This window comes from Gossypium hirsutum, chromosome D08 (assembly GCF_007990345.1).
Source record: "Gossypium hirsutum isolate 1008001.06 chromosome D08, Gossypium_hirsutum_v2.1, whole genome shotgun sequence".
NCBI classification, from domain to species: domain Eukaryota; kingdom Viridiplantae; phylum Streptophyta; class Magnoliopsida; order Malvales; family Malvaceae; genus Gossypium; species Gossypium hirsutum.
The window spans coordinates 19,478,065-19,550,153 of NC_053444.1; the positions used below are offsets into that span (position 1 = coordinate 19,478,065).

Consider the following 72,089-nt stretch of genomic DNA (forward strand, 5'->3'; position numbering starts at 1 on the left):
TTTGTTACTTTATTGTGGCTTGTTAATGTGTTAAAATGTTGTTTTTATGTGATACCAAAATGGGTGAGAAATGTGGCTTGGAAATGACCTATTTTCGTCCACACGGGTAGAGACACGGGCATGTGTCTCAGTCGTGTGTGACACACGGCCATGTGACACGGCCGTGTGTCCCCTATATCTTAAAATTTTGCACAAGTCAGTATACTCAAAATTGTTCACACGGCCTAGCACACTGGCGTGTGGTTTGGCCGTGTGTCCCTGCATCTTATAAATTACAAAATAGAATGCTCAAATTATTCACACGGCCTAGCACACGGGCGTGTGGCTTGGCCGTGTGACCTAAGTCAGAGAGCTCATAAGTTTAGACACGGGCTGGGACACGGTCGTGTCCCTACTTTGAATGTCCACACGGCTTGAGACACGGGCATGTCTCTTGACCGTGTGAGAGACACGGCCTGGCCACACGGGCGTATGTCCCTTGCACCTTTGAAAATTTTAAATATTTTCTGAAAAATTCTCTGAGTGCCCGGTTTAGTACCTACTTATTTCTAACATGTATTTTGGGTTTCGAGGGATCATATAAGGGACAATGTGATGGATTTAAATTAATTTATGATATCAGTGCTAGATGATATGAAATGTTTGTTATTTGTTCTGTAAATTTTGGTAGTGCTCCGTAACCCTATTTTGACGACGAATATGGGTTAGGGTGTTACACCAAGAATCCTTTTAGACTTCTATTAATACTTGGGAACCTTTCAACTGATACAACCCTAGTTGTATCGATACTTAAGTTGAGTTCTATTGGTAGAATTAAGTTAGAGAGCATTCCAAGCCAAGCATCGGACTTCTACTGATTATTAGGGGGACTTCTACCGATACAACCAAGTTAGTGAGCAATTTTTGGTATCCATTGCACCTTCTACCAATACAGCTATATGTACAAGTCTAAACCCTTGAAACCCTCTAACATCTACCAATACAAGTGGTCTTCAACTGATACATCGAGCTGCAACGGTCATAACTTTCAAGACTTCTATTGGCACAAGTCCACTTATATTGTTACAAGTGGTTTGCAATCTACAATTAATGCACGAATTAATTACAACAATGACTCTAATTGACTCCCAACGTCTCCAAATGGCTCAAAGTTTGTTAGAAGGCATAAATACAAGTCGATAGCTCGACATTGAAGACAAGAAAGAAGTTTGTAAAGTCAATTACAAAAAAAATCCAATCTTTTCATTTATATTCTCTTTGTTCTTCACACACACACTTGAGTAACCATCTCTCTCATTCTTTTCAAGTTTTAAGCGAGCTTTATCATTGTAATATCTTCCTTTAATAGGAGTATTTTATCCCTATTCTTATTTCTCATCTTTGTAAGGGTTTGCTAAGGTTCAACTATAGTGAACTTGGGAAATCCTTAGTTATGGTAAGTTAAGTTAATGAGGGTAGGTAATTAGAGCCGGACCACTATAAATTATTAAATCTCCTTTGATTGCCATTTTTTTTTAAAGTTTCTAAAACACCAATTCACCCATTCTTGGTGATTATTGAACTTAACATCTTGGTTTGGATTAAGGGAAGTTTAATGTTGGCAACGTTATTGCCATTCACTAGGGTGGAGGAATTTGCAGGGTTGGTGTTGTTGTTCATGTTAATGGGGTTTTGTGTAACATCATTCTAATTTTAAGACATCTTCGATCCACGCTCACCGCATCAATTGCTGATACATGGTACAACAAAAGAGGAGGACAATGAGGAGATCACAGTGGTGTGGAAGAGGTTGGTTCACCTATAAAGGCCGAGAGTCAGAGTAAGGACAAAAGAACATGCTAATTAAGAAGGGACTTGCTTAAAGTAACTCTAGGGTGCTAGAAAATTGATCCCTTCTTCATCTATCTTCAGGGTATTTATATGGGGTCCTTTTGTCCATTAGTATGGTGTAGCAAGATATACATTTAGTCTCACTAAATGTGTAAAAGATAATCATGAGCATGTACCATGGGTATTTATCAGTATGAGGTTGTTATGCCTAAATAGACTCCTTATTGTCTTGGAAGTGCGTTCATACTTAGATATGAATGGGTGCCTTCTTCTGAGTTGAGAGAGTGGTTGAGGACAGGTGGCTTGCAGAGGCACTGCTTCAGAAGGAGTCAACACATAGGTCAATGTTGTGTCTGGTACTAACACGTGTCTGAGCGGCAAAAAGGTATAACAAATATAAATGAATTTATTCATGAACATAAATAAATAAATAAAAGCTTTACTTGTACTCAATTCATTTGATAAACTAGCTTTAAAATCTTGTTCTTGACTTAATAAACATAATAAATATACATAAATCATTTATTAAAGGGTTAATATATGACATACCTAGACTTGGCAGATTATATTTGATACTTAAATTTTTTTTTTAACTAACAGGTAAGTTGTACTATTTTTATGCACCTCCGTAACAACATTAGTTTTTCTATCAAATCCTCCAGCTACATGTTGAATTTTTAATTATCCCTTGCAATCCCAAAATATATATTCAGGAAATTGAACAAATAATAATAATAATAATAATAATTGACTTTTTAATTTAAAGAAATAAGAAAATCTCCAGAATTTGCAAAATTGTTAAGATGAACTGTATTTCATTAATTACATTTTTTAATATTCATAACAATTTGATTAAAACAGCTTTGCCAAGAATAAACCTTTTCATTCCATGATTATGTTAGGAAAAAAAAAACCATTCTTTCACCCAAAACCCTTCTTTTTCTTAAGAGTCGAAACGGTTGTGTTGAAATTTTAAAGCTTTCATTTCTTTTATTTGTGAATCCATTATCGTGCTTTCCATTTTTATAATAGTGTGTTCTCATAATTGTATTTTTTAGATAATAAATGTTTTTGAGGTCAGATGTTGAGTGGGTTTAGTTGTAATTTTTTCATATGAAATTTCTTTGGAAAGAACTATTGGTTTTGTGAGTTTGAAGAATAACTAGTATTCAAGAGATTGACAAAAGGAAAAAGAAAAACTATGGGTTTAGAAATAGGAGGTAACATGAAAAGTACCATTTATTTCGTTGTGTTTTGCAGAGAACATGGAGGAGATATGGATGGAGGATGAAGGAGCGAAGAGGGGAGGGTATCGTGGGTTTAGAGTTAAAAATTTTAAATATATTCTTTTATTATATATATTTATTTATTTAATGAAAATAAATTAATAATCTTATACCCAAAAATATTTACATTTTAAATATTAAATAAAAATGACACTGGCATAGGTGATTTGATAAAAAGTATACCTAAAAACAAGTATCATTTTAGCTTGTGGTCTTCAACTGTAGGTCCCACTTAGGTCTAAAAATTAAAAAAAGTTTAAAATTATATACTCATTTAGACTCCTAATTTTCTTTGTCATGAAATAATAATGGTTAATACTGGATGCGTTTAGAAATTTGAATCGTGAATAAAATAGTAGAGGTTGGTACAGCCGCTCCGTTAATTAAGGCGTTATCGAGAAGCAGCATTGATTAAGGAGAAAAGTTTAACTACTCCGGTGATCTCGGTGCCCTTAAAATCATTAAAATCATTTGACTACCCCATCATTTTAATCCAATAATTTATTTCATTGTTCTTTCTTTTCTGTTTTTCCTCTTGAAGTAAGACCAAATTAATCTTTTTAGCACAAAATCAGAATGTGAATGGATGGGATGACAGGATCGACACTGAACTTAAATTTACTTGGAAAGAGGATTTTCCAAAACTTTAAATTTCATTGTGCATGTGCCTATTTGTTTAATTTTATTCTAATTTTCAAGTCAAATGTCATTACGTATGCGTTTATTTGTTCAATTTTATTCTAATTTGTCAGTATGAGTTTAATTATTGCTTATAATGATTGATTTAGTTTATTTGATACATATTTATATTTATATTATTGTTAAGAGTTTGATTCAATTGTATTACTTATCAATTAAATTTCAATTCACTTATAAAATGATTAAAAAAATTATATTATTTACAAATCTTTTACATTTTTATATTAAATTAATGAAATTCTACAATATTTGAACTGGTATTATTCTTGTAATCAAACCATCATTCTTAACACTTAAACTTCAGCTCTAATTAAATTTTATAAAAACTTTTTTATATTAACTCTTTTCATTCATATCATGGGTCTTGCGAATTTTAACTGTTTTTATAACTGTTTAGAGCTTTTAGAAAAATGATGTTGGGTATGAAAGTAACTGTCATGATGATATAAAAACAAAAATAACGAAAAAAATTTAATGTAAAAATTTATATTTTGATAAATTATTGATGTATATTAACTTTACATATTCTTTTATATTTTTTTTACATTTTAATGAATTCTTTAGTAATTATATAAGTGTATAAATTTATTTATTATATTAAAAAGTTATTTTAAAAGATTTAAATAAAATTGGTAAAATAAATTACAAATAAAATATTTTTGAAGAAAAATAATTTTAAATTATAAATTAAAACAAACTGTTTGAAAATTCAACTAAAGTGGCCGACTAAGTCTTTGCTCGGTTGGTATTGATATTGTTGTTAGTGTAAAAAGACGTAAATTCGAGCACACTTTATTGTGTTTATCCTATTATTTAAGGGTTGGAATGAGATTACAAGTAATTTTAAATATTGTATCAAAAAAAATCTAGCTAAAGTAAATTTATAGCCCTCCAACATTTTAACCACCATCGCTCTCTAGATTAGAGGTGCTCATGGATCGGGCCAAGTTTGAGCCGGTTCTAAGTATGATATTAACATATTTTATGCTTGCCCAAGCCTGACCCGGTCTAAAATATGAGCATAAAACTTTGTCGAAACTTGTCCATATTTGCAAAAGATTAACCTAAGCTCATTTTAGGCTCACCCATATTATTTTTAAAAATATATATTTATATTATTTTATTTTTATATTTAAGAATTTTATACATTTTTTATTTATTGAAAATTTTTATATATTCATCTTAACATTATTTTAATGTTTACATGAGAATAATATTATATATTTAGTATAGATCTATTTTATTAATGTGTTCTAAATTACATAATATATAAAAACAACATAATATAAAGTATTATAAACTTAAAAATGGGTCAGTTGGGCCAGATCAAACCTTTAATTTTCAAGCCCGAGCTTGACCCATTTTTTAAACAAGCCTAATTTTTTTGCCCAAACCCATTTTTTAAGCTTAATATTTTCTCTTAAACCCTCCAAAATTTCGAGCAGGCCTTCGGGCTTGGATGAGTAACTCGGCCATAAACAAGTTTACTCCATATTATACATTCTCAACTCAATGATAAGCTACTAAACCAATTACAATGTAAACATAGTTAATTAAAACTAAAATAATTCTCACCTTCGCATGGGAATATTTTACAAAATATTATTTATCTAATAATAAGACTTAAAATTATTTAAAAAAATATGTCTTAAAAATATTTGTTAATAATTTTCATTAAATAAATTATTTCATTTCCATTTAAATTAATAATAATTTATTTTTAAAAAATTAGTTTATTAACATTTACAAAATACAATTTTAGATATGAATAAAAGTAAAAGTAAAAAAGTTATATTTAATAATATGATGATTAATAATTTTATTTTTTATATTTTAAAAATTGATTATAAATAAATAATAATAATAATTTAATAATTAAACTGCCACACTTCAACACTTTAATTTACAATTATCTTATAACAGTAACTAGTTTATATTCTAGTTTGATGCACGAATCAATTTTTTATATTAATTTTATATATTTTTATAATATTTTTATTTAAAATAATTAATGAATTTCTTCAAAAAATTAAAAAATAATGTAATTCAAAATATTTTTTAAAAATATATAACAAATTAAGAATTGATTATATTAATGTTATTTAATTTTAAAAATATTTAATATTAAAAAATACAAAAGAATCATGGTTTGAATATTAATATTAATATATTATAATTTAAATAATAATATTAAATTATTATATATATTAATAAATTAATTTATTTTAATGTTAAAATTGTTAAAATTTAATTTTTATAATATTATATTTATCTTTGATACAAACTTTAAACAATGAATATAAACTAAGTAAACATTTTAAAATAAAATCATAATTGTAACCTATATGAAAGTTTGTGTATCTTTGATTACCTTAAGCAAAATCTTTCTCTCTCTCTTTTTACATTTTATTTAAAATATTGTAATCTTTGATTATGTTTGAATGAATCTTTCTATTTTAATATCAAAACTTGTGTTTATGATAATTTATAAGATTTTTTTTAATGAAACTTATTAATTATTGTTGTCATTATATTAGTGCACCAAATGGTAGAGCGAATAGATTGTGTCGCATACATTTTGTTTCCTTTTTCTGTAACCTTATATTGCTATAGTATATGTACATATGATAAGGTTAAAATATGTCATAGGTTCTTGTGTTCTTCATAAATTTGGAATTTAGTTCCTCTATTTTTCAAATTTCAAAATTTAGGTTTAATTATTAACACTATTATTATTATTATTTTGTTAAAATTTGCAAGTATGACATTTTGAAATGAAAAAAAGTACTCAATTGGTAGTAATATAACTAAAATATGTCCTTGTAATGAAACTAAATTTAACAAAATAATTTGAGCAGTGTTAACAGTTAAACTTGAATTTTAAAAATCTAAAAAGTAGAGGGAGTAAATTCCTAAAAATAAAAGTACAAGAAATAAATTACAAACTTACAAAAAGTATAAAAACTTATGACATATTTTAACCTAGTAAAACTTTATACAAGGTTTACATAATTAAAAACATTGAATTCAATAATTAATTCAACTGAAAATAACTTTAGACTGAGCCCAAAAATGATATGACTTGAACTTAAAACTTCAAAATTCTAAAAAATTCCTCATTATTATGCTAATAATTTAAACTATGGTGTGTCATTTTTAAATGACGTGACATGTTCAATTGACCAATTGTAGCTTAACCAAACCATTGCATTTAACTCGCTGATTTCATGTCCTATTCACTAGTTAAATGCAACATTTCAAAGTAACCTACAATAGATTGAATGAATATGTTACATCACTTAATAATATCACATCATATTTTAAACCAATGCCACACCATTTAAGTAAGTCCACTTCATAAAATTAATAGTTTGTTTTTCCAAACTGTTACAAAAATAACTATGTTGCTTGTGTTTTTAACATACAATGACCTTTGTGCTCATTTTATTAGTATTAGGAAAAAAAATGACGACGGCGATATCAAAATAAAATAGTGTAATAAGATGAGGGAAAACTTACATAAGTGTGAAAATGAATTGTCATAACATTAAGAATAAATTAGTTTTCTTTTTCATAGTGTAAAATGCTAAAGTAAAGTTTTAGAACTTAGGCCACTTTCCATGGAATTAATCTTGCTCGGAACAATGGTAAAAGGAAGATTCTTGTTGAGTCTGACTTGCATTCTTCGATTAAGATGATTATTAATGGAGGAAATAAGATTCACCTTCATTTTTTTCCTCAATAGATATTGTAGATGGTTCTTTTGATGGAGAAAGGAAGAATTTCAAATAAGTGAACAAGTTGTACCAGAAGAAGGCGTAGAGGAATACTAGAGCAGACCCATTAATACTAAACACAACAACAAGTGGTGGTCTATAAGGTGGAGAGAGAGAAATATGAGTAATGGTCAGGCTTAAAAAAGAAGTAGATTGAAACAATTCTCAAGAGAATCTTTTGAGAATTCAAAAAGTTGAAAATGCCAAAAGTGCCAAAAGTCCCCTCACCAGTTGTGAAAGGCTCTTATTTATAATGTTTCAAGAATAGGAGTTACAAATTTGGTAATTAATATGAATAATGTAATTAATTTTTAATTACGATTGCATTAATGATTAAAAAGGGATAGCGAAAGGTTTTGTTGGTGATAGTGAATAGTGAAGAAGAATTTACTATGTTTCTAAAAGAAGGGAAAACACTCAATGTTACAGGAAAATGTTAAGAGGAGAACTCTTAATTACCTCCATAGCCGAACCATCAAGCCAAGCTCTCTGGAACATCACAAGAGTAAAGACAACCTAAGAACCCTATCATATTTCGGGGTTATTTCCATTTCTTCTACTTTAGTGAAAAGATACAATGTGAAACATCTTTCATATAACATATCTTGAAACATGAAATGATGGTTGTTCTTGGATGAGAATTGTTCCTGAATAATAGTTATTTTGACTTGTTCAAAACATGAGTTTTCTCGACATAGTTGTTTTTAATGTAGAGATTGTTTTGAAAAAATGTAGTTCTATGGTGATGCTTTTCGTAGTAAAGCTTGTTCTGAATAACGGCTCTTTCAAAAAAACACAAATATTCTAAATACAATTTAATTCAAACAATAATTGCTCTAAACATAGCTATTCTTGAAACGTCATTATTTTAAATAATAATTGTTTTGAACTTTAGTTGTTCTCAAATAAAAACTACACTAGATGAAAATTGTTCTAACTAAAGGTCTATTCTGAAAATAGTTATTTTGGACATAACTATTCTCAAACAATAGTTATTTTGAACAACAATTGTTCTAAACAAGAGTTGTTATTCTTGAAGAGATACGCTTGGTAGCACAATTTCATAAAATATAATATTCTTTATATTAAAGAAGAGATAGCATGTTAGTAGCTAAAACTAATTATCTACTTATACAATCAGGGAATGCAACACAAATTGGTGTTGGAAAATAAAGTATATCCCTTGGGAAAAGAATTTTGTTCCAAATTGGCTGGTAAAAAAGAGTATATTTAGTTCATTTGATGGGCTTCAAATTTTCAATGTCTCACCATTAGGTACTATCAGCCTCTTAATGGTGGATGCAATGGGTATTGCTTTCTTGAGATTAGTTTATAGTTACTTTGTTTAGGGATACTCCATCTTGTAATTAACCAAAAATTGAATAATTATTTTTTTTAAATGTCACTTTTTATCCTTGATGAAAGGAAAAATATTTTGATAAAATGATAAACTTTATTTTAGAACTATAGTAAAAACATTTATATTTAATATGTGATTTGAAAAACCCAAGATCTTGCACAAGAAACCAATAAGTCAAATTTGAAAGTCTTGAAAAATATAAATAAAAGAATGAATGAGTTTATTATATTATATTCAGCCTAGAGGAAGAGTGGATGTGTCAAATGAAATTCCTAGCCCAGAGTGTGTTGTAAATTGAAAACAAGATATAGAGATAAACAGAAGAACTCCTAAAAGCGCCACTAATCAGGGTTAAAGAACTTGAAGACTTGCAACTTTGGGAAGACCTAAAAGTAAACAAAGACTTCAAAAATAACGAGAGAAGAATCACTCTTGCTATCATAATATGCTTCACTCACACAATAAAAAGGGAAAAAAATCTCAAATTGATTCAATTTATGGAAGGAGGTGGCCTAAAGTCCTCAATTATTGTTAAGTTATAAGAGCTTAAAATAAATACTCCAAGACAAATTAAAGAAAGAATGAGCTTATTATATTGTATTTGGGATGAGTGTGTCGAATGGAATTGCCCAAAAAGTGTGTTCAATCTAAAAAAAAACATATAGAATTAAACCAAGTCAGTTTCAAAATAAAGGAATATATACAATAAAAAAATAAAAAAAAAAGAAAATGATATAGATTAACCCTATCGAACATTTGGATAACTTATATCCAACAATGTAAATTATTAGATTTGGACCCTTACAAAACTTTTAGAAGAAAACTCATAGAAACGCCATTAACTTGGCTTAGAGATTAAAGACTTGCAATTTTGGGAAGACTTGAAAGTAAACAATTATTCCAAAAATAGAAGAAGAAGAATCACTCTTACTCTCGCAATATGCTTTACACATACAATAAAAAGTTAAAAAAGATAAACCTCCCAAATTTATTCAATTCATGAAAATAGGTGCCCTAAGGTCCCTATTTATAGGCCGAGCTACAAGAGTTTAAAGTAAACAAATACTCCTAAATAAAAATCTAATGAATATGTAAATAAAACTCCTATGGATCATTGGAAACTCTCTAAACTCTTATGTGAGGTGTTCTAACCAATCAAAAATTAAATAGTAATGTAAATATTACATTTGAAAAATAAGACACTAATTCTTATAAAATTCTATAATGGCCAACCAAGTAAAGTCCTTGTTAAATCTTCCTTCTTTCTTTTATTTAAACCAAAACACTTGCTTTTTCATGGCTAATAGGATTTGTATCCTTAGTATAGTTATTTTGTTATTTCTTATAGTTTTCAAACTAATTGAATAAAAATATTCACATGATTAATTTAATATTCTTTGTATGAATGTTTCAATGGTTTTTTCATGTAAAGCAAAATGTATAAGGAAATGGCTCATGTTACGATGAATATGTCTTTTATAAGCCTAATTAAGGATGTAGCTTATCTTAGCTATCATAATAGGATTGACTCCCAGAAATAGAGACATAGATGTGATTGTCTAGACTAACAATACATCGAACATGATCAGACATGACTCAAGTTGAATTCATCCTAAATTCGTTTATGGATTAATTCATTTGTGGCTTTCATAGTGTAACTTACCTATATCCTAAGTAAGTTAATGACCATATGTACATGACTCATATACTATGATGTATTGAAAACATATGCTCTTAAGTTAGTAGGCCGAAAGTTGATATATGGGATACATGACTTATCCATGATATGACTTCACTCACAATAGTGAAATCGTAGCTTGATAAAAAAAATATAAATAGTATTCTCTCACTAGCACTGTATGGTTCATGTAAATGGAACACAACCATTGGTCATTTGTCTAAGGCAAAATATTTTATTATTATTAGTATGAGTAATAATCATTTTTATTATGGAAGATACAATGATGACCATGAGATAAAAGTTATCAAAGTAGGTAAATATTTAAAGGATCACATATATCCTATAAGGGTAACAAACAAATGACATGATCATTGGACTAAATCTTGAAATAAGTAAAATTCGTAATGATATAATAGGGGGTTTAGTCATGCTACTTTTAGTAGATCGACTCAATGACAAAATAACTTTGTAATTAATGGACAAAGAGTCGAAACTTAATATAAATTATTTTAACCTTATTTGTATATATCCAATTGATCTCTTAGCTAGCTCATTATAACTCTTAATGGACTGCATGGAAGAACCTTGAATGAATGAATGAACAAAATGAAGAATGGTAAATGGATTGTATGGATTACTATCGTTGGTAATTTCATTTTCTCGAGAAGGCAAGATATGACTTGAAATTAAATTAATTTCTTTGTATTATTATTTAATTTGAATAAATTAAATGAGTGAATCCAATATGAGAATTGAATTATGTAGTCATTGTAGCTGAATTTTATTTGAATAATTAAACAAGTTTGTACATAAATCCTAACATAGTAAAGTAATGATAATTTTAAGGGAATTAGAACTAGATTGTGAAAATTATTTATTTAAATTTAATTAATAATTTATTTGGAGGTATATTAAATTAATTAGTTAATTAAATATTTGAGGTTTTTTTATTTAAATGAAGAGATGATAAATTGACCAAGTTGACCTAATTAGGGCAAGGGTATTGGAAAAACTTATATAAGAAATGTTTGAGTTGGCACAACGAAATCTTAAAAGTTTTTCATAAAAAGATATTCATTGTGATACATATAATAATAAATTCGATCAAATAAAGTAGTTGTGTTTTTTAGCTTAGGGAGATGCCTAAATTGCTGATTAGGCCTTTGGGAAGTTGCCGAATTTGTCAGACAATCCAACTAGAGTCCAAATCCTTCAAGCTTTAGTTAATGATCTTCTACGTTATTCTTGAACTCTCAAATTCTTAAAGAGTGGACTCTAACTCAAAGAACCAAACATTGAACGAAAATTAAGACTTCATAGGAGGAAAGTTCACTTCCTCTTATGTAATGGGTCCATAACCAAACTTTGATTTCTAAATTTGAATTATATAATTGCAAAAAATGTTGTAATTATAATCTCACAAAATCTAAATCTGAAAATTCAAGAATAATAGAATTTATTTGAGTTAAAAAAATACTCAAATAAAAATTTAACTAAAATTTGATAGAGTATCCCTATTAGATTGACTTGTGAAAATTAATTGGCAATCTTAGTTCTTATTTATACAAGAAAAAAAATCGCAATAGATACATTTGAACTAGATGAGCATAATAATTATTTAATAAAAAATTGAGTCCTCCAAAGGCTCCTAATTCAAGGAAGCCGATCACACCAAGGAGTAATACTCCTTTGGTGTCGTGGTAATTATATGTGTTATCAGTCTTGATCCACTTAAAAAAAGTTCATATAATTATCTAACAAAATTACTTAAGTTTTCTATCTATAAATAATTATTTTTAATGTTAATTCAATTAAACAATTTACACAACCCGATTCCAATTCCATTAAAATATTAACAACTTTATCATAATGGAATCTATGATTAAATTAATTTAATTGAATAATTAAAATATAACTATGAAACTAATTAATTTAATTCTCACTTTAGACTCAAATTATTTAATTTCAGAAAATTAAATAATACCCCAAAGAAATTAATTTAATTTCTGTGTCATCTCTTGCCTTATCAAGAAAACACATTTATTGCAGATAGTAATTTTATGCAATATATTTCTCATTTTTCATTTTCACCCATTCATATAAATTGTTCTTATTATGCAATTTATTTCTAATGGTCACCTTTGTATCTTCCATAATAAAAATGACCATTACTTTCAAACAGTAATGATAGTCATTCGCCTTAGACAAATGACTTGTTGTCACGTTCCATTTTCATAATCTATACAATGTAAGTGGGAGGATACCTTTCACTCTCTATTTAAGCTATGAATTACACGTTCCATTTTCATAATCTATACAATGTAAGTGAGAGGATACCTTTCACTCTCTATTTAAGCTATGAATTCCACTAGTGTAATTGATGTCATTCCATGCACAAGTCATGTACCTAATGTACCAAGTTTTGGTGATGTGAAAGCCCAGGATTAAATTTTAAGAGCGCAAACAATCAACTCGAAGTTTATGGCTCTTTCTTGCAACATAAATAACTTTTTGGAAGTGTAGCTTCAAACCCAAAATTCTTAGTTTCAAATATGAAATTTCCAACCAGAATTAGATGATATATTCATGGAAAATAAATAATTAAAGAACTAAGAAAAGAAAGAAAATATGATAGATGAATTGATGAAAAGAAGAAAGAAGATGAATGGTGTTGATGATAAATAGTTGGATAAATAGTCTAGCCTCTTTTGATGAACTTGCACCAACAAATAGGTTTAAACAACATTTATTCTCCCTCTTCTAGTGTATTAATTAAATTGATAGAAAGTGACATTCTCAACTCCTATGCATGTTGTGAATATACATGTCAATTGATGTTGATATATAAATGTTTAGCATTATATTTTTTCCCAAAGATGTAGTTTTTAAAATTAGATTGGTTCTAATTAGATTATTTTTAAGTATGTGATTAGAACATGGACAAATATCTCCACATAATTTTTTTATTTAATTTTATTTATAAAAATTTTGAAGTAAAAAATAGACAAGGAATCTTATAAAGAAAATAAAAAATGAGACCTTGGACAAGGCATAATGCAAATCTGCACACCTTCCTAAGGAATTGATACATTTTGATTAGGTATGTTCATTATCGAGTATTAGATTTTGTTTGATGCAAAGTTTTAGGTTTTCCACGAAATAAAAGTATCATGTATCATGGGAAAAGTCATATTTTGAATATGGGATATGGTTTCGAGAATAACAAAATTTGAATTCTCCTATAGTTTCTAGAAGTTAATTTCTAGGGTTTTGAAACTAAGGTTTTTTTTTTACTTTTTTTTCAAAAAGAACTTCAATTCTATGGATCAAGGCTGTGTAACACTCCTTACTATAGTTTAGATGAAAAATCAAGCTAAGGATGTCATATTTGAGCACTATGTTCAGTAACCTTGAGATTCATCTTTACCACTTAATATTGACTTAATTAAAGTCATTTGAGGTATTTAGAACAATTTCTAAGCTTCCTTTAAAGTTTGGTTGCATTTAAGGGATCGTTTGGGGCTTGTTCAAGGCAAAACATGGCATATTGGGTGAGACAGGGCAGAGGTATCAATACCTCCCCTCAAGGTATAGATACTTGACCCCTATAAATATACATTTTTTCTTTTTGTTTGAGTTGTACCGATACAACTCACACTTGTTCCAATACTAAGGTCGAAGTGAGCAAAAAACAAGCCTGAAACACCTCAAAACACGCTAAATTGATCATCAATCATTTCCAAACTTTATCTAACACTTTTAATCCTCAGAATATACCAAATTATCACTCAAACATCATATAATTCATTTATGTCCCATTATAAAACTTAAACATTTCAAAGTCCATAACACTATCAAGTCTGCATGACATAGTTTTGAACCATCAAACTAATTTTCTATAAATGTTCATATGGTTCTAGACTTACATACATGCCATTCTAAGAACCAAAATGTAATGAACATACTCTTCAAGCCTTCATTTGGTTGAGATGCGATCTAAGCCAATCTACAACAAAATGATCTTGTTAAACTCAATCTCCAATCTAGGTGTTTAAAACAAAAAAATAGTTTAAGCTACGTGAATGGCTTAGTAAGTACTCAGAGAATTGAAATCTTACCTTTAACTTTATTTAAATAAAATATATATACACAATTATCAAAATATAATGATTTAACTTAAGATGAAAATTAGAAATATAACATGATTAATCGTCATATTTTCACATACCATCTTTACTTAGACCATAGTAGACATGAATGAAAAATATGGATACATGGAATATAACATGATATTCATAGAACACATAAGTGCTAACAACACAAGCACCAAAGTGCAAATAACAAGGGCACAGAATTGTAGGAAAACATGGGAGTGCTAAAGTATTTGTTGGAAAAATCTACTTAAGAAAATAACTTTTAGTTACAGTGGAAGTTTGAAAATTTTGAAAACCAAGTTGATTTGTGATATTTATAGCAATAATATTTTCCCAAAAAGTATTGGTGCTTTGTATGAGATAGATTTGATGTCACATCCCAAAACTGGGTTGGAAGAGATTGGGTTAGTGAAACCTAAAGTGGTCACGTGATGTGTGAGAGGTCTTGTGATCAAATTCCTTCCCTTGAATTTTTGTTAATTTTGCTTAAACATCTATCTTTTAACATCTGATTTATAAATTATTTTAGCTCAATTGATATCAAGAATGAGTTTGTTGGTTTAGTGGTAAGGTGTTAGCTTACTCGTTGGTCTTGTGTTCAAATCCCTATGCATGCAAAGTGAAAATTATTTTTGTTTTAAATTCTGGAAAATCTAAAAAGATAGGATTCTATTCGTGTTACTTTTTTTTTTGAAAATTAGTTTCTAGAAAAACCTCCCACTCTTCCATTCTCTCTCACGTTCCTCTCCTACATTTCCATATTCAATTATAGATGGAACTAAGTTTAGGTCCAGGGAGGAATTGGCTTCTTACGTGAAAAGCCCTTGTTAATGATTATGTAGCTTATGCTGAGTACCATACCTGGAAAAGATGTGGTGTATTAGGTAACTGTGCAAAGGCCTATGCAACAAGCCTTGGCGCATTACCATGCCGGTTGTCTAAGGTAGTTAAGTAAAAAAGGGTGGGAGAAATGCAAGAACAAAATGAATTGTCTATTGTTTTATGCTTCATGTGGTCTCCTAGTATTTTGCAAACCATATATAGTGAATCATCAAATTTGTGTTTGATCTAATTGAATTTGATGCAAAAATGACCAATGAGATCTATTGTAGGTGTGTACTTGGATCTTTTGCATTCATGTTTACAAGATGGAGATATGGTGATTTAGATCCATGTTCTTTATTGAAATTATTTCTCTTTGATTGCAATAAAAAGAAAGATACATCTTGTGTTGTAAATGAAATTAATGATTGAACTATAGTTAATAAATTACCCAACATTATACAAACAGACTATAGACCATTTTGGCTATAAATGAAAAAGAAGTTAATCACCAGCTTGATTTATGAAGCCATTATTCCACTACTTGTTGAAGGTTTAAACTTTTGGAGCTTGGGTTTTTACTTTTGTTTAGGCTTTGTTGTTGCTATTGTGGATCTTCACACTTTTGAGTTCTTAAAGTCTATTTTCAAGGGTGGTTTCGTCGCAGTGTGAGGGTTATGGTTCACTTAGCCTACTTCAGATGGGGTAGGAGGTTTCGGAGACTGTTGTTACTTTTGTGTACTGGAATCCTTGTAGTAGTGTTAGCATCAAAAATTGATCAAGTGTGTACCCGAAAAACTCAAAAAATAGTGAATGGTGCAAAGCTGTAGACTACATAGTCGGTGTTCACGGTCTTCTGGCAAACCATGTGTGCCACACGGCCATGTGCTAGGCTATGTGCCAGACAGTGTATGTCACACGGACTAGATGATTTGGGTCGTATGGTTCATACGGGCGTGTAGGTCACACGGGCATGTGTTAGATCGTGTAGACCACACGGGCTGCGTCAGTTGGGCCATGTTGGCCTACTTTTTGAAAGTTTTCACTTAGGCCCGTTTGACTCTGAAATTTGTAATTAGACTTTTTGTGGGGTCTGTTTGTCTTAAATTTGACTCTGAAACATGAAATATGAGATTTTGCTATTGTATGTGATATGGTTAATGTATGTGTTTCAATTGAAAGCATGTCCAAAATGTGAAATTTGAATATGATTTGTAATCCGATGTTTCTGTTAGCATGTTCTGATGTGAAAAGCATGTGGGACATATGTGTGTCTGATGTCTGTTAGTATTTGTATATGCATTGGGGTGGGATATGATATGTGACGGAAGAAGTGTGATTCTAGCAATATTACTACATATTTTGGCAGTATATCCGCAATATTGTTCTGGTAGCTTGACTGCAATTATAGTGGCTTGAGTACTTATATCTGATTCTAGTAGTTTACTGCAACATATTTGTCTGGCAGCTCAACTACATTTATATGAGTGGCATACCACCATGACCCAATATGATTGGATGGATTGACTCTTGTAGTCCTAATTAGTGTGATTGGTTGGACGGAGTTGGTGTGTAGCGGATAGGGGTAGGATCTATGGCTGCATTTGTATATGAATCTGTGTCTGCATTTACATCTGAATCTGTATAAGCATCTTTATTTCGTTATGAGAATACATCTAATTCCTTATATGAGAATATGTCTGAATCAGTATCTGAAAATATATTTGTTTGTGTATGTGTTTCTGATTTGTTGCTTGGGATGTGTTACACAATGGGCTTCTAGCTCACTCTTTCGTTTAATACGTTTTAGGTGGTATTTTGACTTAGGACTGAACGACATGCGGGTGTTCGAATTATTTATCTTAGTTAATTAATATATGGTGATTTTCCTAATTATCTATTTGGACTTTTGGGACTTCAAAATTTTTTTTGCTTTATTTTGGTTTTTGTTTAAATCATCGATAATTGACATTTTCGAAACATGAAACTGCAAAATCACACGAGTTAACAAAATGGATTTCGATTTTCAAAACTAAAACTCTATAACACCCCAAACCCGTGCCCGTCGCCGGATTAGAGTTATGAGGCATTACTAATCAAAACCTAACTCAAAACTGTCTTTCATTTTAGGATTTATTCATAAATTAGACTAACTCAATCACGAAATTTCATTCCATATATATATTATTATCATTTTATATATATTATTTCATAAATTAGACCAACTCAATCACAAAATTTCATTCCATTTTGATTGGTATTAGAGCTACGATTTAGTCAGTTCTAGGACTAACGTAGCGCGTGTGAGTCTAGTTATACATGCCATATTTTATACTGCGGTAGTGTGATGATTCCTGATATTTGCAAATGTGTTTTCATATAGTAAATGGATCCCGATAGAGCCGTAGCAGATGATGTAGAAAGTAATGCATCCGCTCCCACTCAAGGGTCAGTGCAGTCTGATTCTAGACCTTTTACGAGTAACCAAGAGGGAGAGGCTAAGCAAGCCTTCTTCCAAATGATGAACGAGTGGTTCACAGATTTCGTACGAACAAATCCGGCTGTTCAACAACCCTCACCCCCTAATCCCCTTCAGACTTCTGTTGTACCTCCTGTTATGAATCCGATTTCTACGAATAAGCCTCTTGTCGATAAAATTCAAAAATATGGGGCCGAAGAGTTCAGGGCCACCAATGAGAAAGATGCTGAGAGAGCTGAATTTTGGCTCGAGAATACCATCCGAGTATTCGATGAAATGTCTTGTACTCCCAACGAATGTGTTAAATGTGTTGTTTCTTTATTGAGAGATGCAACCTATCAATGGTGGAAAACTTTAATTTCTGTTGTTCTGAAAGAGCGAATTACCTGAGATTTCTTTCAATCTGAATTCCAGAAGAAGTACATCAGTCAAAGATTTATTGATCAAAAGCGAAAGGAGTTTCTGGAGCTTAAACAAGGTCGTATGTCTGTTATAGGATATGAGCGTGAATTTGTTCGACTGAGCTAGTATGCGAGAGAATGCGTATCCACAGAAGAAATAATGTACAAAAGATTCGAAGATGGTTTAAATGAAGATATACGTCTGTTAGTCAAGATTTTAGAGATCAAAGGGTTTGTTGTGCTCGATGATCGAGCATGTAAAGCTGAAGAACTAGGTAAAGAGAAGAGGAAAGCTAAATCAGAAGTTAGAGATGTAAGAAAGAGATTCTCGAGTTAATCATTTCAGTCTGTACCAAATAAATTTTGAGATGGTTTTAGCCGTTCAAAGGCTAAAGTGGGACATTCGAACAGAGACCGTGCTAGATCGCATTCGAGCTTCAAAGCTCCAACTACTTCTGTTGCAAGTGTTGGAAATGTTCGATCCGATCGACCTGAGTGCAAGCATTGCGGTAAAAGGCATTTGGGAAGTTGTAGATTGAATGATCGAGCTTGTTTTAGATGTGGATCATTAGATCATTTTATCCGTGATTGTCCTAAGTTGGCTGAACAGAATACAGTACAGAACATGAGACTAAGTAACACTGCAGCTAGAGCGAGACCACCTAGAGGTGCAGGGAATGTGAGTGGGAGTCAGAGAATGACCAACGATACAACTGTGAGGTCTGAAGCTAGAGCACCTGCTCGAGCATACGCTATTTCCGCTCGCGAAGAAGCATCATCTCCAGATGTCATTACCGATATTTTCCTCCTTTATGATACTACTGTTATTACATTAATTTATCTTGGATCGACTCATTCTTATGTATGTGAGACTTTAGTATCCAGTAAGACTTTGCATGTAGAGTCTACTGAGTTTGTAATTAAAGTATCGAACCCCTTGGGCCGGTGTGTCTTGGTTGGTAAAGTATGCAAGAATTGTCCGTTAATGATTCGAGATTTATGTTTTCTGGCTGATTTGATGTTGTTACCATTCAATTAATTTAATATAATTCTGGGTATGGATTGGCTAACTTTGCATGATGCTATTGTGAATTGCAAATGGAAAACTATTGATTTGAGATGCAAGAATGGCAAGATAATTCGAATTGAGTCCAGTGATCTAAACGGGTTACCAGCTGTGATATCAACAATGAAAGGTCTGAATTATGTGAAAAAGGGATGCGAAGCTTATTTTACTTGTGTGACAGATAAGAAATTAGAATCAGTGCCTATTGTTTGTGAGTTTCCTGATGTGTTTCTTAAAGAGTTACTGGGTTTGCCGCCGATCCGAGAGGTTGAGTTTGGTATTAATTTAGTATTGGGAACAACTCCGATTTCAATAGCTCCGTACAAAAGGGCTCCGACCGAATTGAAAGAATTAAAGTCTCAGTTGCAAGAATTGACAAATAGAAGGTTTGCTAACCCTAGTTTCTCGCCTTGGGGTGCTTCGATTTTTTTTGTTAGAAAGAAATATGGCACAATGAGAATGTGTATTGATTATCGTCAGTTGAAAAAAGTGACTATAAAGAACAAATATCCTTTGCCCAGGATTGACGATTTTTTTGATCAGTTAAAAGGTGCTACTGTGTTTTCGAAGATAGATCTTAGGTCGGGTTACTATCAGTTGCGAGTTAAAGATTTCGATGTGCCGAAAACTACTTTCTGAAAAAGGTACGGACATTATGAATTTTTAGTTATGCCTTTTAGTTTGACTAATGCTCCTACGGTATTTATGGATTTAATGAATTGTATTTTCATACCGTATTTAGACAAATTCATTGTTGTGTTCATTGATGACATTTTGATCTATTCTCATAATGAGATGGAGCATATTGAACATTTGAGAATTGTGTTACAAGCTCTGAGAGATAAACAGTTATTTGTTAAATTCAGCAAATGAGTTTCGAGTTGATTTTGAAGGTTGTTTGAGGTTTAAAGACCGTATGTGTGTCCTGAGAAGTCCATAGTTGATCCAAATGATTTTGAATGAAGCTCATAGTAGTCAGTTATCTATTCATCTGGGTAGTACGAAAATGTATAATGATTTGAAATAGCTTTACTGGTGGCCTGGTGTGAAAAGAGACATTTCTGACTTTGTTTTGAAATGTTTAATCTGTCAGCAAATTAAAGCCAAGCATCAGGTACCGTCTGAGTTACTTTAGCCAATTATGATAGCCGAGTGGAAATGGGACAGAGGTACGATGGATTTTGTATCGGGATTACCTTTGTCACTTAGTAAGAAAGATGCAATATGGGTTGTTGTGGATAGATTAACTAAATCAGCTCATTGTATTCCGATTCGTACAAATTACTCGCTTGATAAACTTGCTGAATTGTATATTCCTCAGATTGTGAGATTACACGGAGTACCTTTTTCTATTGTTTCAGATAGAGATTCGAGGTTTAAATCGCGGTTTTGGAAGAAACTGCAAGATACATTAGGTAAGAAACTACACTTTAGTACTGCTTTTCACCCACAGACGGATGGTCAATCCGACCAAATTATTTAGATACTCGAGGATATGTTGAGGTGTTGCATTCTTGAGTTTGAAGGTACGTGGGAACGATACTTACCACTAATTGAATTTTCATATAATAATATCTATCAATCGAGTATCGAAATGACACCTTACGAGGTTTTGTACTGTCGTAAATGTCGAACACCTTTGTATTGGACTGAGCTCAGTGAAAATAAAATATACGAGGTCGATTTGATCGAAGAGTTTGAACAGAAAGTGAAAGTGATTCGCAATAGTCTAAAAGCTACGTCAGATCTCAGAAGTCGTACGCAGATTTAAAATGAAAATGCATTGAGTTTCAGATCTGGGAGAAAGTGTTTTTAAAAGTCTTGCCGCGGAAGAAAATACTCAGATTTGGTCATAAAGGCAAATTGAGTCCGAGATGTATTGGGCCGTATGAGATTATAGAGCGTATCGGGCCGGTTGCTTACAGATTGTTGTTACCATCGGAGTTAGAAAAGATCCATAATGTATTTAATGTTTCGATGCTTCGATGATATCGATTCAACCCATCACATGTGATTTCTCCCACCGAGGTTGAAATTCAATTCGATATGACCTACAATGAAAAACCGATTCAAATTTTAGATCGTGAAGTGAAAGAATTGCGGAATAAAAAAATTTCTTTAGTAAAAGTCTTATGGCATCGACACGGGGTTGAAAAAGCTACGTGGGAGCCCAAAGATGCTATGAGAGAACGATACCCAAACCTATTCGCTGGTAAGATTTTCGGGGACGAAAATCCCTAAGAGGGGAGAGTTGTAACAGCCCGGTTTAGACGCTAGTCGAACAGTGGTTTCGAGACCACAAATTTGAGTTAGAAAAATATTTTAATATTATTTTCCATGCTTATAGTATGTGAATTGACATGTGTGAAATTTTCGTGAATTAATTTTATCATTTGTGTGCCGATTTGTGAAAAATGACTTAATCGCGTAAAATGCAAAAGTGGCTAGCTATTTGTTAAACTGTTTTATTGTTATGGCTTTTATAATGTGGGGTCCTTATGTTGATATTATACCATTAGAATCATGAGTGGACTTTTATGGACATGCATAGTTAATAATTAAAGTTATATCATTAAGGTTAATATGGTAAATGTATAATAAAATATAAATTAATTAAATAAAACACAACATGGCCATGCATTCTTCTTTGTTTTTGCCAAAACTTGAAGAAGAAAGGGAGCCATTTTTGCTGTTTAGAATCGGTACTTTGAAGCTTTAAATTTGGTATGTTTTTTGCTCGGTTTTTAATAATTTTTACGTTTTTGTAATCGTTGCTTTGAATACTACAAAACCCATGCCCTAATTTTTGAATTTGATGATGATTTTGTGTTTTTATATAGATGATAGCTTGTAATTTTTGTTATTTGATGATAGAAAATAAAAGATATGTGATAGATTATAATGTTTTGTCTTTGGATTTTTAATGAATTTGAGAAATTTGGGCTAAATTGTGAAAATAAAATTTTGAGGGACTAAAATGTGAAATAAATGAAATGCATGGATTGGTATGAACATGTGGAAGGTTCAGCCTAAGCATGGTGTGTGCAAATTTTGCATGTTTTGTGTTTTGTGCAAATTGGACTAAATTGTAAAAAGTGCAAAATGTCAGGGGCAAAATGGTAATTTTCCCATTTATGTGTTTTTGGGTTAAATTGTATAGAATTATGTTTGAATGAGTTTAATTTGAATATGTTTAGATCAAGAACTAAAGAAATCGGATTTGGATCGGGGGAAAACAAAAATAATCGAATAGTCGTTTAGTTCCGTCCGTCGATATTCGAGGTAAGTCTATAAGCATATAAATGTTTTTTTTAATTTTAAATATATGAAATTTTATATGCTGAATTAAATTTTATGAATATAATTTGTACTGGCCGAAAGTGTATAAACTTAGGGAAAATGGTTACGAGATTGTTTTGATCGAGTTACAACGCCAAAAAGTCCCGTATGAACCTTAGGAATATCTAGGATACGTATGTCATGACATAGAATTCTGTTATGTGTTGTCGTGTAAGACCACGTCTGGGACGTTGGTATCGACTTGTGATTTACGTGTAAGACCCTGTCTGGGACAGTGGCATCGATATGTGATTACATGTAAGACCACGTCTGGGACGATGACATTGTATGAAACGTTCAATTTTTGAGTATCCTTTTTAATTCCAAATGGTTCAACGGGCTATAATAAGTTAGGATCGAGTATAAAAATTTAGATTAGAAAGGCTTAGGTATGTATCTATTCGAGTTATAAAATTATGGTGAGTTGAATGTATGACTTGATGATATCATATCATATATTAATGTGAATTATGTGTATGTATATGTGAACATATATATTTGGCCAAATGATGTTTATTTTTATTATTGTAGAAGCAAAGGTTGATTATGTTAATGGTTCATTATGCATTCGGCCTAAGTAAAAAAAAATGATGCAAATTATATATGTTTGATATATGAAATCATGAAATGGAAATATATATATGAAATTATGATGGCTTATTATTGTTTATTTAGATTAAGTTATGTATAAGATTAAATGTCTCATTTGCTTATGACTTACTAAGCTGTAAAACCTTAATGTGTGTATGTTTGTTCTTTGTTTTATAGATTTTGAAAGTTGGTTACGAGCTCAGGGATCATTAAGGAAGTTCGTCACACTATCGGCCTCTATCTCGGTATTTTGAAAGTTCTAAATTTTGAACATATGGCATGTATAGGCTAGTACTTGTCTTGTTTGATTTTGAAATTGTAAATATAAAGCCAAGCGAAAATAGCTAGAAATGATGTTTATGTTTTTTTTGTATGTTCGGTCATGGTATATGTTCATGTTGGAAAAATTTATGCTTCATGATATATATATATTTGTGGTAGGATTTGCAAATGTGGATTGTTATGATTCGATTCAAGTCCAATTCGATGTCTATATGCTGTCCAATTTTGGTGTAAAAATATTGTCCAATTTGGTATATATATGCTGCCCAATTTGGTGTCTATATGCTGTCCAATTTTGGTGTAAAAATGTTGTCCAATTTGGTATATATATGCTACCCAATTTGGTGTCTATATGCTGTCCAATTTTGGTGTAAAAATGCTGTCCAATTTAATATATATATGCTGCCCAATTTGGTGTCTATATGCTGTCCAATTTTGGTGTAAAAATGCTGTCCAATTTGATATATATATGCTGCCCATTTTGGTGTATAAATGTTGTCCAATTTTGGTGTATAAATGCTGTCCAATTTGATGTATAAGAGCTGTCCAAACAGGGTAGATTACCTATGTTGTAATATGTAGCATAGTTAGTAAATTGAAATGAAATAAATGTGAGCGAATAGATGTTTTGATATATGCTTGGTTTATGATATATAACCAAATATGTTTGGAAATGTTTTAAGAATTTGAATGATATCAAATTTTGATTAGGTAAATGATAATGATATGGTTGAATTTTGAAACATGGTTGGTATATGTAATTTGATTAATGATGCATGTTTGATTTTAATTGGTTATGTGCTTATATATATTTATATATATATGAGATGACTTGTCGAGCGAGTGAATAAATGCTATTTGAATTTGATTGAAAAAAAAATCGTGATTGAGTTAGTCGAATTTATGAAATAATATATATAAAATGATAATAATATATATATGGAATGAAATTTTGTGATTGAGTTAGTCTCATTTATGAATAAATTATAAAATGAAAGACAGTTCTGGGTTGGGTTTTGATCGGTAATGCCTCGTAAATCTAATTCAGCGAAGGACACGGATTCGGGGTGTTACAAACTCTGAAAATTTTTCCGCTGCAAACTATGTAATTTCTTAAGTGTTTTGTTTTTGTAAACGAGATCAAGTTAAGAGCTATTTTTTAAAATAAATAAGCTCTGTGTGTAATTTTCGAAATAACATATAAGTGTTTTGCTAAAAATATTATTTTCAAAATTATTGGTTTCTAAAGCTAGGATTCAACTTCTTGGTTTTCAAACAAACCGATGTAATATCTCTGGATTCGACCATAACGTCTAGGCTGGGTTTCGGGAGTTACATTTGATTCTTTCTCAGCTTTCAACCGAACGACCTTATTCTCTATCATCGTACCTCGAATTACGCTGAGTTTGGGCTTGAGCAACACGAATCAAACACAAAATAAGAAACAAATTTATTACTAATAGAAATCGGAAGAAATTGTAATTCCAAAAAAAAATAGAATTTATTCTCACTACTTTCTGGTAGAATAACAATATATAAAACTTGTGTGTTAAAACTTATGTCAATAGCTCTACTAGTGTCATCTATTTATATGGAGAGATAAGAGAATCTTTGTTGAACAAGGGTTGCACAAATAAAATTTATTTAAAAGAAAACTTTCCCCTAGTCTAGCTTGGAGAGTGATGGGTGGCCCACTTTAGTAAATATTAATAGGGTTGCCGCCCTTCAATTATCATATGAGGGGAATTGAGACTCTCATGTATTTAGTCTAATTATATATGCTTCATGGGCTATTGACCTAGCACTTTAGAATTAACACAACCCAATATTTGTTTTATATTTCCAAAAATAAATATTATTTCATATAATTAATTTAATTAATTAAATTAACTAAATTAATTTCTTAATTAAATAATTTTTAACCCAATTTTAATTCTGTTAAAGTCTATGAGGAAATATATTTAATTTTCACATTCAACGGATACATAATGACTAATTAATTTAATTCCATTTTTGAAATTCAATTATTTAATTATAATCAAACAATAATTCAAAAACATGAAACTAAATGTCAAGTCATTTTTGTAATTAGTGAGAAAACACATTTAATTACGAGTGCGACCGGTTTCTCTAACTTCATGAATTTCATTCATTTATGTTCATTTGGTTATACAAGCAATTCATTCATGGTTTCAACAAACTAGCGAAGAGATTGATTGAACATATATAATTAGATTTAACATAATTTATAATTAAGTTCTAGTTTTTTGCCTATTAATTATACACTTATTTAGTCAAAGTCATTTCACTATAGTATCGTGACTGAACTCTCCCTAATTACATATCATTACAAAATCTACTCAATAAGTGGTCATCCAAAGACCTTGTCATAAGTGTTTTACCCTCATAACATATCCTTGATCTCTTTAGAATAAATCCGTTCTCCTAATATGATCCTATTTTATCTCATGTTATCCATTACATCTTCCTTCATGAAAAGTCAATTTCCATTAGATAGTATCACAAAGAAAAGTGAATCCTAACCATGTTTACTTTTAATCTATCACGTAATATTGATGAGAGAATATCATTTACCCATTATTTAGGCTATGAATTCCACTATTGTGAATGATGCTACATATTGTAAAAGTCATATACCCAACGCACCAGTTTTTGATTCCTTATATTTTTTTTAGCTCAGGCTTTTACTTATATCAAAGTATATGAGTAATGCCTACATAGCCCATTATCCACTCAGGATTAAGGTTTGTGTAATGACCTGAACGATAGTGGTATCAAAAAGTGTGGTTTTTAAACTCTGTTTTCGTAAATTAGACTCGTAAATATTTATATTAAATATTTATAGAGTTATTTTAGTAGTGAATTAAATTTCGGTCAAGTAATTTTATTGAATTAGGGCTTAATTAGAGAATAATGACTAAATCGCGTAAATGCTAAAAGTATAAAATGTTATTAAATTGTAAAGTAGATCATGACTAAGGGACTTTTGAAATAAATAGACCAATGGTTAATAATGGTGGACAATGATGAAATGTTTTAAAGATTAAAAATGTTCTAAAAAAATATAATTAAAATAAAACACTAAAAATATCTTATAAAACAAAGTGGATTGAAAGTGAAAAACCAAAATTCTCTTTATTCTCTAGCCATTTTGAAGCAAAAAGAAAAGGGAGAAGGACGTACGAGATTAGGGGTACCTTGTCTTATAATTTTTATATTTTCGGAATCCCGGTACCTTGAACTAGCTAACCCATGTCATAATATTTGGTATTGTTAAAAATTTGGGATGTTACCATTATTGAATATTTGGAGTTTGAGATGTTATTTTGATGGATTTTAAGTTTAGATTTGAGAAAAGACGAAATTGTAAAGTCAATTGATAGGGATTAAAATGTACAAATTTTGAAATTAGTGGTAGTAATGTGAAATAGGAAATTAAATTAGGCCTAAAGTGACAACTGTATAAAATTTTGAGGTTAAATTTGAAAGTTATGTTAGTCCCGGTTTTAGGGACTAAATTGAATAAAATGAAAAAGTTGCATAATTTAGAAATTGAATGTGAAATTTGTTGTATATTGATAGTTTATTATGTTTGTTTTAATTCGTAGCTAACTTCGACCAAGATTCCTCAAAAAAGAAAGGAAAAGACAAAGTCGTCAACGAATACCTTAGAGTTTACGGTTTGTGTTTCTACAATCTAAACTACTTGTAAACTGTTGCATTTTGAACTGTATGTGCATGGTGAGAATATAAGGTAAGTCAATTGTTGATGATGAGATGTATTTGGGTTGTTTTAAAATGATTTACGTTCTTGATGACGAAATTGAATATATGTGAAAGATGTGAATATTTGTATAATTATGAAATTGAATGCATATTGAGATATTTGATGTTGTCATATGATTTAATAAATTAATGCATGATATAATTGATGTAAATTTATATATTGATTGAGTATGAAATAAGTAATGAAAATCCCATTAACTGTTTGGGTAGAGTCGGATATAGATGACATGCCATAGGACAGAAAGAGTTCAGAGTTACTTCGACTACGAGTCGCTGAGGTACTAGGTGCTAATTTGCTTTGGTTTAACCAATAAGACACTGGTTGTCAAAATTATTTATAGCTCTCGACGCAACTACTTGCTTCAGATTTATCCGATGTGGCACTAGGTACCAAACTGGTGTGTTGGTTGGATCCTTGTGTTAATAGGGATATAAATGATAAAATGAGTTATATGATTTTTGATATGGAAATAGAATGGGAAATGGAATTGAAATGGGAAATGAAATGTGAAATTGTGGAATGAATTGTGAACCTTGATATATCATGTTCCATGAAAACATGAGATTGGAAATTCAAATGAAATGAACCATTAGAAGAATTGTGTTATAAAATGACTTGTGAAATTGATAGTCATGTACTAATATTATGGAAATGAATTGGTTTTGAATCTATGAATATGTGAATTGGTATATCAAATTTGTTAAGTTGCATAACATTTCGATTTTAACTTATATATGTTTCTGATCTAGGTTTTGCTTTTATGTTTGAATTATATAAATACCATTGAGTTATACTCAGCGTATGGTTTTGTTTTTCCTACATAGATTTGGTACTTAACGGTTCGATAGTCAACTCAGCATCCAGCGGCAATCCCGAACTGTTGGTGAATTGTTCTTTGGTCTTGGCATGTACCTATGAATGTTTCTATGCTTATATTGGTTATTTCGGGTTTTATTGTATTTTGAAGGCTATGTATATATATATGTAAGAATGGGATGGTAATAATCATGATTTAGATAACTTGATAGGTTGTTTGAATCATATGCCTAATGCCTTCATGAATGAAACGATATTATTTTATGTAATGTTTTGGATTGATGTTTGAGTTTTATGCTTAGTATACTTATGGTTGAGGAAAATGTCATGCTAAGCAATGTATTTTTGGTTGATGCTTGGATGAGGAATGATATGTGATATGTTTTAGTATGTTTGATGTTTGAAATATGAGATTGATTTAAAAGTTAATTGTGCTTGAGTAAGTGATAGTGAAAGTGTCATTTAATGTTTAGTGAATTGGTGTTTGGATGTAATTAATATGGATTTGCTTTTTTTGATGTAATTAATATGGATTTGGTGTTTTGAATGGAATGGTACATAAATAAGAATGTCTCTAGTTGATAATTTGCTTGTCTGTAATTATATCTAGGAGTACCGATTGAGTTTAGATGAATTTGGGCATGAAATGGACCATTTAGAGAATGAATTTTACCATTTCTGAACTTAAGTATCGGTATTTTGACATTTAGTATCGATATTTGATCATATGAACAATTTTTAAATGAACAGAATGCCAAAATGGTATCGATATTTATTTAAGTATCGATACTTTTTTCATAAAATATAGATACCCTTGTTTTACATAACAAACAAAATCATGATTTGGTATCAATGTTTAGCAAGGTATCGATACGATATCGATACCCAACTATGAATTATCGATACCGACTCTAAAATTTTGATATTTTATAAATTGGTCCTATTTCATGTCTGAATTTCACAATTTGGTCCATGTTGATTACAAATAATTATATTTAATAATAAGTGAATTGATAATAATTAATTAAATGAGATTTTGTTTAGTGAAGTATATGTAAATTGTTTGGTCTTCCCGTAACATCTTATTACTTGGGTTCGACTACCGAATCGGGTAACGGGTGTTACAGTTTGCCACACTATGAACCTCACAAGTGAATAAATCCATAAACATATTTAGGATCTATTTTAATTGGGTACTGTCTAATGTACTGTTAGTCCAATCAGTCAAATCTATGTCTCTATCTTCAGGGAGTCCGCTTTGATGCTCAAGACAAAACATCTCCCTAATTGGACTTGATAGATGATATATTAGTCTTTCAATCAGTTTGCTTATTTTCAATTAGACTAAGGAAATGTTTAGGTTCATCTACTAATACAAGTTGTCTTTTCGTATTATGATTTGACCATGTAATATTGCTTAGTATTAGTTAAATGTTAGATAACTAGTGAGCCAATATTTTCTTTCATTTTTCTTTCCGTGCCAAAACATTAAGGCATTATACAAACATTATTAATGTAATTCACCAGAACCAAAGTATTTTCACAGTATGTCAACCATATCCAACAAGTTTAGATATCGTCTACATGGGCAATCCATTAACCCAAGTTTCATGTATAACATTCACGATATCATTGTATCACAATTTTCATATTTCATAACATTTTACCACACTTACAAATTAATCTGTTGACCACTTATAAACAAGTTATTGTTTATAGAATAAATATAACACCAGAAAAATTTAAGAATTGAGAACAACGGTGTCCAGAAGTGAACGAGTAAAATTGCAATATAGTTGTACAATGAAATACCAAAAGTATTCCGAAGATCGTACCCAATGGAGGATAGAGCAAATAAAGAAAATAATTTTTACAATACTAAGTCTAAGTAGTAATAATTAATTCTTATATTACAATAGATCATAAAATAGATTAAAATGAATAAAAATAAATAACTAACAAAAATAAAGAAAGAAAGATAAACAAATGAATTAAACCGAAAAATCAATTAGGAAGATTAACTCGCTTCAAGGTTTGTAACTAACTTCAGATTGGGGGTCTAGAGTGGATTAATCATTGATCAAGTAATCATTATCTCTCGTATCTAATTAACTTAATCGATTGACTGATACTCATTTATCTTCCGACCTCACTTTCTAAACCAAGATAAAACCAAGATGAATTACGATTTACTCAATTAGGCTAATATTCTAATTTAGTGTAAGCTATGATCACTTAATAGGGTTGCCACGCCTAATAGTTTTAGAACACATAATTTATACAACCTAATCCTCTCGACCAATCTCAAATCCTCCGTTAGTCACATTCCCATCCACTCGTTAATCTCTCCTAAGAGATTTAGCCATTCATGTTATTCATAATCTCACTTTGATTGAATAAACCATGTGAAAAACACGATCGAATCGGAGAAGAAAAGAGATGTGAATAATTGTGGATTGAGTATTGAATGGGAAATGGAGTAGAAAATCTCTTGATTGGAATAATGAAATAAAAAAATGCAAAGGAAAATATAAACTAAATACATTAATTTAACAAACAAGTCCTTGAATCAAAACTGATTCAAGAAGAAAAACAAGAAAGTATCTAAAAGTTGAAACAAAAATAAAGTAAAACTAATTCTAAACTACGAGGGTTTTTGAAGGCGTCTAGGACGACTTGATTACAGTCAACCCCTAATGTCTTATTTATAGAGGTGTTGACAACTCAAATTACGTCTTCGACACGCCATAGGTCTTTCTATAAGTTTGATTGCGAGGACAAAAATAACTCTGATGAACTTGGGATGCACATCGACATGTTTAGCGCCACACCCCTTGTGTGGCACAACACAACATCAAAAATCTTCCTTGTGTCATTTGTTTGATGATTTGATGTATCGGGAAGCTTGTGCATCACTCGACCTTTGTAACACCCCAAAAACGTGAATTTTCTTTTTCGGTTGTGTTAATGGAAATGTAGGTGTTTTGTGGTAATGTGCTCTTGGTGCTCACTAAAGTTATAAGGTTCGAGTCATATCTTTTGAAGTTTTGCGTATTCTTTGATTAAACTTGTAGACTTGCACATACCACTTAAGTTAGATTCTGTGCATTGAGGTTCAAAAAATGAGCTTGCTGGTTTAATGATTAAGCATCTGTCTATGTCACTAGTCCTGTGTTCGAATCTCTACGTGTGCACTAAGGAATATTATTTTTGCACTTCTCCATAAATACTGATATTAGGAATTTAAATGAATTTTCTTACGTTAACTTCTTCTCTCTCCCTATTTCCTTTTAATTTATTTTTATTTTTTCTTCTTTCTTTTGGGCATCATTCTTGAATTTCTCTTCGTATAACATTTTGTTGGTTTAATTGTTGAACCTATCATACTGTTGGTTGTTTCGGTGCTTAAAGGTAAGATTTAATTGTAGTAATTTTTGTTGTTATGTATGAGTTACGAATTTTTTGAAATCTCGAAGTAAGGATGTTGATTGTTTTGTTTTGTTTTGTTTTCTAGTGGTTACTAAAGTGTAGGGGAAGGTTAAGAGACGCCAAATGCTTCTCTTATTGTCTAGAACTCAAGTGTGTGTTGTTGAACTTCCAGTAAGTAAGTTTTGTTTGTTTCGGGTTTTTACGTTGAAGGTTCCAGCGTTAATTGTTGTTGCGATTTAGCGTATCTCTTTAAATTTCCATTAATTGAAAAAGGTTTTATAAAGAGGGTTTGGTCAAGTCTGTGCTTAAATTTCTCCTTCTTGGTTACCTCCCCATGTGAAGTTCGGATGATCCCTCCAACTGGGATGGTAGGTATAGGGATCTCAATCCCTATTGCCTATATAGCTTGTCTCCTCCATTTGGTTTTCTAAATGTTGCTTTGCTCTCGTTGGCTTGATGAGTGTCTTTAAATGAATAAGTTTTTCAAGAATTTGTTGGAATCGAGAATTTTCGCTCTCTTCCTTCATGGCTTTTACCATTGCTAACTTAGATTGATACATGAATCTCTTGTTAGGCCATATGTACGAATTCATAGCCAAGTCTTCTAGAATTTTGTAGGCTTGTTCATGCGTGTGAAACATGAGAGATCCGTTGGATATGTAACACCCCAAACCTAACTCAATTCATCGAGTTTAGGTTTCAGGTGTTACTACACAAAGCTTAATCAATAATGAAAATAATTTACAATTTCTCGTTTCTTTAAACATGTTATTTGACATTTTAATTAGAAACTTATTGTATGAAAACAAGGGAAGTAACTTAAAATAATCTTATTACAAAAAACTCGATATAAATCCTTACAAAATGGATGTTTATTTAATACAGACTCAAAAGGTGTATTTCTAGACTACGCCATATCTCCATTGTATGCATAATAGCCCACTCCGCCACCACTTTGGCATACTCTTGGTGTTGTCCCTTCAGGTGAAGTCTCCTCTCAAGTACTTGAAAGATAGTAACATATCTTGAAAGTACATGAGTATTTAGTGAGCTTCACACAACAGTACCTTGATGGATACTTGGAATCTTATATGAACTATTGTGCCAACCCTTATTCTTCATCGTTGATTTTGACAGATACCACTACAGTTTTATCATATAATTAAACATAGGTTATCATGCTCTTGTCAAATTTAATCTTTCTATCTAGTTAACTAAGGAATCCTTCAAAAACTTCCATAAATCTCTTTCCACATGATAAATTCTTTGTAGACATACCCTTCAAGTCCAACAATCATGTCTTAACACATACTCTTATTTCAAATAGTTGTTCAATAACATTTATCACGAGTGGATACATAAATGTTTGACGAATGCCTATGTACAACTAGATACCATCAATTTCATCTTCAGACATATCCTGGTTTAACACTACACATACTCATGCAGAAGAGTATTGTTAGACTATTTAGATGAATTTTCATATCGTATTATACTAGAATCCCAGAACTCAAGATAAAATTAATTTAGATTCTGAATAATTCTAGAAGAAGATTCAATGCCCCTTTTAACCATACTTATTATAGAACTATAAGAATTTACTTTTATCTTACCATAGAGACAGACATTCAGACTCAAATTGTATCAGACATTCCTGATAGTTCACGTCACATAGACCTAATAGAGCACGTCATACAGGCAATCGTACAAAATCTCTTGTTTACTATCTGGCAGGCTTCACAGAACACATCAGAGGAAAAAAAAACAATATACCGAACATGCCATAAGTCCTTATTACATAATACGCTCTAAAGCAATCTAATTAGAGTACGTTACAAAGGCGATCCATACAAAGTATGCCACAAATGTTATCTATATAGAGTACGCCACAAAGGCTGACCAGATACCACATAGGAATCCCAAAACTTTCGTGTTTGGGATATGAATTTGCCTAAATTCACATTGAGTAAGGTTTACCCATCACCGCCCTGGGACATATAGAGAACCCTATTAGATAAAATGTCATTCAGTGGTTCCTTTTTAGAGTATGCCATGGCCATGGACTTTTTCCTTCAGAGTTTCATATCAGAGTTCGTGTTTATTGTCCCACGGGACTTTCTTATTTACCACCACAGTGACTCGACTCGCTTTACAAATTTTACGAACCAGACATATCCCAGACCTAAGATTTCATAATTTCATAATACTCTTCATACATCCCATAGAACTTATTTTCAAGCAATATCTTATTTAATCATCAATATATTCCTATAGTTGTATAAGTATCATATTTATACTATATCATCCATGATTTCCAGTTTCCAGTTTCACCACTTTCATATAGATATGCTTCAATATGAACCGTATACATGTAGGAGTCAAAGTAGAAAATCACCTGACTGATTCTAAACTTTCCATATTGAACTTTACCTGCATACTTATCACACAACTTCTTATTCCTGAAATACTTTGTTCATATTATCTTTGCACATGCAACATCTTTCTCATGTTTTACTCATTCATTGAATACTCAAAATTCATCACTATTTAAATTACTTATTGGTACTGTTTACATGTAAGAGTCAGAGTAGAGACTCACCTAACTGATTCTCACTTATTGTAGTTCAAGAGTCCAAATCCAGATATCCATCTCGAACAAGCAACAACCACTGCTTAGAAACATAATTTCACTATTACTACTCTTATGCATACAAATTATTTATCATATCAATCGCTGGCAATCTAATGCAGAAACCTTATACTTACAGTCTTGCTATTCAATCACCACATACAGATTTACTCATTAAGAACTTAACATGCAAAACTGAAATACTCACCCGGATGCGAAGTAACCACTGATCATAAAAGAACCATAGCTTCTAGATCATCGATGTAAGATACATTCAGGCATAAGGAAAGTATTAGTAAATACCACTTAAGGAAGAGGAAGAAGATAGACGATCCCTTTCAGAAATCATCTTTCACATATAAATATGACTCAACTTACTTAGTGAAATTTAACAAGTGTCATACATTTTAGAACTTGCCTTTTTAATGGCCTACAATTTCTGAGAGAAAATTAATAAATACCTTGCAATTACAATTATTCAACTTGGTTATTTAGTCAATTTCTAACCTAGTTACTTAAAATCTAACTAGAACAGTATTCCAAACAAATCAAGCATACTATACCTTTGACAAATACTCATTCCATACTAACCCTTTATCTCTTAACAGGAACTTCTCCTTAATATAGCAGAATATCATGAAGTCAAATTTTTACTAACTCATGCGACAGTTACTATATGCCCACACGTATATGCCAAAATAATCATTTGGTCAAATAACACTACATCAAATAGAATATTTACTATTATACGCCCAAAACTTTAGACTCGTAAGATTTGGGGTGTTATAGGATACTCCATCTAATGTGTCCGTCGAAACCATTGTAAAATATTTGTATCTGAAGCCATGCTTGCAGTTCATGGTGTGGGCACTTCCTTAGAATTGTCTTGAAACACTCCCACGCCTCGTATAAAGACTCACCGTCATATTGTTTAAAATTTGTGATATCCCACCGAAGCTGAATCGTTCGACTTATTGGGGCAAATTTAAGATGAATTTTTTCCACGAGGTCATTCCTATTGTAATGGAATCCGATTCTAACGAGTCTAACCAATCAGTCGTGTTATCACATAATGAAAACGAGAATAACCGCAGGTGTATAGCATCGTTGGATACTCCATTATATTTGAAGGTATCACATAGTTGAAGAAATCACTTTAAGTGTTGGTTCAAGTCTTCAACCATATTCCCCTTGAACTGCAAATTATTTTGGATCATCTAAATCGTGGTCGTCTTTATCTCAAAATTATTAGCATTGATTTTTGACCGCTCAATGCTTCCTCGCACCGCGTCTACGATAGGTAAGGAGTACTCACACAATGTTCGCTGAGCCATTGGGACGTCTTCCTGATTATTTTCTTGTAGTTCTCATCGCTCTTCAAACAACGAATTTTCCCGAGGCAAATGTATTATTGCGATTGGTTCATTGTCCATTATTTGATGGTTGTACCTGAGTAGTTGCTCTGGATCTAGGTATGGTTCAATTGGAGTGTTGGAGCTTCGAGTCATACACGACCTGAAACGACAATAAAAATACAAATAAAAATAAAATCGTATTTATAGGTCCTAACGTTCCTACTTATCTTATTAATTCTAAAAAATTATTTTCAAAATTTATTGCCGAAACTTCCCCGACAACGACGCTAACAACTTTACCACCTATAAATGAGTTATCATTTATAGAATAAATATAACACCAAGAAAATATAATAATTGAGAATGACGGTGTTTGCAAGTGCACGGATCAAATGGTAATAAAGTTTTACAATGAAATACCAAAAGTATTCCGAGGATCGTACCCAAGAGAGGATGAAACAAATAATAAAAATACTTTTCACAATACTAAGTCTAAGTAGTAATAGTTAATTCCTATATTACGATGGATCATAAAATAGATTAAAATGACTAAAAATAAATAACTAACAAAAAGAAAGAAAGGAAAACAAATGAATTAAACTTATAAACCAATCAAGAAGACTAACTCACTTTAGGGTTTGTAACTAACTCTGGATTAGGGGTCTAGAGTGGATTAATCACCGATCAAGTAATTATTACCTCCCAACTCTAATTAACTTAATCGATTGGTTGATACTCGTTTATCTTTTGACCTCACTTTCTCAACTAAGATAAATTATGATTTACTCGGTTCGACTTATCTTCCGATTTAGTGTAGCCTATGATCACTTGTTAGGGTTGTCATGCCTAATAGTTTAAGGATACATAATTTATACCAACTAATCTATCTCGAGAAATCCCAAATCTTCTGTTAGCCACATTCACATCCACTAATTAATCTCCCTAAGAGATTTAACCACTCATGTTATTCATAATCTCAACTTTGATTGAATAAACTATGTGAGAAACACGACCGAATCAGAGAAGAAAAGAGATGTGAGTAATTGTGGATTGAGTATCAAATGGGAAATGGAGTAACAAATCTCTCGATTGGAATAATGAAATAAAAAAATGCAAAGAAAAATATAAACTGAATACTTTAACTAAATAAACAAGTCCTTGAATCAAAATTGATTCAAGAGGAAAAACAAGAAAGTATCTAAAAGCCGAAAAGAAAATAAACTAAAACTAATTCTAAACTACGAGGGTTTTTGAAGGCATCTAGGGACTTGATTACATTCAACCCCTAATGTCTTATTTATAGAGGTGTTGGCAGCCCAAATTAAGTCTTCAGCACGTCCTAGGTATTTGTATAAGTTTGATTGCGTGAACAAAAATAACACCGATGAACTTGGGAAGCACGTCGACATGTGTTGTACCACACCCCTTGCGTGGCACGACACAACACCAAAAATATGCCTTGTGTCGTTCGTTTGGTGCTTTGAAGTATTGGGAAGCTTTTGCATCCTTTACTTCCACGTCAATTAAGCCTTTATATTTCCATTCTACACACTCAATTCAACTAATTAGCACAACCTAAGGCCCGTGTTGGCCTATTGGGTCACAACACCTACAAAATGTGTTAAAAACACTTATTTTTATTAACATTCTATCCTAAGACCTAAATATTGAAAACGAAATATAAAATTCTAAATTGCTTAGAAAACAAGCTCCTTAAATGCGAAATTGACCCTAATTAACTACTACATTTGACGACAGATCATCCACTTTTTCACATTATTAAAACACATCATAATTTCATAATCTCTTTCACTATTTTTTTTAGTTCATCACTTTACTTAGTTTCTTTCCATTTTAATTATGTATGAATATATCCATTCATCTAAATTTATATTTTTTTAAGAAATAATTTTAGTTTTTTTAGTAAGAGAAAAACTTGTGAATTTACTTCGGAAAGTTTTTGTTAGAAAACAATTTATCTTTTTTAATTTTCTTTATTTTTTCCTTTTTAGAATTAATTTCAATTTTTTATGAATAAACTAGAAGGGGAAAACTTGGAGTTTTATAGGGAATTATGTAGGTTTTTATAGAGAAAAACTTGAGTTTTTAGTGGAAAAGCAAATTTATCTTTTTCATTTCCTTTAATTTTTCCTTTTTAGAATTAAATGTAGTTTTTTTTCAATAAGAGGGAAAAACTTTGGGGTTTTAAATGAAACTGTCTAGGTTTTTATACGAAAAACTTAGATTTTTACATAAAAAATCATTGTTATATTTTTAATTTCCATTATTATTTTTCCGTTTTAGAATTAATTTTAGCTTTTTTAGAAAAGTAAAAAATATTAAGTTTTAGAGGAAAAAATTGAGTTTTTACATAGAACTGAGTTACAGATGAAAAACACGAGTTTCTTCTCAGTAGTTGAATAAATTAATTCACTCTAAAAATCTTGAGTTTTTTTTAAATAAAATTAATTTGAAAAAAGAGTGTAACCAAAATGAAAACTTATTAAAATTGGGTGACTAAAATAAGTGTATATAACGACAAATTAACGATGAATTACTAAAATGATAGAAATATGTTATGACAGTGGCTAAATTGACAAAAATATATAAAAATGATGTCTTTGCAGAATTTTTATTTTGACACCCAAAATAAAAACTTATGAAAGTTGGGTCGATATATAAATTACCTTGAATTTCTAGACTTTAAAATAATACGTTATTATTAGTTTACTTTTGACAAATATTAACTCTTCTTTATATAAAAAAACATAAATTTAGCTGTAGATTCATTGAATAATGATTAAATTGAGTATAGTGTTTGGTAAAATTCCAGCAATTCGTAAACTTAGCTGTATAGAATCACTTATATTTTTATTCAATATATTTTAGCTTCGACACTACACTTTTTTATGACATGCTGTAGTTTGATTGGATATATAAAAACTAGATTTCATATAGAATATTGTAGTATTTTATATGAAATATAAATTTATAAAATGTTGAAAGTAGAGAACCTTAGAACTATTCTATTCGAGCTCTATGGAATATAAAAATAAATCATATATTATTCAACTCCCAAATTTTTATGCTGCCACTCATCACCACCATCTTTAGTGTCGTTTTGTGTGGCTTCTTATCTAAAAACGTGAGGCGTGGACTCATCAGAATGATGACCTGAGAAAAACTAGCGCAAACCCTCGAAAGAAAAAGAAATTATGAAACCTAAGAAAGTAAAATTGAAGCTTGGAAAAACTTTGTCCCACCAACAAAAACAAAATGTGCCAATCATAATCGAACATGCTTGCCACCCCATAGTTGAAACTTTTATACAAACTCTCTCCTTCTTTATCTAACTACTACTAACACTAAATAAATAAAATCTTTTAGTGTTATATATATAATACGTTGTGAAATCCTTGCTGTACATTGGCCTCCTCACCTCACCGAACGCTCATTCAGTAATGGATAGTGCTCGAATACGAGGCTGCTTTGGCGCAATCATCGTTTCCCTTTTGCTCGTATCAACCACTCAGGCTGCTAACTATCTGAGCCTGATTAATCAGTTCTTGGCTCCTCAAAATGCTGCTCGTGTGGCCATCAGAATGCGGCCATTGGTGTGGGATTCAAGGCTGGCGCGTTATGCTCAGTGGTACGCCAACCAAAGGCGGAAAGACTGTGCATTGAGGCACTCCAATGGACCTTACGGGGAGAATATCTTCTGGGGTAGCGGCAATGGCTGGACGCCGTCCCAGGCGGCCGAGGCGTGGGTTTCAGAAAGGAAATGGTACAATTACTGGTCTAATTCATGCGCCGGAGGGGAGGAATGCGGGCACTATACACAAGTTGTGTGGGGCAGAACCAAGAGAGTTGGGTGCGCCAGAGTGGTGTGCAATGGAGGGAGGGGTATTTTCATGACTTGTAACTATGATCCTCCTGGGAATTATATTGGTGAAAGACCTTACTGAATTCTTAGTTCCCATTAAACCTTTTTTAAGTGGATGTTATGTGAGATTTAACATTTTCACATTGCCATATATATGCGTGGGGTTTTGTGTTTTCTGTAAGTCCTTACTAGACTTTTTTCCCCTTTTCAATTTTAATTTTCTAAGTTCGCATATTGGTTTGATATTGAAGCTCCGGAATAAACTAATAAATGGAACAACAAACCAAAAAAAAAAAAAAATCTTGATTTTCGTAACCAGATAATTTTTTCAACATTGGAACTTGTTGCCTGAAGTGTGATTGTTTCTTGCTTACCTATTTTTAGTTTTAGGCTTCTGTTTGTCTTCAATTATTTCTATTAGGAATTTCAAGGAAAAATGCAACTAATATATAACCATTATGTAGCGTTTCCTTCAGTAATAACACTACAATTAATGGGTAGAATATTACATTATTTCGTTTGGTTCATTTGGTTGGAATGTAAGATTTAAGTGTTTAATTAATAGAATATAAAATTATTTAGAACCACATTTTACTTTATTGTCTTTATTATACAATTTTTTAAAATATATATTAATCCGAACTGATCATATTGAATAGGCATAATGACCTCCCTCCAACTTTACAAAAACAATAGGAGTTATTTTAGTTATCCATTTAAATTTTCGTCTCTTTTAGCCCTTAAGTTTATATTATTTGTCAAATTACCCCAAAATGGATGGAAAATTCATGTATGTTAACTTTACTAATGTGGCATACACATGGATTGCCACATGGATGTCATGTCAGTAATTAATTATTTTTTAAAATTAAAAAAATTTAAAAAATATTTTTTATACTCTTTTAATAATTTTTAATTTTTTAAAAACAGTTTTTAAAATATATTTTGAATCTTTAATTTCTATATCTAAAATCACTTTATTTTCATAAAAATCCTTTATTTGAAAACCTTTCAAATTTTCTCAAAAATTTACTATATCATCTATCGAAATAGTGCCACGTAGAAAGAAAATTTGGGGTGTTACAAGGTAAACCTTTATATATACCCCGAAGCATGAGGGACTAGGGATCTTTTCCTTTTCTTCCCCGAGAAAAACCTAAGTACCAACCTAGCCTTCATCTCCTTAAACATCATAACTTTGGCTTTATGCATGCCATAGGTGAATAGGCACTCCTATCTCCTCTTTGTTGAATACCAATATCAACAATTGGTGCGATAAGCATGGATTAAACACCATGGTTCACTCGAAACCAACCAAATTCCAGAACTCCCTTCAACCTAGACATAGTCCCAATAGCCGCCACTCAACCTAGACCACTGACAAACCACCCATAATCACTATCAACCTTTACTAAGAACTTCCTCCACAGTTCCACGTGGTACCATACTTATCCACCATACTACCAATTTTTATCACCACCATGGTGGTATGCTCAACCTACTCTAGGAAACACCAATGTCACCAAATGAATAAACCTCCCAAAATCCCAACTTCAGCTTTTAACAGTTCATTGAGATGTAAGAGAAAATGAGACTCCTTGAAACCTATCTTTTAGAACAGCAACACCTCTACCAGGAACAATAAGAACGACAATACCTATTGGCCCAAAAGAATGCCAAGAATGAGGATATCATTGAAGAGCCCAGAGCTGGTAGAGACCTTGATAGGATGAACCATCTAGCCCAGGAGGAGGAAACAACTGAGTATTTCTTTTAAAGACAAAGAAACCGACAATCACCAAATGACCCTTTACACCAACCTCAAGATCCCTCCACTCTCATATTCCTAAGATAGGGGCCCTCATGACCATGATGTTATTGGAAAAGTTCGATTTAGAAAATAGTTTCCAGTCTTGGTAGAAATTTAAAATTTTGAAAAATGAGTCGGTTTGTGATATTTTAGCAATAAACCTTTTTTTGAAAAGTACATCTGCTTTGTGTGAGACTGATTTGAACCATTCTCAGATTTCAATAGAATGAGCTTCTTTGTAACATGCCAAAAATTGGGGGTTACTAGAATTGGGTTTGGGAATCAAGAGAGAGTGGTCATGCCCTAATTTTTGAGATTATCTATGTGTTTTTAGGAATAAATGAGGTATTGGTTTGTTGGATAAGTGTTAGTGAAACGTTCCTTGAAACCCAAGTTTAAATCCCTTCTCTCACATCATTTTTATTATTTTGCTACTTTTGCCTTAGACTCTAATATGTGACATGCCTTGTTTTTAAAATAAATATTGCAAAATCATTTCAAGAATAAGAAAAAAGCCTAATGGTTAAGGGAAATATGAGAAAGCATGGAAATTAAATGAGGTCCCAAGTTTGAATCCCTTCACTCATGAAATAATTAAAAATTTCAAAATCCCTTATTTTTTAATGTGTGTGCCATCCATACCCTTGAACCCCAAGTATAAATAATTTTTATTGCATTTTTTAGCCTTTCATTCAATTTTTCCCTACCCTAGCCGTTCACCCTCTTCCTCTCTTCTTTTCTCTTCAATTTTCTTTCTTTCTCTCATTGTTGTCATCGCCTACACCTGCCATTTTACCATCTCTTTCTTCTTATTTTTGCATCAAGATTGTGCACCATGTCTTTTAATATATTGCTTCCATTTATCCTCATCTAAACCAACCCCAAATCTAAAATCTTAAACCCAAGATTGATCCCAAATATTGCCACGAAAGTGCCATTGCTGTTTCTCTCAACTAGCTTGGGTAAGATCTCTTTTCTCTTCAATTTTTTATTAATCTTGTCAATTAAAAACCAAAATTTCCAAATTTGGAATTTGAGGGATTTTAATTGATTTCAAAGGTATTTTTTTTATATTTTAATGAGATCTCAAACCGTTTTAAAATTTAGCCCTAATTTTGGCCACCATGGTGGTAGTACGTCAGCCTATGTGCAAGAAAGGGGGTTGTTTTGTTTCTTGGGTCTTGCCCATATTTTTCCAGTATTAAATTGTGTTCTTGAACCCTCCTAATCAACTTTTAACCACGTTTTAATTAGGGAGAGATGTTCTTGATCCATTAGCCAATCGGATCCCATAAATCGTGAAGCATAAGTGCAATTAAGGATAACTAGTTTGTTATTTCGACATAGTTATTGGGTAAATGTTATGACTTGATTAAATGAAGGAATTTAATTATTAATTAGCTACTGATTTTACAATATATTATTGAATTATGTGTTGCCCCAAATTCCCCAAATCATTTGTAAAGGCAAAGAACGATTGTGCGTACGGTTCGCATCGATACAGTGTAAAGAATCTAACTAGTTTGGATTCATAAAATAGTTATAATTTCAATGATTGGTTTGAACTCATAAACAAGTGTTTGGGGGCTAGATTAATGGTAAATTTATTTAATTTATACTGAATTTTGGTTTAGGTTCATTTAAGGAATTATTAATAAAAATTAGAAGATACGCTAGTGTGTTGTGAGGAAGTGAAAAATAAGGTGTGGGTCCTAAACTCATAAAATTGTTTGAAAATATTAAATATCATGTTATATTTGATAAATTAGCTTGCTGATTGGATTGACTTAATAGCCAAATTATTGATTTTGTGAGTGGCCAAACCAGGTATGTTTCGAGCCTTAAAAGATTGACATGTTGGCAAAATTGCTAGTTTGATAGTATGAATGTTTGATTGAGTTTGTAATTACATATTTGAGTTATGAGATATGAGAATGTTTGACTGAATGGTATAATGTGTTGAGGTATTAAGCTTATGTATGATTTAAATGCATGAGATGTTTGTTATATTGTGTACTGAAAAGGGTTTTATCTATGCACAATGAAAATCTGTAAAGTATGTGAAATTGAACGATATTGATTACCAAAAAAATGGTAGTTTGAAAGTTTAGAACACTGTTTCCATTTATTGAAAGTAGGTGATTATTGAGGACATGCTGAGCATGTCAAACGAATGTGAAAAGTATTGATATATGATTATGTATGAGATTGCGTGACATATTGCATATGCATTGGGTTGAGATTTTGTGGTTGACGGAGGAGTTCCATGGAGTACTGGCGGCATATTAAGTCCACATTATTCGTAGTCAATGCACTACACCTGGAGTACCGAGGGGAATGGCGATTTATCGCATTTTTACTAGCAGCATGTCTGCATTTTTACTGGCAAAATTTTCTGCATATTGTTATCGATGGTTTTAACCACAACGGGCTTAAGCCCATAATGTTTTGGAGTTTGGATGATGGGTTTTAGGGAACTCATGGTGTATAGTGGATGATATGGGTAGGAACCTTTTTGCATTGCATCATGCTCATGGCATATTTGAATGTTATTGATTTATGATACGTATTGTGTTGTGTTGTATTGAATGGTATCAAAATTAAAGATTGTTACTCGAATGGATGATGACCCATGCTCATACACCATTTGACATGAATTTGATAATGACTATGTAATGATATGAAATTTCTATGATGGTTCAATTTTCTTCTATTAAAGCTAATATGTTTCATTGTATTTGATATTTATGTTTGTTTAAATAATTGTTCGAATCACACTAAGCTTTTCATAAGCTCACCCCCAATAGTATTTAACTTTTCAGGTAAACCTCGAAATTAGGACCGGACTCGACATTTGGAGAATCACCTTAGACCTCAAATTATTTTTTTATAAGTATTAATCAGTCTCTATTGGTTTTGGTTTGTAATTTTTAATGATTTTTGGTCTATGGCTTGGTAACTTTTCTTCTGGGATTTTTGCATGCATGGATTACTCAAGCATAATAATTGGATAATGCATGATATCGGGCTTAAGTAAAATTTGATATTGTTCCTTATTTTTCGCTGTATTGCAAAGGAACCATTTTTAAATAACAAATCGATAAGGCAACTATGTTTCCAAAATGACTTGAAAATTGGTTTTTCCACTGCATTAGTTTAACATTGAGTTTTTTTTAAATAAGAGCGACAAACAAACGATTTTTCTATAACAACACTATCAACAATAAAATGAATCCTAAGTATACACGATCTAATGAATTAGTTCTTTTAAGCTAACTGAATGTACAACTACGATTTTTCTCTAAAATGAGTTTATTTGAAGTCTTCAAAAGTAACGTAAGTTAGCTCAACCATTTTGGTGGCTAATGTAGTCTTCTCAATCTAGCCACAACATCTACGCCAGGTTAGGGAGGTTACATTCTCGACTATCATAGTACCCCGAATTGCATCGAGTGTGGGCTCAAGCAACACGAACCAAATATATAACAAGAAACAATTTCATTACTTTCAATAGGAAAGTAATTCTCACAAATAGAAATAGGTAGAATTCCTAGAAAATAGAATTTATTCCTAGAATATGAATTTCCACTACTTTCTGGAAAAATAATTGTAAGACCCCATACACGATTCGATTGTCGGGTCCAAGCTACGAAATGTCACATTCATTGTTGTAGCAACTACAACCAATTACAATTCAATTGCAACCATTGACACATGATATTAAGTACATTACACATTTACACTATGTTTTACAATCATATTCAGGTTTTATATGAGCTTACGAAAGCTCTTTAGGTGAATCACGATTTTGGGGGTTCCAGCTCGTGACGCAACTCACTGACTTGTCCTCATCGCAACATGATCGTTTGATTTCAAAAGGTCAAAATGGTACCAATTTATAACACCTAATAATCAATTCTATATTTCAATCCAACCATTTCAACTAACAATACCATCCCATATGCTTCCTTTCTAGCCTTACACATCATATATACATATACATTACACAAATTATCATTTCAACTTCAAAACATTTAGTAATTTCCACAAATTTCAACCATACAAGCCAATTTAGAATTCAAAATGACCATTTCAATACAAAAATGAGTCCAATCCTAGGTGCATGCCATTTATTGAAAATGAAAGGAACTAGACAAATATTGTTGAGTCAAAGGCTACGAGTTGGATGTTGAATCACATATTGGGGCTTTGAAATCAACTAATAACTATGGATGAAATAAATAAAACTGTATGGTGAGTGATAAAGCTCAGTGGTACTTCTATGATTCAAGCCAATAACATTAGCATTAATATAAACTAACACAGTTCAATTCATGATTTAGTTATCACCATTTTATTACACTTTCTCATGTATCATATATACCTCATACATATAATATGTCATTTGACATTCAATATAAACATATCTAATTCAAATGCATTTCATAACATGCCATTCATTCATTTTTAATATTCCACTTGTTTTTTTTTATCTCAATTCTTTCTCAAATCTATTGATTCATTCTATTTCCATATCAGCCTTCTAGGATCGTATAAATCAGTTAGCATGATCTTTCGCATCTTATCATTTTTTCACATTTCACATATGTAAAAAATATACCAAATTCAATCACGTTGTAATCAATTCATGTTTTGTCAACCCTATTATCCCGACAATGACTTAAGACAGATACACAAATCTCTTACTCTATCATCCTGAGTTGCCTAACAACGATTGTAACATCTCGCCTGAAAAAATCTTCTTATCTGAATATTATTCAGAAAACGAGTTAGATAAGATGAGTTAGAAGTGAATTTTGTTAAAGCTAGTATAAATATAAGAAACATTTTGAGTGTGTTTGTGACACCTTAATGTTGGCAGACACTGGAGTAGCACATAATGATTAAGAGTTAAGTTTGATGAGGAATTTTTTTCCTAAAAGCCTTTGTGTGACACCCCAAACCCAGCCTAGGAGTTATGGTCGAATCTGGCGTGTCAAATTGAAGTGTTTTTCAAAAACCATGTTTTCATTAAAAACCCTTCTTCAAATTTCCAACTTCTTGCCATTTAAAACTTATATAAAACCTCAGTTTGTGTTTGTTTATTTTTAATCGAGGTTTATTAAAAAGTTATTACCTTCAAACCTTATTGTTGCGGAAGCTTAAGTTAAAGCAAATGATTTACAAAAACGTGATTTTTAAAAATTGAGATACGAAAACGAAGTGTTGGAAAACAATTATTGTTTTGGAAAACCGGGTTCTACTCCTAGCAGATATAAATCACATCAAATCCAAAATTTAAAATCCAAAAATTATAGAGGCCTTATTACAACCCGAATCAAAATCAATTTGCTTAAGTAAATGAGAAAAACAAAATAAAACAACTGCAGTTGTGTGGCCCTCTCCGAGTCCTTCGCAGCTCCAAACCGTCCAACACTGGGGATTACCCGAAAGGTTAAAAGCGTGGTGAGTTTACAAAAAATCAGTGTGTAATCCCCTTATTAAAGAAATAGAATTAGTCTAGGCCTGAGCCCTTAACAGTACAGTATCAGTGTGGGTGTAACAACCCGATTTTGGGCCTACTCGAAACAGTGGTTTCGGGACCACAAATTCAACGAGAAAAAAATTATTTTTTTATTATATTTTTATGGTCTATAATTTCATGAAATGATTTTATGAAAATTTCATTCGAAAATTTTGACGTTTGGGCACTCAATTTAGGAAAAAGGACTAAATTGTAAAAAGTGTAAAAGTTGAGTTCTACATGTTAGAATTGTCCAATTGTTATGAAATTTTAAATTGGAGGTCCTTATATGCTAATTAGACCATTGGTTAAGTTGGTGGACAAAAATGGACATGGTTAGGCATGTTTCCAAAGTTTTTCATTAAGGGCATTTTGGTCATTTAGTTATTAAAATGAATTAAAAACAAAATTAAAAGCCAATTTTTGTCCATCTTCAAGATATAGCCAAATTTTGCATGAAGAAACTATGACTAGGGTTTTTCAAGCCTCCAAGCTCAATTGTAAGTCTGTTCTAGCCCTGTTTTTAATGATTTTTACGTTTTTGAAATCCTCGTAACAAGATCTAGCTATTTCTACCATTATTTTGAACTATGGTTTGTGTTTAAAAATTTTTCCATGAATGATATGTATGTATTTTGATGTTTTATGGAATAATATGAATGTTTGGGGTGTGATGAACGTCTTTTACTAAGTGATTTTTGATGAAAATGCCAAAAAGGATTAATTTGTAAAAGTTATAAAATATGTAACAAGTGTGTGAATAAGTGATTATTGTGGACTACTATAGTTATGAAAATGGTTCGGCTAGGCCTAAAATGCAAGGAAATTGAATAAAATTTATTTTACAAGCCTAGGGGAAAATCGTAATTTTGTGAAACTCTAGGGGCAAAATGTAATTTTTCCAAACTGTGATTTTTGGACTAGATTGAATAATGTGAGTGTTTATAAGTTTAATGTGTGATTATAAATCAAGAAAGATGAGAAATTGACTTTGATCAGTGAAAAAGAAAAGTGAGAAAAAGTGAAAAATTTCCCGGTTGAACCTCCGGAATAGAAAAGATAAGAACGAAGTGACAGTAATGATCACATGTGTGGCACGGACTGTGTGTAGGCCACTATGTGAAAGTGATAGTAATGGTCACGTGTATAGTACTATGTGCAGGCTACTACATGTACTGAGTATCATTGATTATAAAGGTGGTTGCTATGAGCTGACTCTACCGGAAATTATTGAAAATAAAGGTGGTTGCTAGATGTTGATTCCATCGAATATAATTTATTATAAGGGTGGTGCTATGTGCTGATCTACCATGTAACGATTATTATTCCGAAGTGATCATCAAGAAATTGGCTAAATGAAAATACATGTGATCACGTAACGATTAAGTGTAATCAAATAAGACCATGTGATGAACAATGTGCTCGATATTTAATCGACCCTTTGGTACAATGAAATGAAGTAATGAAATTATGAAAGAGTAAATTTAACAACAAAATAGTTTAGGATAACAATAGTTGTGTGAATTTGAAAATTCACTAAAAATAGTGGAAATTGAATTAGAAGCTGAATGAGATGTGGAATTAAAGCTGGATGAGTCTATTTTCACATAAAAGAAACAAAGTAAGCAAAAGAGTTACATATTTTTATATATTTGAATTTTAGTGACATAGGGTTAGAATGATTTTGGAATCCCCTATTCTAAATTTGGAAAATTGTTAAAAATTGTACAGTCTGAAATTTATATTTTTAGAATTCTGAATGAGTCTATTTTCAAAAGAAACAAACTAGAACATTATCTGAATTCTGTACATTGAGATATTTAATTTTTAGTGAGGAGGGGTCAGAACTATTGAATAGTGAAATAGGGGAAACTTTAAAGAATAAACTGTACTTATTGGCTAAGCCAAAAATTCTAAAAATTTTATGGTAAGAAGATATGTGAGTCTAGTTTCAAGGAAAATTAAAGAGTCTTAATTTGGAGATCTGTAACTCAAGATATAAATAAATCATGGACTCTGACTCAATAGTCAGCTTGAATTTACATATGGGAAAATAGTGAAAGTATGTATAATGTTGTTTAAGTGTGTTATACACATTAAGGATGAGGAATGGAGAGGAGGTGTAGGAAAAATTGGAAAAGATATGAATGATTTGTGTATAATTGGTAATACACTCGATTATAATTGATAAACAATGAAATAGAAATGACACATATATTTGTGCATTATTGGTCATGGTTTAAGCTCATGTGGGAAAATAAAGTTTCATAGTATGTGTGTATGGTATATCTGGTATATAATTTGGAATGAAGTAATGTCATGAATGGGTATTGACTTAACACATGTTAGTAAGTTTGATACATGAATAAATATTGTGTTCATCTATACTTATAATGCTTATGTTATATGTTTATTTGGCTGGCATATTTGGTATACATGCTTAGGCTTTGGCCAAGTTGTGGCGGGATTATGCCACGTTAAATCTATAAGTTATGTATCGAAATATTAAGTGCCTAAATGGAAATATGCTTGTAATCATGAAAGGGAAGGTAAGGTTTAAATTATGTAATCTCTAGTGAAATGGTTTATCATGTGGTTAGTTCTAAAAAGAGTTATGTTTCAATGCACTAGCTTGCAACTATGGTTGAATTATATGTTTATTTCTTGTGTGATAATCATAGGAAACGGGTGTGGAAAGGTAATGAAATAATAAGTTCATACTTGAAGTGTAAAATGACGAAAAAAGAGGATGATGAGTTGAATTGATGTTGTTATTTAAGCTAAAATGATATTTTCATTGCAAAATTGAGAATTTCATAAATGTGTTAATAAATGGTATAATCGATAAACATTGAGTTAAATGGTAAATACGCATTAGTATTGATCTTAATGATATTGAATTGTAAGTGAATTAAAAGGAAATTGCTAGTGATATGATTTGAATTGTAAGAATGAGAAATTGTGAAATGAATGAAAAGGAAATGAAGCATTGAATTGCATGAGTATGTATCGGGTCTAGTACGCCCTATTTATTATGAATATAATATTTTGAGGATATATAGTGAAGAATTATAAAAGTATGTTAATAATTTGAAATTTTAATTTAAATGAAATTTTATAACTCAGTTCAATACATTTACAAGTGTATGTGTTTTGGTAATGCCTCATACCCTATTCTGATGTCAAACACGGGTGAGAGGTGTTACATTTAGTCTTAACCCAATATGGTAACGGTGGCAAATGGCCTTAGCCCCCATCAGCCTCGGTTGGGCCTGAGCCCATATCAAATGGCACATATCACATATATCTGGGCCTAAGCCCATCTCAATATCAGAATCAGTATATGCAATGCATAAATAACCATACCAACCCTGCACTCCATCTCCAGTCCAACCCTACACTCCTGTGAGGATTAAATCGACCTACCCATCCCTACACTCCTTATGTAGCACCGGTTGCGGCACTAACCAATATTGCAGCATAGTTGCCAATCACATAATCGGCTAAAAGCCATCGATGGGTCCACAGTCGTCTTATGCGACCCGTGCGACCCTCACATATCAATCACTTCCTCCAATACAAGATCTCAACCCCATGCAGTATGTCGTGTATGCAGTATGCCATGTCATAGATCATACGTGTATGCAATATGTCATACTCAGTGACAGTCATATAAATAACATAAAGAAAAACGGTCAAACATAGCATAAGGCCATAACAGTCATTTCATCTCCTAGGGTTATAACGGTCATTTTACCCTATAGGGTTATTTCAGTAATTTTACCCATCGAAGGTATTTTAGTAATTTTACCCATCAAGGGTATTTCAGTAATTTTACCCATTTGGGGTATTTCGATAATCTTACCCATCGGGGGTCTTTCGGTCATTTAGTAACCTTTCCGAAAGTCTACAGTCGCCTCAAACGACACAGATAACCTAAATGGTTATAACGGTGCAAATAGGCCCAAAGCCCATATTCGGCCCAAGGGGGCTCACACGCTCGTGTGGCCCATGTAGCCCAAATCTGCTCTTAGCCATGCGATCGTCATGCCCAGCTCATTATTTCCTATCCATCCAAACAAATTTACTTGCGTAAGGCCCACGAGCCCATTGGGCCCACTCAGCCCATTCTGGTCCATTTGGCCCAATAACGACCTAAGATCATGAGATCGCTCATAGTGTCCTCTGTCATTGCATCGACTTATCCACATACGCATTCGTGCACTCGTGTGATAGCTGTAGCCGTACTTTTAACTTTTTGGTTTTTCGGCATTTCAGGATTTCGACATCTACCGATCTACAGTTGAAGTGGTGTGTGTACACACCTGTTAAAAGGTACTGTTTCCACGAACGCCCACCTAAAACAACAAGTCCCACAGTTAGATCATAACCGATAGGGTATAACGCCCTTTTAAGAGTACTTAAACCCAAGCACCCTCCTTACCTCGATTGAATTGGAGCCAAGATCGATTACTTCAACCACTTGCAAACCACCACTCCTTGAAGGAACTCTAAAAACGCAATGATCCACACCATAAAAGAAAGGAACAACCAAAGGTCAAGGAAGAATAATATTCGGTTTTGAACAAGAAAGAAGAAGAACAAAATACCCAAGTGATAAGTAAAGCCACTTACCAAAAGTCAGAGACTTGCAGCACAGATACGGCAATAAGCAGCAGCGAGGATCAACGTATAGGATGATGTAATGGTTGGATACTGTTCAGTTAGAAGACAAGAGAGGAGAAAGAAATGGTTGGGGTTTGGAAAAAGAAGATTGAGGAAGAAAAAAACAACGAAGGGAAGAGGGAGAAAAAGGAAATAAATATTTCAGCAAAAGAGGAGAGGAGAGGAGAGGAAAGAAGTATTCGGCCAACAAGAGGAGAGAAGAGATTCGACCAACAAGAGGAGAGAAGAGATTCGGCCAACAAGAGGAGAGAAGAGATTCGGCTAACAACCAAAAAGAAAAAGAAAAGAGAGCAGAAAACGTACTCAAAAACTTGGAAAAAATGTACCAAACACGAATATGTATATCAAAATTGATCGAAATTCCCAACTAAAACTGAGGAAAAACACACTTCAAAATCGAAAGCCCTAGTTGCCTAATGACCTATTCGGTACCAACAGCCCCCTAGCCAAATTTCCTATACCTCAATAAATTCCCCCGCCCCACACGACACACACTCCCTCTCCAATTCAAATTCCCAAATTCTCTCCTAAAATCACTCCTCAAATCTTCCATGATCCACTCCTTAAATCACTCATTTGACCAATTCAAACTCTCCAACACAGAGTTCAAATCCAACACCAACTTTTTCCTCAACATGAGCAAAATAAATAATCTCATTTGCATGTAGTGAGACTTTAACCTCTGACCTCATTACCACACCTGTGATGCCACCTCCTTGCCACACCTGTGTCGCCACCTTACCACTACACCATAGGCTCTTTTTGAGTCATGATTTCACAAAAATATTTATAAAGCATTCAAGCTAAGGCCAAGATTCACTTAAGAGTGAAAATAAAAAATTTTGCAAAAGCCCAGGTTTGAACCCAGGACTTCTCCAACACTCCCAACTCTTCCTAAATCACTTAACCATAGAAGAAAACATTCATTTATGTCATTTTCTTGCACGCATAAATTTTTATGTTATCCCATGCTCAAGACCTATTTCCATCTAGGCCCAAATTCGAGGCGTTACACTTTGATTGGTGTGAATGGGATGGACTGAATTTGTTATCAGAAATGAAGAAATAAATCTTGTACTGAGAAGTTTATGTCAGCAATGAGGGCATTTAGTAGTGATGACCTTGTGTAACACCCCTAACCCGTCTCCATCACCAGATTAGGGTTATGGAGCATTACAACACAAATAATAGCAATTATTAACATTTAACCATTCAAATATCAAATTAAATAACATATAACCAAATCCAAATGACATTCAGAGCATAAATATAATTATTGACCTTAAATCAGTAGTATAGGGCCTTAAAAATAATTTAGGAACAATAAGGGGTCATTTTGATACAAAATAGAAAAATAGGGATAATTTAGAAATATTTGAAAACGAGGGTCACATGGCCGTATTGTAACACCACAAAATAGGGCATAATATATTTTAGGGTATTTTAGGAATTTTAGCTTATATGTGCTCAGAATTTCGTAAGGTTGGTATTCGATAATGTTTTTGACAATAGATATTAGGGGGGAATTAAGTCAATTTTTGAAAATGAGTTTTAAATACCTTAATTTTAGAAAAAGGGCTGATTTGTAACATAGTCAAAATAGGGAATATTTATGTTATAGTTTTACCAGTCAAAATAGGGAATATTTATGTTATAGTTTTACCATTTTTTAAAATTAAACCTAATAAACCCCCATTCCAAGTTCTATGTCACGATAGTTTCTCTCTAAAGTTTGCTATTGTTGTCCCTTTCTATTCCCTTTATCTTTCAATTTATTTTTGATTCCCAAACCATAATACTTTGATTTCTTATCATTCTCAAGTCAATTACCTTAATAAATCTCAAGAAAAACACTCAAAAACTCTATAGATTTCATCATCTTCTTTAATCGTGGGTTTTCCAAATTTGCATCAAAACTCGTTTAATCTTCCATCAAAGGTAACCATCACTTTCACATTATTTTTTAATGTTATCTAGACTTTAAATTTGAGTTTTTAGTTATGAAATTGCATGTTATAATTAAAACCCAAAAATTGGGTCATTAATGGTGGAATTCGAGACTGTAGATAAAAATGTGATTTAGAAGTGTTTTTCAACTTGGCTTAACTTGATTAGAATGTTTCTAAAGTTACTTCAAAGTTTTGTTAAGGATTTTTTGTGTTTTAATAAATTTTCATTATTATGGCCAAAACTTGTCGAAAAATGTCGATACCTTGAAACGTGTAGTTTTGTGTGGTTTAAAGGTTAGGGTTTAGTCGTAGATGAATATGGGGATGAATTAAGTGTAGATCGAGATATTTGTGTTTTAAGCCTATCATGCTAAACGGTTTGGTTACATGAGAAGGTATCTTAGGCTTGTGTTTTGACTAGCTTAAGTTGGTCCCTGGTTGTCATTTGACTGTGTGTATTGTGTGATTGTTATATGTGAAGCCTTGAATTCATTAAAGCCTCCTATGAGTTAGTGGAAGAGCTAGTTCGAGCTCTCGATTTTTGACGAAAGTTTATATTTGGTAGTGTTTTGGAATCACCGCTCGTAGATGATTCATTGTGTAATTGGGAATTTAGAGGTATCTTAAACCCCTACTTTAAATTCCAAGAGTAAGTGTTCTCACGCTTATGATTAAATGTGATATACGTATGCTTGTGAAATTGTGAAATTATGAATGTATTTGAGATTGCTATGACATATGCTATAAGCTTATGATGACTGATGTGAAAGTGAATATGAGGGTGTGTTTTTCATGCCATGTGACAATAAATATGTGGGTATGTTTTCATAACATTTGGCAGTGACTATAATGTGCTAATGATGTGAATATGTAGTGAAAATGTGCGAAAAATTAGTAAGTAAATATGTGATAATAATGTGGATATTTTGGCCTTATGATTTTATGAGACCATTGGATATAGTTGGCATGTCATAGGATTGTGAGTACTCACCTTTTTGATGTGATTTTGGGGCGTTAAGGCCTAAGGATAGTTTTTGGAGAGATAAGGGAATGTGAGCTAAGCTCCATTCACCGAGTATGTGTGTTTGGTGTGTTGGAGAGTGTTAGCTATACGCTACACTTACGGGACATGTATGACTCTATGAGTCACTATTGGTGTGTTAGAGACCTGTGTATCCAATGTATGGTGATAGAGTCCACATTATGTTTTATAACCTCAAGAGCCAAACTATCTTATAATATGATTGAATATGGTTTATTTGTGTTGTGATATATGCTTAAATAATCATGTGGTTAAATGTACAAAATATGATATTAGAGTTAAATATATTATGAATATGAGATATGCCTATTTAGTTAATGCATAATGACTTGTTTACGTAGTAGTTGTTTTGAGAATTCACTGAGCTTGTTAAGCTCACCCATTCCATTTTAACCTTTGCAGAGTAGTTGTGTTTCCGGTGTGAGCTGTGTAGCCTTCTATGGGTTGATCCAAGCCATTCTTTAGTCGCTAAAGTAGGTGTTTATGGTTATTTTTTATATGGGAGTTTAAGTCAATGTGGTAGATTTTATATCGGTTTTGCGAAGTTAATTTTTGGGTTGTTTGCATGCTATTTACGTTTGGAAGTATATGGACTTGAATATAATATTAGAACTATTATTTCGAATATTTTGATGTTTCTTTAACTAGGTGAATGAAGCATGTTGTTTGGGATTAAGTTTGAATGCTTTTAATGTTGAAGTATGTTGAGATTTTGTACTCTGGAGCGGAGGTATCAATATTTGATTTCTAAAAAACTGTACCTCTACATTTTCGAAGGTGCTTGAAAACATAATATGGAATTGGTATCGATACTCGAGGTAAGTTTATCGATACCTTGCGAAAGATACCGATAATTTTTTTACTTTTGGATATTTGGTGAGAAGCAAAATGTTAGTTTAGTATCAATTTTCCATGTGGTATTGATACCACTTAAAGAAAATATTGATACCCTTGAGATAGTATCGATACCTATGTAACAGCTTTGTAAAATTTTCAATTTGGCCCATCTGTAGGTTTGATTGATGTTTTTAATACCTTTAGTGTATGTATGACATGTTTTAATGATAAGAAGTGGTTGAATGACTACAACTCGTACGTATGATTGAATAAAAATGACGACTGGCTACATGTGAAACTGTTTGCTAAGTAAATGATGTGTGACGGTAGTGTAGCGTCCTAGTATTCAGCCTCAGCGACCAGGCCGAGTATGGGGTGTTACATGTGTGATAGAGCCCAAACCGTGTGGCTTAGAACATGGTCATGTGGCTACTTCACAAGCCCATGTGACTATTTCACATGCGCGAGTATGTAAATTGTGTAACTAACTGTGCTTGTGTAATACAAGGTCACACGGTTGTGTGGCCAGGACGTGTAACTGACTATGATCGTGTAGCTTAGGGTCACACTACCACGTCGTTAGGCCGTGTAACTCTTTGTGCCCGTGTGGACCAACCTGCACTAAAAATAAATAAGGCATACAACTGTGAAAGTAGGCCGTGTGCAACATATGGCCGTGACAACTCGTGTCGTAGGCTATGTGTACCTTAAAAAATTTTGCACAACAATACACATTTTCATTCAAAAATTAGGTATCAAGCCAAGTCAAAACCAATCAATTCCATATCTTAGAAACAGATTTAAAAGCCTAAAATATGTAAATATATATCTTAAGTGCCTAACCAATGTGCTCTCGTTGACACCAGAATTCAATTTTTCAACCAAGTTGCATACAAAGCCTATATTTCTTTACTAAGAACACATAAAAATCTTACAATTCATACATACCATCCAAGTTTACTTCTACCATATTGCAATCATTCAATAGTAGCATACAACCAAATAACCAAAAAAAAAGCATTTATTTATCAACCATTACAAGCCAAATATCAAAGGCTTATATACACATAAACCAAAACCTATTCAAGACCAAAATCATTCAAGTATGACATCTATCACAAGTAACTAGTAACCAACACATTTACAGAGCACCTATTACATTTCATGCCATCAAGTTAAACCCACCATATATCAATTTCAATATCACATTCAAGTCTCTAAATCAAACTATGATCAACCACATTATTGGCCACAAACAATATGGCTACAAGAAATGAGGAAAAACAAGATGAGTAAACTTTAACGAGCTTAGTAAGTTCACAGGCTGAAATGTTATAACTTACTGTATAACCATAGTTTTATAATTAACAAAATCAATAGCTAACATTAACCCCTGTCAATCACAGCCATTCAATAGGCGAGTTTCATAATTTAACCACCTCATTTATACAATATAACCGTTAACAAGTCACGATAAAATATTGGAAACCATATACACATGTACAAGTCTTTCACAAGAAATCATAACCAAATATCAGTTACCTATCATCATTAAATCATTTAACCATAAAAAATTTGGCCCGATGAATGGTATAACAGATACGGATACACGGTTATGCATCCAAACCACACCAAAACACTTAAATGAGCTATCCATTCGAGAACACAACTGGGAACCAAGTGCAAAGCCCAAAGGCTAACATCCCTCCGAAACACACCTCGACATTTAGTGCCAATCCCGAAGGCTTTACATCCACCACCAATAACACACCAAAATCACTGTAAATATAACACGAAGTCCACAACAAATGCTAGACTTCAGTATATTCAGTGGATAGTAACAAGTCAATAATCATCATCTCATCACAAGTCAATCCCGTACTGCACGCAATATAACCTATTTTCACACCAATTGTATCCTATCCTATGTTCATCCGGGCTCGATATACAAAACTGCATAATAATTTACAATTCAATTACATTTCTCACATTGAATCACTTTTATAATTATTTCATTAAATATATAATTATTCAATACATCATAAATCACATGTCATTAAAATATTACAAATTATACTAAATTAAACCATATGAACTTACTAAGGTTAAACTGTAGTAATGGCAAAAGTTCAGGGACCATTCAATAACTTTCCCTTTTTCTCGATTATCTACTTGTTCTTGATCTATAATATAATTTATTTCAATTATTAGCCTCCATTTCATATATCATTCAATTAAATACATATTTCTTTCTATTTACAATTTTTCACAACTGCCCCAAACTTTTACACTTTATTCAATTTAGTGCTTAATATTAAAACGAGCCTATTTTTACAATTAATTAATAATCCTGATTTTTACCAAACCTTTAACCATGTAATAGCAGCCTTTAAATTCTAAAATTTTTCAATAAAACCCGTCCAAATTTCACATCCTTTTAATTAAATCATGTAACTTAAATACTATACAAATTGCTTTACAAACTAGCTCAAATTCCCTATCAAGCTTCCAACCAAAAAATTTGCAATTAAAATGCTTCACAAACAACAATGGTAAATATTCTAATCTTTAACAACTTCACAAATTAGTCCTTGAGCTATTTAGTTTAAGCTACAACGATTTCAAAAACATAAAATTTACAAGAAACAGGTTAAAAACGAGCTTACATGCAAGAACTTAAATGATTGATTGTGTTAAGCTACTTTCATGGCTTTTTTCTCCCCCCAATTTCGATAATCACAAGAAAGAAAGATGATAGCATTGTCTATTTTAGTTGTTTATGTTTTAATTAGCTAATTACCTTATTTCCCTTATTTAAAACGTTTAAATTTCACAACAAAACACCCATCACCATCCAATACATATAATTACATGGTATATTTACCATTTTGATCCATAAAATTTAATTTCTCTAGCCACTTAGTACTTATAAATAATAGAAACTAACTTTTGTAGCTTTTACGATTTAGTCCTTTTTAATTAATTAACTATCTAAACGTCAAAATTACCTAGCCAAATTTTAATACACCTATATAATCACTCTATAATATTTAATAAAATTATTTATAGGCTCAGTTTATACAAACGAGGTCTAGATACCTCATTTTCTAAAACTATTTCACTTTAGAGACAAACCACTTATTTTTACTATTTGATCAATAAGTTAAAATTTATCAGATCAAAATTCTATATTTTACCATTTTTTATTCATAAATATTTACGAACTCACTCATCGAATTAGAGGTCCCAAAACCACTGTTTTCAACACCATTGGAAAATAGACTGTTACACCTTGAGTCGGTTAAGTTATAAGGAAAGAATAGTTAAAGCTTAACTTAATATGAACTAAATAGCTAAGAATCAAAGGAAATCACTTGATTAGTATTCTTGGAATTGAGAAGATTTGGATAAGACCACCAAATGACTGATGTGACATTTGTTGAGTCGCAATAAAGTTCATGGACAAGTCAAACGTATAAGACAAGAAAGATACCTTATCTCTTTCCTCAAGAGAGCAAAACCAAAGGAAGATAGGTAAGCTCATCTAGGTTAAGTATAAGGCTTGAGGAATGGCGAGCCCTATAGTCTATAGGAAAGTAAAATGTTATCTGCCCCACTAAGACATTTGATGTATATGTGGGCGCAGTATATAACAAAATCTGATGTGAGACATTATTAGGAAAGGACGCCTAGTAAAGCACATAGTGGACTCCAGTAATACATTCGCCGCCAAGAAGGCGTGATGCACCAAAATGTGATTAGTAAAGCTTTCAGCTATGCCCTAACGAAGGATAGGCTAAGACCCAGGCATAAGCTATGTATACGTTATTATGCCCGTACATGTTGCTTTATAGTTGTCGTGCATCTACATGGTAAATCACATGGCTTAACACACGTGCCGAACATCCACTGGAGCAAAGGAAAATATTTACTTGACCGGGTAAGTGAAGAGGATTGTTCCCTTCCTCCCCATGAAGTATTCCCCGTCTATACAAAGATAAGCTGAGGGGAAAAATCCTCTCATCCTTTAGGATGAGCTTGGAATGAGAGGGTAAGCTCTAAGATGCCCCTATTAAGGTAAGTTTCACAACATACTACCACGAGAGCTGATCTGTTTAGCTTAGTAACGAAAATAGTAAAGCTTTGTAGTATAGTTCTGGTGTTCAAGTAAGAACAGAAATGAACTAGATGGAAATATCTTGATGAGTTTTCTATGGTTTAACATTTAGAGGTTGTCGATCTACTCGAAGAAAGCCTAGATCTGATGTTTAAAGTTGCTGAAAGTGAGAACTTCATGATCTCTTTGTGAGTTTTTGTGAAGAAAAAGTGAGGATATCATGAGGGTTCCATGAGTACCCTATGAACTCGTTTCTATCCGTTGCATGTATGTTAATATGTTTATTTCTTCTGTGTTAAAAGACTAATTTGTGGAACAAAATGAAAGCTATGCATGTGTGATATGTTGATTATGTGAAAATGTGTATCTGAAAAGCTTGCATGTGTGGTTTGATGCCTAAATGAAAATGCGCCTCTGTTAAGAAAAAGTAATGTGTGCACGATGAATGTGTAAAGACGGCATGAGCCTGATGATATGTTTCTACTCCACAGAAGAAAGTGTAAATGTAAAGATTGCACCTGAAAGTATGTTTCTATCCGCTATAAGTAAGTACGTACATGCATAAAAACGTCTGAAAGCATGAGGAGTCTGTGCATAAGTTGCATGAGTTGCATAAGTCTGCATGTTGAGTCTTCTTGCATATGAGTCCATTGGGACAGTTGGAACGACAAAAATGTGCAAGTGTACACAATCATTAACAAGTAATAAATTGACAAGTAATGCCGAGTTATTGTACCCATAGGGACTATGCAATTGAATATTTATGAAATGTAAAATGAAACAATTTGGTGATGAAAAATATGTTGTTTTGAAAAGGTGATATAAAAATAAAACTAATTTAACCAAGTGATAACTAGGAAAACAAAATTCCAAAGCCCGATTTCTAAAAGATAAGGTTTAATCAATAGACATAAATGCGTTAGATCAATTTCATTCTTTAACTTAGAATAATTAAAACTATGTTCATGTTGTTACAAATAATTTCACGACAACTTGGTATCCTGTTAAATAATGCACATACTTACTTGCTAAATCCATTAATCTCTTAAACATATTTCTATGTCAATTCAAATAATTAATCAAATTTTCATAAGCAAGTATAAGATAAAGTGAACTAGCAATATATTTTTATATTGAAACAATTTAATCCCAATAATCTTACAAGTTATGCAAGACAAAAGTATTGTTTAATATCATTGCTAATTTAACCCTTAACTACCATAGAAGATTAAACATGCACCAATTAAACAGTGTGCCAATTAATTATAATTTCAATCCATTTAATAATTAATTCAATTTTTACCTTACAATTAAAATGCAAGCATAACGTAGGCATGATTTTATTTAATTGAACAATTTACCAAGGTCTAATAACAACACAAACACATTTTTTTAATATTTAAGTGGACAAAATGCAATTAATCAAACACGAATGAAATTTAAGTCATTTTAATTAATGCAAGAACATCAACAACAAATACTCATAATCATGATCACAACATAAACTAAAAAGATTAAGAGAAGGGAACTAGAAAAACAAATCTTAGTGATCTTCCAAAGCTAGACTAGTGCGCTCCTTTTTTCTCTGCTCGTTCTATTGATCCAAGGTCCTCACGAACACTTTATTGCTGCTGCTCCAAGCAGTGTGCTAGCTCTTTTACAAGAGGACAAATCGGCAAGGGAAGAAATAATTTGGAAAGCAACTAGAAGGGAAAAGAAAAAGAAAGATAAGAGAAAATGTGTGTGTGAGAGATGTGTGAAGTGAGAGACGAAAAATGAGGAAGTGAAGGAGGATTTTTATAGTGGGAGATGACAACTAAATTAGCTAAAAATAGTAGCCAATACCGCTTCCCATGTCCGGCCATGCTAGGTGGAAGGAGTGGTTGACTTACATTTGTTATTTTTAACTTATTTTTAGCTTGTGGCTAAAAATAGAATGCTTGAAAAGGGGAGGGGTTTGAATGGCATTTAGGAAACATTCAAGGGCTAATTTGCAAGTGTTAAAATCATCCAAAATAATCTGACTGGGTCAGAAATATGGGATGGTTTGGATTGGTTTTCTGGGATTGTCCATCCTCCCTCTTTACTTGCTCAATTCGGGTCCTTTCATCTACTTCAAGCTGCCCGCTTTTCTCAATAAAAAATAAATCAGACCAATTAATTCGAGGAAGTCCTAAAACTCTAAGTCCTCCATGACTTTTAATTTATCATATTGTGCTCTCAAGGTTCCTCGTAAATTAATTCTTACAAGGTGACTACCGAGCTAATTTTTCACCCTTTATGCAAAACTGCCAAAATTAACCCAATTTATGCGAAATTATTATAAAAATAATTAAAATTCAAAATGTTTTATAAAATAAGGTTAAATTAATTATTATATAATAAAATTATAAAATTTGACATAAATTACTTAGAAACTGCATGAATTAGTGCTCAGAAGGTGCTGAAAAAGTTTATATATTTTGTGTTTCCAACAGTAAACACGAATTCTAATATGGAAGTCCATGGCCACGAAAAGAAGACCACATTGTGTAAGACCTAGCCTAGGACTATGACATCATGTGGAAATGAAGAGAATGGTTGGGTGAGTACCAGGCAATGAGGGGGAACCTCATGACGATGAGTTTAGGCAAATCTCTATCATCAAAAACACTATTACCTAAAAGTGATGCCTTTGTGGCTGAATTTGTTATATGTGAGCCCTAATGGTGGAATCTATTATATGTGGAAGCCTTTTTGGCTGTTCTTTGCTTTATGTGAGCCCTAGTGGCAAAACCTATTATATGTTGAAGCTTTTGTAGCGAAATCGTCAAAAAGAGCCTTCGTGGCTGATTCTGTTAAAAGGGCCTTCGTGGCTGATTCTGTTAAAAGGGCCTTCGTGGCAAAGTCTATTGTTTGAATCTAGACGCCTTTATGACCATCTAATGATGTATGGACGCCTCTATGGCAATCTAAGTCAAGTGGACACATTTCTGGCTTTCTATCGATCAAGTAAGTGTGTAAAGCTTCTGGAGACATCTAAAGTCAAGAATACACCTTAGTGGCACAGTCTGTGAAATGACCTCAGGACAACGATTCAAAGGCAACGCCAAATTGGTGAAATCTAAATGACAGTTCAGCTAATGAGCTTGCGATAATGAAAGATTGGCAAGAAATGCAATATGATGATAAGCAAGCGAAATTTACCTTGACCACTAGTAGGAAGATGAAATGGAAAGTAAGTTGCCAGTAAAAAATCGTAAGTAAGTCGAATGATACTAACTGAGGTAAGAATGTTTAAACAATATGGTGTACAATGTATGTATAGATTTAACACATGTTCCTGTTGAGCTTGATAAGTATCTGTCTAGTTCCATAGATTAAAGTACAATGTTTAGATTTTATATGAAATGATGAATAAATGTATGATAATGCCTCACTATGTTCTTATGAACATATTATGGATACCTCTGATTGTAGGATTTGTTAGAAAGATGGGAGACGAGAGACGATGCCAAGGCCACGCCAGTAGAGCGGTGTTTCATGCTGATATGCATACAGAGAAGAGAAAGATTGTGGCAGAGTAAAAGTGTATGCCCAAGGAAAATTTCAGAGTTATATGATTAGTTAGAAATAATAATAACACGCGAGTTTATACGAGAAGTCTTATGGCGAAGTTTAAGTCTGTGCATAAGATGTAATACTCTGTTTGTATACTTGATAACAGTAAGGCAAAAATGATAGTTGCTTTATTTAAAATGTAAAGATGAAAAAACTTTGTACATAGAGTAAATCCTAATAACATACACAAGGATATTCGGTAAACAAAACTAGAAATTTTTATTAAGTCATTGCTTGTCTAGTACATAGACGAATAGAAGTGTCTAAGTTACATCTGTTTTAGGAGGTAGCATACAATACTCGGATCTGACTAATTGGGTTGGGCGGAGGGCGTTACAATGATGAATACTACAACATGTACATAAGATCGCCCCTATAACACTCCATACCTGGCTTGAACGCCAAGCCAAATATCAAGATGCCACACCATCGCCTCACATCGATTTCCTTGTAATTATTAGAGTTGAAATACATGCAGTTTCAGTTTACTTTAATCATTCTAGCATTTATCAGAATATCAAGTCATGCAAACTTAATTTAGCATTTAATCATACCAACATACGACAAACAAACATAAAATGTACATATCTCAGGCATTGGGACCACTTAGCCATTTTTCCCAAAAATGTTATGTAGGTTTCGATACCGCCTCTAAAGTATCGATATTTCCTTTAAGTGGTATCAATATCACCTAGAAAATCAATACCAAACTAGCATTCTATTTCTTGCCAAATTTCAAAACATCAAAAAATATCGGTACCTTTCGCAATGTATCGATAATTACACCACGAGTATGGATACTCGGGCCAAGGTATTGATACCAAATTGATATTCTGACTCCCTGCACTTTCGAAAATATAAAGGTATCGTTCTAAAAGCCTTAATATTGATACCTCTGCTTCAGGTTACAAAAATCCAGCATATAAGAGCATTTAAATCGTTCAAACTTAGTCCCGAAACTTCATGTTTCATTCACCTGTCACATATGCATAAAAATTTCTAAACAATAAACCAAACACCATATTCAAGTTCACAAGCTTCCCAAGCATACGCAATATACAAATAATCCCCAATACATCATAATAAATCGATATAAAATCTACCACATTGGCCTATCACATTGCCTTTATTCCCCAAACATAAATAAGCATAGAACACCTACTAATAGAAGTTAAACAATCAGCTTGGATCACTCCATTGAAGGTCACACCGCTCACACCGGCACTACTTATCTGTAATGGTTAAAAAGGAGTGGGTGAGCTTAACAAGCTCAGTGAATGCTCAGAACAATCACTACGAGAACAAGTTGTCATGCATCAACCAATCAATTGATGGCATTTTTCCAAAAACATCTTTAACTTAGTGCCATAATTTACATATTTAATCATCTTTCATGTATCCCTTTTACACATTTATAGATGAATATTTAGGCATATATTCTGATACATATTAATCACATATAGTCACATATAATCCCATTTAAACGTAGTTTATAATAATTTGCATAGCAACACATACTAGTTTAGGCATACATCACATTACACATATATAAACTTTTTAAGACAATTTGACACCTTAGTTATGAAACATAAAAGTGAGTTCTATCATCACTCATGAGATACACGATCTCCAACACACCACACATAGACTTGTAGATTCAAACATATCCCATAAGTGTAGCTTCTAGCTAACATTTCCAACTCACCAAACACACATATCCCAGTGAATAAAGCTTAGCTCGCATTCCCTTATCTCTCCAAAAATTGTCCCCAGGCTTCAACGCCCCAAATATCACAACACATATAAGTGAGTACTCACAATCCTATGGGATGTCAACTATACCCAACGGTCTCATTAAGTCTCAAGGCCAAAATATACATACTATCATCAAATATTACTTTACCGATTATTCATACATATTCTCTGCATAACCATATCATTAGAATATTATACACATTGTCACATGACATGAATAACATACCCTCATATTTACTGTCACAACAGTCATCACAAACATGTTCATATTTTGTCACATCATAACTCTCTTTATCACAATTCACAAACATATTTATCACATATTTAGCATAGGTAAAAGAACACTTACATGCAGAATTTAGAGAAGGGGTTTAGGCTACCTCTAAATTCCCAAATAACAAATCGCTTACAAACAGCTAATCCAAACACTCACCGAAATATTCATTTTTGCCAAAAATCAAAAGCTTAGACAAGCTTCCCTTTGCCGTTATCTCTACTTGTTAAAGGTCCTATCGACTTCAGCACTTCAACAAGACAAACTACACATATTCAGTCAATAACTCACCTCAAACAACCACAAACACAAGTCTAAGCTACATTCTTTTCTATCCAAAACCTTAAGCACAAAAAACTTAAATTTTGAATAACTCAGTATACGCTTAATCTTTTCACATGAAACAAATTCCCTTTATCTACATATTCAACTACGACTAACTCCCACCCTTTAAACTACACAAAACTACAATTTTTAAGGTATCAAAAGTTTTTGACAAGTTTTGGCCATTACAACGAAAATTCATTAAAACTAGAGAAATCCTTGACGATACTTCAAAGTTGCTTTAAAAAGCTTCTAATCATGTTAAAACAAGTTGAAAAATACTTTAAGTTCATGTTTTTATCCACAAACCTGAAATTCACCATTAAAGACCCGATTTTTGGCTTTTATTTAAAACATGCATTTCAATGGCTAAAAATTTAGTTTAAGGGACTACATATCATTTAAAACATATAGAAAGTCAAATGGTTACCTTCGGTGGAAGAAAAATGAGTTTTGACACAAATTCGAAAAAATCACGTTTTGGAAAAAATGATGAAAATGGTGAAGTTTGGGTGATTTTCTTGGTTTTTATGGAGATTTAAGGTTCAAGGGGGTTGGAATTCAAAGGTAATTAGGAATTGAAGGTCAAAAGGAATTAGAAGAGCAAAAGGAGAGTAAAAACGGCACAAGCAAGTGAGGAGTAAAACTTAACGTGGAACAAAGCTATTAAAGTGAGTTTTTATGTTGATTTTGAAATTTTGGTCTAATTGCTTCACAAAAACTCATAATTTTGACACTTTTACAATCCAGTCCTTTTTCTAAAATTAAAGGTATTTAAAACTCATTTTTAGGAATTCAGTTAATTTTCTAAAAATCATAATTGAAAACATTACAGATATGCCATGTCACAGAATTTCAAACACTCGAAAGCTAAAATTCCTAATACCCCTAAAACTCCTAGGCCCTATTTTGGAGTATGATAGCCTTGGGTTGCTCGGGAATGATGGCTTCCATAATCTGTATACTCTGTCATCCCAGGTTGTCTAGAAATGATGACTATCAGAATATATACATTATACCACCCCAGGTTGCTTGGCAATGATGGTTCTTAATCATTGTACTTGAACCTATGGCATGCCAACTATATCCAACTCTGCCTGAACAACTAATAGGGTAATCAATGTTCCAATTACATATCATTTACATGTTTACATATCATAATCACAATTCATTTCACCAATTCGTATTACATGGCATTATCAAGATCATATTTTACTTGTTTACGATTGTTCTTGTCTCAATTCAAATCTCAATCTACCAAAGTTTCATACCGTAATCACTTCAACTCAATTCACCACATTTCATCATCAATTCATATATATACATATACCCGATATCATATAGCATAATTCATATCAAATATCATATTTCATATATCAATAATATCACACTCTTTTATACCATATTTAGTTCAATCCAAATTCCCAATATTTAATATCATTTACAAATCAATTCATGGAACAAGTCATAATCTTACCTCTATATTTATATTGGAAAAAATCTAATTTGAAAATGATTTTCTTGTACAATGGAAAATAAAAATTTTAAAAATTGAGCCAATTTGTGATATTTATAGAAATAAACCCTTTACCAAAATCGCACTTGTGTTTTTCGGCTAAACGGGTCCTTGTCTTCAAATGACCTGCTATATTATTCTCATATCACAAAATCCTTCGAGTGTGGGCTCGAATGATTTGAATCAAACTCAAAACCAAAAATATTTTTATTTACTTTTAGTGTGAAAGCAAAATCTCTTCTCAATAGAAACTGGTAGAATTGTTATTCCAGAAAATAGATTTAGTACTTAGGGAAAAAAACTCTCACTATTTTTGGGAAGAGTAACAATATCTTAAGGTTGTATTCTATTTAGCCTTACTGTTTCCATCACTTTATAGGGAGAAGAGGTAAAACCCTTGTTGAATTATAGAAGTCTATTTCAAATAGAAAAACGAACTTCTAGTCTAACTAGAAGAATAGGGGGCAACAACTCTAGTTAAATAAACTAGGGTTTGTCATCCCTCTCTTTCAACATGAAAGGCTTTTGAGCCTCTCCCATATCGGGTCAAATTATAAGTACTTCTTTGACTTTTAACCCAGTACTTTATAATTTGATCCAACCCGATATTTGTTTTTCTATATCCCAAAATAAACATCTCGAATTAATTCAAATTAATTAATTTTCCAACCCAATTCTAACTCTGTTAAAATCATGACGACTTTATCGTAAAAGAATCTATGAGAAAATATATGTAATATTTCTACATTCAACGAATTTACAATGACCAAATTATTTTTTTCCATTTTTGAACTTCATTTAATTCGAAAACCAAAATTTCAATTCCAGGTCATTTTCATTTTCATTTTGGAGAAAAAAACATTCATTTCCAAATGTTTCTCATTTCTCCATTTTTACCATTTCTATCCATTTATGTTTGTTTGATTCAACATGAAATTTATTTCTAGTTTCAACAAGCTAGTGGAGGGATTGATTGAATATATGTGATTAGGGCTAAAATGATTTATAATTAAGTTTTAGCTTTTCACCTATTAACTATAAACTCATTTAGTCACGAAGTTATTCTACTATAGTATCATGGTTGATCTCTCCCCAATGACATACCCATACAAAAGCAATTGAATCAGTGTTCATCTAATTACCTTGTCATAAGTGTGTTACCTTCATAAGATACCTTTAATCTCTTTAGAAGAAATTTGTTCCCCCAATATTATTTTATTTTATCTCATGGTAAGCATTATATCTTCTTTCACAAAAATTCAATTACTATAAAATAGTAATAAGTTCATTCATCACAAAGATGAACGATCCATGGCCATATTTTATTTTCATCAACCATGTAATGCCAATGACAGGATATCATTTACCCATGCCTTGGGCTATGAATTCCACTATTGTGAATGACGCTACATACTGCAGAAGTCATACACTCAACACACTAGCTTACGGTTTCTTATTATACCTCTTGAAAAGAGTTATATTTTATGCCTTTAGACTTAGGTAATTACTTGTACTTAAGTAAGCTTAGTTGTATTTTAGGATTTTCTATTAGTGTTTTTAGGAAATTGCATTAAAAGGCTTGGATTGTGCTTAAATGTTATTACATGTTACTTCTAATTGTTTGTGGGAAGGATTTGTTTGTTGAGTGGCAAGTGGAGAATGAGGAAAAGAAGTAAAGGAGTTAAGGTTTTTCGTGGCAAAAGGTTGGACAATTTGTCAACACGAATGTCATGAAAATGTCAGAAAGAGACTGAATCAACACTTAACCGTTATCAACCCTAATGTACGTGTACCAAAAAATTAGCCTAAAAAAAGGAAAAATATCATAGGATGATGGGTCTAGCCTAAAGAAGGAGAAGACAATTGAAAACAAAGATCCTTGGATGGGAGTAAAGGATAACAGATGAGAACAAGGCAGAATCACAAGTGAGAAGAAGAAGGAGTTCCTCGTGGCCACCATTAGATTGCGACACCGAAGCTGTGGGGCGGGATAAGCAAAAGCCATCTTCCTGCAGTTCTTCTTTTACTTCTTTATTAAAGGTTTGTCCCAAAATTGATTACACAACAGCGCATTGTGTCTTCTACTACTTGAATCACTCTTTCTGATTGGTCGTTAACCTAAGGATGGAATGCAGTGCTAAATCTTAGTTTGGTCCCTAATGATTGCTGTAATTGTTGTCAGAATCTCGACATAAACCTTAGATCTCTATCAGACACATAGATTGATGGCACTCCATGGAGGCGTACCACTTCAGCGATATATAATTCAGAGAGCTTTTATAAAGAATATGTAATGTTCATGGGCAGGAATTGCGTTAACTTTACGAGTCGATCTACTACCACCCAAATAGAATTCTTCTTGATGGGACTCGAAGGTAATCTAGAAACAAATCCAAAGTGATCCTATCCCATTTCCACTCGGGGATTTCCAAAGGGTACAACTTACGTAAACGGACTTGATGCTCCGCCTTTACTCTTTGGCATGTCAGACATGTAGGAAAATATTCTGAGATTTCCTTCTTCATATCAAGCGACCAAGAAGAGTCTTTCAAATTTCTATACATTTTAATGCCACTAGGGTGAAGCAAAAAAGGCCATTGATGATCTTCCCTCAATAATTCCTTTCTCAAACCATTTTCCGTCGATATAAATATTTTTTCTGTGAATCTGAGCTCACCATCTTTACCCACACTGAAGTGAGTTGATTTACTTGATGACATCTTTTGCCTGTATCATTCACAATGGACATCATTTCTTTATTCCTCTAGTATTTGTGAGAGATGGGTTGGCTTCACCACCAACTCCACCATTAATGCTCCATTATCAACCATTGTCACTTTAGCTCGTAGAGAAAACAAGGCCGCCATAATTTTCTTGCTCAAGGCATCTTCCGCCACATTCACCTTTCTTGCATGATACTCGATGATCAAGTCATAATCTTTTAACAGTTTCAGCCATCTCCTTTGTCGTATATTTAATTCCATCTGGGTCATTAGGTACTTGAGACTTTTGTGATCAGAAAACATGTGGCACATTTCTCTATAAAGATAATGTCTCTAGAGCTTTATTGTAAAAACTATAGCTATCAACTCCAGATCATGCGTGGGGTAGTTCCTTTCTTGTGCTTTTAATTGGCACGAAGCATATGCTATAACACTTCCGTGTTGCATAAGGACACATCCTAAACCATTCAAGCATGCATCTGTATATATTGTATACTCGACGCCAGGCTCGGGCTGAGCCAGCACTAGAGTGTCAATTAGGACCACCTTTAACTTTTCAAAGCTTTACTGACACTCATTAGTCCAAAAAAATTATCCTTTTTCTTCAATAGTTTGGTGAGGGGTGAGCCTATAACAGAGAATCCTTTCACAAATCTCCTGTAGTACCCAGTAAATCCTAGGAAACTACGAACCTCCATAACATCTTAGATAGGTTACATTCAAGGATTGTCTTTACCTTGGTGAGATCCACCTTGATACCTTTCGCCAAAATCACGTGACCTAGGAAGTTCACTTCTTTTAACCAAAACTCACACTTACTAAACTTGGCATACAACTGATGCTCGCGTAATGTCCTTAATATAATTCTTAAGTGTTCTTCATGACCTGACTCATTCTTAGAATAGACCAATATATCATCGATGAAGACCACTGCGAACTGATCTAAGTATGCATGAAATACTTTGTTCATTATATCTATTAACACTGCAAGTGCATTGGTTAATCCCAATGGCAATACTAAAAACTCATAGTCCCCAAATCTTGATCTAAATGTCCTCTGAGGTATATCATCATTCCTAATTTTTATCAAATAGTATTTGAGCCTCAAGCCAATCTTGGAGAACACCACAACTCCATTTAATTGATCAAATAAGTCTTCAATTTTTGGAAAGGGGTATGTAACACCTAAAATCGGGCTTGGACGCTATGGCCTAATTTGATCAATTACATGGGCCTTGAAGATGGCCAAAATGATTTTTTAAAAAAAGAAAATTCACTTACCTTTTGAAAACATTTGATTTTGTAAAACATCTTGTACTTCTCATTATAGAGTTATGTGTTCCTTTATATTTAAAAATTCTTTAAAATGTAACTTAGTTTTTAATACACATATTTGCAATGGCTAATAATTACTAAAATATTTCTTTGATCATTTAGAAACCACATAAAAACAATTCATGCATAAAACATTATTATAGCAAAATAGTGCCCATACCACAATTCATAATGTAAAATTTAAAGTCCCAAAACCATTTAAACAAACCCAATTTAAAGTGCATAGTACAAGTCCAAAAGAAGTTCAAAAAGTCCATATAAACACCAAACCATTTCCAAAATCCATAACCACTAAAACATATTATATAGAGAGCCTCTCCAAAGATCCAAATCTAAGCCTTAAGTATGAGAATTACCTGAGAGACACGAAAATCATGGTGAGCTTTAAAAGACTTAGTGTGAGATCAATACAAACACTTATTTTAACACGTAACATAACACATCAAAATATAACAACGCATCTTTCAAAGAATTCACATATTATTGCATTTATTGAATCAAAACATGGCATGGTTATGAACAGTGAACAATTATAAGATTTCCTACCCATCTTCACTACACACCAATAGCGAGTTCCTCAAAACTCGTCCATCCAATAACAAACCAATTTGTGGATAAGCCACTACATAGATACCGAACAGTCACATAGCACATCATGGACAAGCCACCACATAATTGCCGATAACAACCACATAATTACAGTTAAATTGCCACATAGATTCCTCCTTTCATAAACCCACCTCATGTATGTGATATGGCCATTTTAACACATATTTATCACTTATCACATTTTTCACATTTTCATGCTCATACTCATGTATCTCAATTTTTACATATACATGTATCATGCTCATATTTTCACATATCACATAGTTTCACTTTAGCATGCTTTAACATACATAAGTTGTGTT

The 72,089-nt window shown here is 32.2% G+C and overlaps 1 protein-coding gene and 1 non-coding gene across 2 annotated transcripts; both read left to right on the plus strand.

The window, feature by feature from the left end:
• Positions 1 to 35,301: 35,301 nt before the first annotated feature.
• Positions 35,302 to 35,407, plus strand: LOC121220454 (small nucleolar RNA R71). Its single transcript, XR_005917656.1, has one exon. It is a non-coding gene; the product is annotated as a small nucleolar RNA R71 (small nucleolar RNA).
• A 3,590-nt stretch (positions 35,408 to 38,997) lies between these two features.
• LOC107909256 (pathogenesis-related protein PR-1) lies at positions 38,998 to 39,918 on the plus strand. The gene has a single exon (XM_016836727.2). It carries the CDS (start codon positions 39,265 to 39,267, stop codon positions 39,766 to 39,768), a length of 504 nt encoding a protein of 167 aa, XP_016692216.1. The 5' UTR covers positions 38,998 to 39,264; the 3' UTR covers positions 39,769 to 39,918.
• The last annotated feature ends 32,171 nt before the right edge of the window (positions 39,919 to 72,089 follow it).

Bases quoted from the DNA above. Each gene is read 5' to 3' on its own strand.
- LOC107909256 (XM_016836727.2), top strand. From the start codon at position 39,265: ATGGATAGTGCTCGAATACGAGGCTGCTTTGGCGCAATCATCGTTTCC.